Genomic DNA, 72,089 nt, shown 5'->3' on the forward strand with positions numbered 1-72,089 from the left:
AAAATTGCTACAGTACCCTCTACTGTTATCTGCATATAAAGATCTGCAGGGGGTATATGAAAATGTTTCAATTTTTCTGTAAACTTAAAAACATTCAGAAACCATAAAGTATATTAATGTTTTTAAAAACATGAGTTGTCACTACACACCCATCAGAATGGCTAAAGTAAATAGGAACAACATCAAATGCTGGCAAGTTTGTTGACAAAATGGATCCCTCATACATTGCTCTCGGGAATGTAAAATGGTAGAGCTTTCCTGAAAAACAGTTTGGAGTTTCTTTTAAAAAATTAAACTTGCAAATACCATGCATCTCAGTCACTGAGCTCTTAGACATTCATTCTAGAGAAACAAAGTCAGTCACACAAAGTCCTCTACTTGAGTGTTTATAGCCACTTTCTTCATAGTAGCCCCAAGCTGGCAACAGCCAGATATGCTTCTCTGGGTGACTAGTTAAACTGTGGTATATCTACTCATGGAATACCACTCAGTGGTGATACACAAAACAACTTGAATAGGAAAAAGTCAAATCCAAAAGGCTCCTCCATATGTTGCTTCTGGAGACAAATCAAAGAGACATTCATAAAGGCTTTGGAATGCCAAACTGTCCTCTCCTTAGTCCTGATGTCCATGTGGAAGAAGTCATAACAAAATTTCTAAACCTTCCCAAGATAGCTGGGAGTGGTAATGGAAACAAGGTGAAGACCAATTGAATATGGTCTACGTCTACTCCTTACTTATTTAACCTCTCCTCTGTCCCTCAATTCCAACTACACCTGACTCCTCACTGTTTCTCAAACACACCACTAAAGTCTTAGTTCAGGGTGTTGGCATTTGCCATTTTATTTCGCACCCCTCCCCTACACGCACAGTCTCATTTCCCACATGGCTTTCTTTCTCACCTCTTCAAGTCTTGCTTTAAATGCCAAATTTTCAGTGAGATCTTCCCTGTACATCTTATTTAAAATTACACCACACGCTCCCTATATTTCTCACCACCTTCTTTGGGTTTGTTTTTTGTTTGTTTGTTTTATTTTCAAAGCATATATAGTAACTTTCTGATACGCTCTGGATTTTACTCTTTTTTTGAGTTCTTCAAAAGGAACGTGAACTCTATGAGAACAGGCTTTTTGTCTATTTTGTTCACTATTGAATGTGTCTAGAATAGAGCCTGGCATATAGTAGCATTCAACAAATAATTGATAAATTAATTTTTAAAAATCTAGAGAACATTGAAAATCATACCATGAGATAGCTTCATCATCTCTGAATAGCAGTTTGTGGCTGTGAGACTGGTATGGGATAGCCAGTTGAAATGAGCCCTTTTCAGTGAAGATAGCTGAGTTCAGAGTGGCAAAAGTCAGATAGAAACAATGCCATTAGAGAAACGGTAAAATTACCATAACAGACAGCTCTTTAGTACTATCAGAGTGATTCAATCTACTGATACTACAGGGCAAAAATAGATGGAAGCCAGTTTGTGAACAGCAAACAACAAAATTAACAACCATAAACCACTCAAGATAATGTAAACACAGGTTTGACTTGAGCCAATACAATAGATAATCCTGTCCCACCATTTGAATTATTTACTGAGTTAATCCTCAGTCCCAGAGAGAGCCCAGGTAAAGCTGAAACACTTGAGGAAGGGCCCTATAATAGTAATGTGAAAACAATATGCTGTATGTCACTGCAAAGCTTCAGCCAAATATCCTGAGGCTATTTAGCTAAGTGTTTATGTTTTAACATTAAGGAAACACCCTAATTTTTCAGAGATTATGAAAAAATACTCTTAAATCAATGTTAGTTTCTGGATACTTGAAATTCCTCTGTGATTTACTAGATAGAAGTAACTTTCTAAAAGTGTTAGAGTTTTGACCCAAGTCCATCTCATAGTAGGCTTGGTAGTCTGTAGAAGCCAGTCACAGGATACACCTCCTCTGCAATGTGCGTAGTCAGAGTAGATAGACTTAGGAAGTAGCAAAATCCCTACAATGGTTACCTTCGTACCTAATGATGCTAAGATTTTAAAGTAGGAATCACTAAGTGGAAACTCCCAGTTCTCCATTACTACCAAAAAGGCAAATCAATGTGATGGAGCCAGTAATTTTGCAAAGATACCAGTGGTGCAAATTATCACATTTCACTGCTCTCCAACTTGGCTCCTACATAACTTATATAAAGGATGGAGGATAAGGGAGGGTTATTTTAATGCGTTCAAGTGTTTACTTTAATCTCATTTTTATTCAAATATTATCTCTGTTATCTTTACTTGAATTGTAAATGCTCAGTCTCACTTGACCACATTCCATCCTATCTCACACACTTTTTTTTTTTTTTAACTTTTAATGTTTATTTATTTTTGAGAGAGACAGAGCACTAGCAGTGGAGGGGCAGAGATGGAGACACAGAATCTGAAGCAGACTCTAAGCTCTGAGCTGTCAGCACAGAGCCGGACATGGTGCTCTAACTCACCAGTCGTGAGATCATGACCTGAGCCGATACTGGATGCCCAACCAACTGAGCCACACAGGTGCCCCTCACACACTGACTTTTTAACCAAGTATTTTACTGAATGTACCTGTCAAGATCAATAATGGACTCTAAGTTGCTAAAAGGAATGGTCACTTTTCAGTAGTTTTTATAATTGTTGATCACTGCAACCTTGAAACATATATTTACTTATTTTTCCTGATACTACAGTTTCTTGATTTTCTACTACCCTATTGGAAATTCTCTTTGTCTCCCCCTAGGCCGCTGAAATTCAGTGTGTGCCTAGAATAAGTCCTCAAACTTCTCTCTATACTTCGATCTAAGTGACATTATCTACTTTGATTAATTATTCTTGCATATTCTGGTAATTCCTAAATTTGTAATCCCAATTCTAATCTCAAATTAGGCATGTACAAAACTAATTTATAGCAACTCAAAATAAGAAGAAATGAACATTGTTTAGAGATCTTGGAGTTTCAACCACCAGCAGTTTATTAACTTTGGCTCTTCTCTCTTTTGAGAAACAATTAAATGTGATTTTGATTTATGTGATATAATCACATTTGTTGGATAGAAGAATCAAACATGATGTTTAAACAGCAAATGGGTGGGTACGACGCTGGAGAGAGAGAGCTCAAGTGTAATGGCCATCATTTTTTTGACCAACAGAGTTTGTCATATTTTTACAACATCAATTGACTCTTTTTCCTCTGGTAAAAAAGATCTTCCAAGCAGTTTTAATATGACACCTAAGGGTGGGAAAGAGAATCACATTACATCCTTAAAATTATTTAATGGTTCAATGGGATATTGATATAAGTGATATAAAGAAAAGCTTTTAAAACAAATTCTGATGTAGTATTCTGAAATCTCTCCAAAATTCTCAGAATGCTGGAGATACTTTTGCTCCTTTTCATCTCAAAAGCAAGCTGTTTTTATTCTTTAACCACGTGATCATTTTCGTATATGTTCATGTGTGCTTATTTGTGGGCATTTTTAAAGAAAATATTCTATACAAATACAACATATAATGTGCATAATCGATTGTACAACTTAAACTTTGCTAAAGTCAATACATCCATATCACCAGCACCATTTAGTGACAGAAAATTCCCCAAACCTCAAGAGTTCTCCTTGTGGCCTCTATAATCATAATGGGTTATGGAGGGGTTCAATAAAGAATTCATCCACTCAGGGTTAACACTTCCCTTGATAAACCATGGGTAAGTTTTCTCTGGTTTTGAAATTTAAATGGAATCATATTACATGTCCGGCTTCTTTGCTCAACATTTTGTGATAGTGAATTTGTTTTACAGTTCTGTTAAACTATTATTGAATTTTTATTACATATTTAACTTATTCAGTATATTAGTTTCCTATTATGATTGTGGAGTTGTCCATTTATTTTATTAACTCTCTAAGTTTTATTTATTTAAAACCGCTATTCAGGGGGTGCCTGGGTGGCTCAGTCAGTTAAGCATCTGACCCTGGATTTTGGCTCAGGTCATGATCTCACAGTTAGTGAGATAGAGCACAGCTTTGGGCTGTGCACTGACAGCATGGAGCCTGCTTGCAATTCTCTCTCTTCCTCTCTCTCTGCCCCTCCCTCATTTGTGCTCTCTCTCTTTCTCTCAAAATAAACTTAATAAAGTAAAATATTTTTACATATTTAAATATTTAATAAACATGTTTTTAAATATCCCTTATAACAATCCAGTCTTTTAAGTGGTATGTTTAATCCCATTATTTTTATGATTCATTTCCTGACAAGTTTGTTTTTATATCCTATTACATCAATTTTTATTTTAATTTTTCAGTATTTTTTTTTTTGCTCCTTCATTGCCTTCTTTTGACTTGAGAATATATGGTATGATTTTTCTCCACTAACTTATTAGAGTATTTTACTGTTTTTTCAATGGTGACCTTGGACTTACAATGTGAATTTTTGACCTATACAGTATAACAAAAACATTTACTTTTATGACTTCTCTAATACTATTAAAACCATGAACACAAAAATCCAATCGCCTTTCTCTTCCAGTTTATGTTATTGTTTCCATATATGTATGTATTTCTACATACATTTTAAACCAGCACTTATATATATCACAGGTGTGAGATAATATGTTTAATTATGTATACAGTAATTTTTATCACACATAATTACCTTTTCTTTGTTCTTTATTCTTTGTCTCTCCCTCAATCCTTCTATCATTTTATCTCTTTCTGTAAATTTCTTTTTAGTATAATGTATATGTTTAGTGTTCTGTTGGTCTACTTGTTACAGATTATTTCAAAGTTTGTTTGCATGAAATTATTTCATCTTCCATTTTGAAAGGGATTTTAAAAGATATTTTGAGGACTATAAAAAGGTCATGCTATTTTATTCATATTAATACCTTTCTTGTTTAGATATCAGTCTTACTGTCACCTTTCAGAACATATTATGCATTGTTTCTCCTGCTGTTTTAGAATTTTTCTCTATTTGATCAAATTGGTCTAAGCAATTTCATTAAGAAGTGCTCAAGCATGGGCTATTTTTTATTTTTATTTCAGCCTGGAAAATAATTTCTTCCAATAAATCTTCTAATTATTCTTTCCCTTTCCAGTCTGTGCCTAATTCTGATTCTACTATGTTAGAGCTGTTAAATATATTCTCTATTTTCTGTTTTTTTTCTTTCCACTTAGACATTTCTAGCAACCTAAATTCTAGTTTGCTATCCTGAGACTCTGGTATTCCTAACCCCTTTATTGAGTTATTCAACTGCAGTTATTTTCCAGTTTTGTTTTTTTTTTTTCAACGTTTATTTATTTTTGGGACAGAGAGAGACAGAGCATGAATGGGGGAGGGGCAGAGAGAGAGGGAGACACAGAATCGGAAACAGGCTCCAGGCTCTGAGCCATCAGCCCAGAGCCTGACGCGGGGCTCGAACTCCCGGACCGCGAGATCGTGACCTGGCTGAAGTCGGACGCTTAACCGACTGCGCCACCCAGGCGCCCCTATTTTCCAGTTTTAAAGATTTTTATTTCCATTCTTATTTCTAGAATCCAATTCTCTGATAAAATTATCCTTTTGCCTATTTTCTACAAATTTTCCTATATTATCCTGAAAGTGTTAATCAAAGTTATATAAAGTTTTTATCTGCTTATGCAAATGTCTACATCACCTCTAGGTCTACTTCTAAGTTTTAACTTGAGGGGCACCTACCTGGGTGGCTCAGTTGGTTGAGCGTCTGACTTCAGCTCAGGTCATGATGTCTCAGTTCACGAGTTCAAGCCCTGCATCAGTCTCTGTGCTGACTGATCAGGGCCTGCAGCTTGCTTTGGATTCTGTCTCCCTCTCTCTTCCCCTCCCCTGCTAGCACTCTGTCTCTCTCTGTCTCAAAACTGAGTAAGCATTAATTTTTTTTTAATAAAAAATTTAAAAAAAATAGGTTTTCACTTGGAATTGCATAATCCTGTCTTTGGCATAGCTAGTGAGTTTTGACTGAACAGCTTGAATAATGGAAGTCATACATACAAAGTGTTAAGGATCTAGATAATGATCTTTAAAAAGGAGTAACACTGGCAGAAATACTGGGTGTTGTTTAACTTAATCCTATCAGAGATGGATGGGATTCAGAACAGCTTTATCAGGGTAGAGTCTATATTTCATTTATACTTCTAAGTGTAAGCCCTGCAAAAATTTTGACTCTTTTCCACATATATTTTTCTTGCATATCACCCCTCAGTTTGCAAATCTTTGATCTATTTGAATCAACAAAACAAAACTACTAAAACTCTTTTTCTTTACAGAGGCTGTTTGGCTTATCCCAGGACCTCCTTCAGGAAAAGCAACTTTAGAAGATATTTCAACTCTCTATAGGTCTTTTCTTTCTAAAATATTGGCCTTTCTATTCCCCTTTGTTTCTGAAACTCCTAGCTGTCTTTATATACTAAATCTGTATTTTAGATGGGGCACCTGGGTAGCCTAGTCAGTTAGGCATCTGACTCTTGCTTTTGGCTCAGGTCATGATCTCATGGTTTGATCCCCCTCATTGGGCTCTGTGTTGACATCATGGAGGCTGCTTGGGATTCTCTTTCTGTCTCTCTCCTCTCTCCCTCCCACCCTCTCCCTGTACCTCCCCCACTCATGCACATGCACAGTCTCTCTCAAAATAAACTTAAAAAAAAGAAGTCTATACTATATAATATAGATTTTATATATTTATTTTTCCAAATATAATGAAATTGAATTTGGTTTCTCTTTCCAAATACATGAAAGGTTGATTGTCTTTTCTAAAATATTTGCTAATAATACTGTCCACTGTTTACTGGGCTCTTATTGTTGACTGTGTAAATAATATTAATATTCATAACACTGAATTTGATCTCTTATTACTTTTGTGAGGAAACTGAGCCTTGGAGAGATTAAATAATCTCTCTGCAGTTTAATAATGATTACATTTCAAAGGGGCGGCTAGAAAATCCTGGCAAGAGGCTTTTAAAAAGATTTGTTACTTTTCTTTTTAAGATTTACATTTCAAAAGGACAGAGAAGAAATGTATAATTATAAGTTTTATAAAATAAATGCTGTAAGAAACAAGAAGGAGTCCTAGAGTCAGGAAGGAGCATGGTTGTAATTCAACCAGGTTGAGGGGGATTTAAGGCCACCTTACTCAGAGCCTTCCCTAGCACTGCTGTCCCTTCCCCAGTGATATAGTATGGTTTTTGTCTGTTTGTTTTGTTGTTTTTTGTTGTTTTTGTTTTTTGTCTCCTGCCCCCTTTTATTTCCCTTGCTGTAGCATTTCCAGTCTATTTCCTTGAAGCCATTCCTTGTTGATTAGGTGCTTTTCCACTCTAAGTGAGACATGGAGGCTATAGGGATAATGTGTGAAGGATTCCACTTTCTAAGCACAAAGTCCTTCCCTTGGAATTGTGGAGAAAACAAAACAAAACAAAACAAACAAACAAAAACAAGAAAAACCAAGATGCTTCACAGAGGTCTCTCTTCCATTCTCCTTGCCAGAGCCCTGAAGGACCCTTTCTTGGATGCTCACTGTGAGGAGCTTGGTAGAGTTCTTGGAGGTAAAGTCCGTAAAAGTTCGTGACTCGTCTCAGGCTGTGGCTCCAGGGATATCTCCATCTCCTGTTGAACTGTAATGAGCCTCCAGAAATTTGTCAATTTAAGTGTTCCATTTTGTGATTTGTTGCAACTTCTGTTCCAGGTAAGCAGGTCTTTGTCTCTCTGGATGTGCAATTCTCTCCAGATTTTAGGGTGGTAGTTTGCTCTATGTTTACTTTTCTATGGAGTCCTAGTTATTAATTTTCAATTTGTTCATCCTTTTCTATTCTAATGATTCCCAAGTTGTTTATATGTCTAAATTATAATCAGAAGCCCTGCAATATTTTCCTGATTATAAAATTATCACTGAAGAAAATTTATAAAATACAGGAAAAAGATGATTTATTTGAAAACAACAATAAGACAAACAACTAAAAAACTTTCAATGGTTTCCAGTTGGAATGAAAATAAAAGTCAAATATTTTATAAGGCTCTTTTAAGGCCATGCATGGTTCAACTGTATCCCATGTCATGCCTTCCCCAATGACCTTGCTATAGCCACACCAGTCACAAAGCCTTTAGATAGGTTATTTCTGAATGAAATGCCTTTTCCTATTCTCATAGCCATTTCTCACTTTTGTCCTTAAAATTTCATTTTAAACAGTTCTGCTTAGAGACACATCTCGCATCTCCTTAATCACACTATGTCAAATAAACCCCCACCTAAAATGTTATATATCCTGACTTACAATCAACTTCCTTAGTACTACCTATGGCAACTTTTTGCTTGGTTTTGTCTGATGCCCCATCAGAATGCAGGCTCCACGAGTGAGGTAACCATATTTTATCATATTAATCACTATACTCTAACGACTAGCACCTTGTTTGAACACAGCAGGTCAATCTTTCCTTATCAATAATTCAAACAGACTCTTCTTAAAGCCAATGATTAAAATATTCAAGCAGAATGTAAACTTAAAATAGAAATGATCCTCATAGACTCTGGTGCTTACATTTCAATAAGTACTACTTCCTGTGTGTTAGTGGACAGCATATAGTTCTTTCCTTGTATGAATTTCCTTATCTGTAAAGTGCTGCTGCTAATAGTGTCTGTTTTATAGAATTTTAATGAAAAACCTAAGAGAACAAATGAAAAACCTTAGAAGAATCCACAGGATATAAATGTTTAAAAAATATTTTCAAATAAAAATTAAACGTGAATAATGACCGTGTATGTCACAAAAGGAAATGTACTTAATAGTGTGTACTATTTTCTAACATTTCTTTGAAGTGTTTCAAAGCATTATAAAAGCATAATCCAATGTATTTCCATAACAATCTCACAACTTCTACAGCACTGTTAGTAGCCAATTGCTTTGTAGAGTCGAAGTCAAAGACCTAACAAGAGCACTTATCTTTCACAAGGTCAAAAAATGTATTTTTCAGGATAAAGTTTGAGATGAACTGATCTGATTAAGAAAACATGTTTCTATTATAGTTTCTCTTCACCCTAATCCCATTCAGGGCTAACACTGCATAAATTGTATGTAAACTTGTAATATTGCAAAGTAGCTTAGTAAAAGTGCCTCATGTTACAGAAAGAGAACTATAGAGAGAAAAAAAAAAATTCCAGAAGCCATAATTTGGCCACCCTGAACAGGCATTCATAGCACCGCTCTTCTTTCTCTCACATAAAGTGGCAAATGGGTCCAAATTTCCAAAGTCACTTTGTGAGGTGTTAGTATTTCAAACACATGGTTTCTGGTCTTCAAGTCTACCATTCTTTCTACACTATCCTATTGATTGAAGCTTATTGCAAGCATTTATAACATTCTTTGTTAAGTATCAAACACATTTGTCAGCTTGGGGCAAGTGGAGTGAATATACATCACTCTTCCCTGCTGTTCTTACCCAACTTGGGGCACTGTGATATATTCTGATTAACTCACCAAAAGAACACCCTTAAATAAATGTATCCAGAAAAAAGCAAATGGAACATTGAAAAGACATGAAATTCTATAATAATGTAAAATATATGAAGGTACAAAGAGTTATAAATGCGACAAAAGAGAGCCTAATACTACATTTTATTCATTTTTGAATAACTGAAACACTCATGAATAAAGATCACATTTGACATTGTGCCCACTTGTCTGATACTTCTTCCATTCTATATTTTAGTGCAACTCAAATAGTTCACTAGTTCTTTTTTTTTTAATTTTCACTTAAAAAAAATTCCTTTAGCTGAGTAGTTATAAAGATTAGCTTCACATTGCACATTGGGATCATTTGAGGGACAATTAAAAAGTTATTCATGCCTAATCTCTAAAAAGAGATTCAGATTTAATTGATCTTAGTTGCTATCTGGACAGTAGAGTTTTCAAAACTCTCCCAAGTAATTCTAATATTCATCCAAGGTTGAAAATTACAACTTTAAGTTGTAATTGTTGTTTCTTCCCCACCCCCCCACCCCCACCCCCACACATTTTACCTTCCTCAACTAATTATAACTCCTTTATTTATATCTCAACTGAATTGTCATTTTCTCAGAGTAGCCTAATCCAGTATCCCTAGATAGGCTTAATTTATACTCAAATACTATCTTGATATCTCCTTGATCAAAACATTCATAAAGTTTTATTGACAGAATATGTTTAAAGTTTGTCTTTAGTGTTTTGTTTGTTTTATTTTTTCATTTATTTGCTTTTTTTTTTTTTTTTTTTTTTTTTTTTTTGCTAGAAAGGGCCTGAGAACAGGAGGAATTTATTCATGTTTTCATTCTGATATTCTAAGTTCTTTTCTTCTTCAAGCACTCACTGGTCCCCCAAAAACAGAAGAATTCAGACCAAAAGATAGGAGTTTAACATTAATAGGTTTCATATTATCATATACACTATAATTTAATTATCTATAATTTAATGAACACTCAGGACATTGCAAGGGATTTACAAGCAATAGCTGTAATTCTCAATAGCCTTTTTAGATATGATACAAATGAAACAATAAATTAAAGAGGTTAATAAAATCTCCCAAGGTCACAAGCTAGGCAATAGAAGAACTTGAACTAAACTCAGTTGGGTTGACAATACTACCCGTATATCTTCCACCATATAATATTTTACCTCAATAATATAAGAAAACAATGCTCTGAAGTTATTAGATACATCCCAGAGTAAGTGAGGTTATGTCAACTTTCAAGTTTTTATCATTGGTAGTATTCAGGTGGATTCTTTATAGAGAGAACTTCAACACAAATGGTATATATCCCTGTATCATCAATCTCAGGTTTGTTTTTTTGAGGTTCTTCTATACCTTCTCATCCTTCTATGCAGTGTGTGAGAGAATGTAATTTGGAGGTATAGCTTTGGTATCTTGATGATGAAGGTTTTAAAAAAATTATAATAAAAATTTAAAGATAACAAATTAGGAAGCTTTCTTGTACAATTTATATAAATACCTGTTTAGAATATAGTGGATTGCCTTTTAATTTTTATCTGAAGCATCAGTATCAATGGTCATTTATGAGACACAAGTGGATCTTCTACTAGGCATAGAGTACAGAATACAGATTACAGCATGCCTACATTCGTTAAGAGTACTATATAATAATGCAAATTTAAAGGGTTTTTTTTCACTTTTCCAGGCTAGACTATTAAGCTCACAATAATTTATAATATTTAATACTTAATATATTTCCCCTGCAAACATACAGAATGGATAAATATATGTACAATAACTGCCTATAGAAATGTATTCTCATCCCCATGACTTATTCTCAATATCAAAAACAAATACAATGTTTACATTTCCAGGATAGAGAAATATGTTAGAAACCAAAGGAAAATGAATGTTCAATATTAGCAGAGAATAACTTAGCTGGCAAAATGATCTTTCTATACGAATGTACTATTCCATCCTTTTTTGAAATCAGGTTTACGGAGTCTTTATCATATTGATCACAATGCATGTTTTCAGGTTAGAGCTAACTCATAGATAAATTTATTAAAAAGTTTTTGTAATCATTTGATTTATACATTTTCTAAAAGATACTGCCACAATGGGAACATTTTCATTAGCTGGCAGGACTATAAAGCTTTTATGCTGTGGTCATTTTGACTTTAAGGTATGTCAGAAATTGTTGTTCATCAGGATTTCCCCCACCCCGCCCAAATTTAGACTTTCACATTCTATATATGAGAGAAACCAAACATGATAAATCAGTTGTTCAATAGTAAACCCTGATTTTAAAGTTGACTTTACCACATTCAAAATGGCTTTTTTGGATAAAGTTTTGTTGCTATAATGCCCTTTAAGCTCGGGGAAGATTGACAGAAAACAAAAGGCAGGGTAATTATATTTGATCATGCAATTGTCATTTGTTGCTGATTTTAAACAATCTGTGAGCTATATTTTTCTTGTTATCAATTAGATTTGAGAATATTGAAATTATACAAAACAAATTTATTTGAAACTTGGGATATGGAAATGAAGTGTAGCAGGTCTAACTGCCAATTCTACCATTGTAAACTCATGTAGAAATGGAGTTCTTCATGGATGTTATCCACTGGGAAAAATTTCATCTAAAGATGAATATTTTTACTTGAGCACTTGTATTAGCATACGTAATTGATTTTCCATGTGATCAGTTCAATATCTGCTTTGGTTTGAGTGTAAAAATTCAATCTAGAGTGTTTAAATAATGAAACAAAAATATCATCAATAAGAATAAAATGTGAATTATGATTTCAACTCTGTCTAAATGGCTAAATTACTTTGGTAAGGCAATTTAATATTTCCAACTACCAATTTCTGTTATTTTGATAACTAGACTAGAAAGTCTTTTAGACCCAAATGTCTACATTCATGAAAATGGATATATCTCATCACATAAAAACACTCCGTGCTCACTGATGCTTGAACTTGTTCCCCTGAAAAAGTTGACAAACTAATATAGTATTTATTAGGTCCCTTCATGAATACTGTTTCATTGATCTCAACTTCATGTCACTACTATTTTATTCTAAATTTCTGGATTTTAACACTATGTCTGAGGCTCTTTGGTCCCAGTATTTTTTCTAGTTATTAAAATAAATTGTATTTTGTTCTCCATAATAGACTATAAAGCACTGCTTTTAAAACTTGCATTATGATTCAGACAATGTGATCTGTATTTTTCGTATGTTACCAAATATATCTCCAAAAATCTGCAAAGTTATTATTCCAAATCTGCAGGTGTCATACATTTTAAATATTCAATTTCAGAATTTCAACTTTAGAGAAGAAAATGATTTAAATTATTCTACTAATCTTTCTTTGTTAAAAGATTTCTACCATCCACTGGTTGCTACAGCTAGATTTTTTTGTTGTTTGACAATTTCTATATGCATCCAGTTTAAAGGATTCATATAGCTATTCAAATACATTGATTTATTTAATCTGCTCCAATATTTTTGACTACAAGCTTTATTAATGCTCTAAATGCAGTGACATCGATGAGATCTAAAATCTAGGTAATGGTGTAGATATTCTATTTACACTTTGCCAGAGTAGTCCACAATGCACTCTCTCCTCTGGTTATGACTACCACTTGAAGTTCCACAACACTGTGACCATGTTCAGTGCAACAAAAGTTAATGTAGGACCCTTAGAAGACATGATAAGAGTTTGAAATAATCCTACACTTACCTATATATCAGTCTACTGATTCTGAAATTGAGAAAGTGGAAAATCATTCACAGTAAATTTTATCTGGTAATTCAGACTTTTATCTATCATCTTCAAAGTCTATCATATTAAAACAGGAAAAAAAGAAAGGTTTGCAGATTTACTATAAATTTCATTAGGAAAAATTTTTTTTTTTTTTTTGGAGACAGGGACACTGGGTCAATAGGCATAGTGATCATTCTTTAAAAGAAATATGAATGTTCATCATATATACCCAGAAATTCCCTTGATAAAAGCATCATGATTTTCATTCAAAATCACAGAATAAGCTACATTCATTCTGTCACCTTTTACCCTTAAAAATTCAGATACACAGATAAATATAATGACATGTCTAACCAACTTAAGCTTGTTTTTTTGTGAGTAAATTGGGAAAAAAAAATCCTCTGGCAAATTGAATATAATATTTTGCAGTTTATCTCATGAAGAGATGAAATTTTGCCCACCTCTTGAATTTGGTCTTGCCAGTGTGACTTGTTTTGTCTCACAGTCCTTAGCAATTATGAAGCTAGCAGAGATGTGACAAGTGCTTACGTCCTAGGGCTTGCTCTTTTTTCCTATTCTACACCCTTCTACCACCATGTGAATAATCCAGGGATGACCTGTTTTGGATAATATCTGCCAACCTGGTGCAGTCCCAAGTTAATACACACTGGATCCCAGCCTATACCCCTGCCCTAAATGCTGAACATAGCCTGTGGCCTTGCCCAGGCAGGGGATCCAGAGAGTAACCCCATTTGACAATGGAGAACAGTATCTAGCCCCACACAATTGTGATATAAATGTAAAGGTCCCTTCCACCAGAGTCCAACCAGTAACCTTCCTAACAGTGGAACACAGACAGCAAAATGATTGATTGTGAGGCCCATCCTTTGGCCTTCAGAGTACTTCCTTCACCCTGACCAGAAGAGCTCTCCTATGGCCCTACCTGAACACACAAAGTCCAGCCAGTGGTACCATCTGGTCAGGGAGCAAAGCATGAATGCTGCTTAACAAGGAATGATTGCATGCCCCAGGCTGTGACCCTACCAAATCATAGATTCCAATCAGTGTCACCTCTCTACTCTGGAACACAGTTTGCAAAATTACCTGACCAGAAATGATTGCAGAGTACAGCCAATGTCTCCACCTGACTGTCAGCCATAGCCAGCAACCATATTTGGCCAGGGAGTTCATCTAGTGATTCTACTTGAACATTCTTCCAAGCCAATGGCACCCTCATGATCTGAGAGCATGGGCAGTGACTTTGCTCAACTAGGAATCCCAATAGCAGCCTCTACCTGCTCATGGAATCTATCAACTAACCCATCTATTACCCCTCAATTGAGTTGACTTGTGAGGGTCTTCCCTGCCCAAGTGAAACTGTAAAGTCTGCAGGAAGAGACCACTTTTCCACGTGTTCAAAATCAATGTAAGGAATCAAGGTTCACAAAGAATCAAGTAAATATAACATTACCAAAAGAAACTAATAAAGTTCCAGTAACCCTGCAGAAGTGGAAATCTATCAACTACCAGACAAAGAATTCAGAATAATCTTCTTAAAGAATTTCAACGAAATATAAGGAACAGATGACTAAAAATTAGTAAATCAATACATTGGAAAACGAGTTCAAAAAACAAATAGAAATCAAAATAAATCCTGGAACTGAAGAATATGACTAAACCAAAGAATCAACATAGTCAGAGATTCAGATTAAACAACAATTCTGACCCAACAGAAGAAAAATCAATGAACTAGAAGATAGGTCATTTGAAATTACCCAGTCACAGGAACAAGAATGAAAAAGAATGGGGGGGGGGGGGCAGGGGAAGGAAAGCTCATGAGACTTATGGGAAATGATATACACATGGGAATCCAATAAAGAAAAAGGGAAAGTTTTATTAAAGCAATAATAGTTGAAAATTTCCTAATCTTGGGCAGAGAAATAAGCATCCAGATTCATGAGGACAAAAAGAAGCCAAAGTAGCTTGAACCTAAAAAGGACTACACCAAGACACGTTATAATTAAATAGAACACCTGAAATAGGGAAAAGCTCCTCAACATTGTTCTTGGCAGCATTTCTTTTTTTTTTTTTTTTTTTTTTTTTTGATATGGCACCAAAAGCACAAACAACAAAAGCAAAAACAAATACCCAAATGAAATGACATTGATCTAAAACATTTGGGACAAAGAAATATCATCAAAATAAAAAGACAACCTATAAAATGGGAGAAAATATTTGCAAAGCCCATATCTGATAAAAGGTTAACATCTAAAATATATAAAAAATTCGTACAACTCAATAGCAAAACAAAAAACACACATACACAAAATAATCCTATTAAAAAGGATCAAGAATCTAAATAGACATTTTTCCAAAGAAAATATTCAGATAGTATCTTTTCTGTATATGATCTGCACATCTAAAACTTGCCTATCAATTGAAATATCAACTTTTATATAAAAATATTTTTTACTAATAGGCTTTAAGGTTATTGTCATTAAGTCTTATTTAATGCGATTTTAATATTCATTTTTACATACTTCTATATTTTTTGGTAGGGATTCTGGAAATTTCTTTTTTTTTAATATGAAATTTATTGTCAAATTGGTTTCCATACAACACCCAGTGCTCATCCCAACAGGTGCCCTCCTCAATACCCATCACCCACCCTCCCCTCCCTCCCACCCCCCATCAACCCTCAGTTTGTTCTCAGTTTTTAACAGTCTCTTATGCTTTGGCTCCCTCCCTCTCTAACCGTTTTTTTTCTTCCCCTCCCCCATGGTCTTCTGTTAAGTTTTTCAGAATCCACATAAGAGTGACAACATATCATATCTGTCTCTCTCTGTATGACTTATTTCACTTACCATAACACTCTCAAGTTTCATCCATATTGCTACAAAAGGCCATATTTCATTCTTTATCATTGCCACATAGTATTCCATTGTGTATATAAACAATAATTTCTTTATCCATTCGTCAGTTGATGGACATTTAGGCTCTCTCCATAATTTGGCTATTGTTGAGAGTGCTGCTATCAACATTGGGGTACAAGTGCCCCTATGCATTAGCACTCCTGTATCCCTTGGATAAATTCCTAGCAGTGCTACTGCTGGGTCATAGGGTAGGTCTATTTTTAATTTTCTGAGGAACCTCCACACTGTTTTCCAAAGCAGCTGCACCAGTTTGCATTCCCACCAACAGTGCAAGAGGGTTCCCGTTTCTCCACATCCTCTCCAGCATCTATAGTCTCCTGATTTGTTCATTTTGGCCACTCTGACTGGCGTGAGGTGGTATCTGAGTGTGGTTTTGATTTGTATTTCCCTGATGAGGAGCGACATTGAGCATCTCTTCATGTGCCTGTGGGCCCCTCTGGGTGTCTTCTTTAGAAAAGTGTCTATTAATGTTTTCTGCCCATTTCTTCACTGGATTATTTGTATTTCAGGTGTGGAGTTTGGTGAGCTCTTTATAGATTTTGGATACTAGACCTTTGTCTGAAATGTCATTTGCAAATATCTTTTCCCATTCGTTTGGCTGCCTTTTAGTTTTGTTGGTTGTTTCCTTTGCTGTGCAGAAGCTTTTTATCTTCATGAGGTCCCAGTAATTCACTTTTGCTTTTAATTCCCTTGCCTTTGGGGATGTGTCGAGTAAGAGATTGCTACGGCTGAGGTCAGAGAGGTCTTTTCCTGCTTTCTCCTCTAAGGTTTTGATGGTTTCCTGTCTCACATTTAGGTCCTTTATCCATTTTGAGTTTGCTTTTGTGAATGGTGTAAGAAAGTGGTCTAGTTTCATCCTTCTGCATGTTGCTGTCCAGTTCTCCCAGCACCATTTGTTAAAGAGACTGTCTTTTTTCCATTGGATGTTCTTTCCTGCTTTGTCAAAGATGAGTTGGCCATACGTTTGTGGGTCTAGTTCTGGGGTTTCTATTCTATTCCATTGGTCTGTGTGTCTGTTTTTGTGCCAATACCATGCTGTCTTGATGATGACAGCTTTGTAGTAGAGGCTAAAGTCTGGGATTGTGGTGCCTCCTGCTTTGGTCTTCTTCAAAATTACTTTGGCTATCCGGGGCCTTTTGTGGTTCTATACAAACTTTAGGATTACTTGTTCTAGCTTCGAGAAGAATGCTGGTGCAATTTTGATTGGGATTCCATTGAATGTGTGGATAGCTTTGGTTAGTATTGACATTTTGACAATATTTATTCTTCCAGTCCATGAGCACAGAATATTTTTCCATTTCTTTATATCTTCTTCAATTTCCTTCATAGGCTTTCTATAGTTTTCAGCATACAGATCTTTTACATCTTTGGTCTGGTTTATTCCTAGGTATTTTATGCTTCTTGGTGCAATTGTGAATGTGATCAGTTTCTTTATTTGTCTTTCTGTTGCTTCATTATTAGTGTATAAGAATGCAACTGATTTCTGTACATTGATTTTGTATCTGCAACTTTACTGAATTCATGTATCAGTTCTAGCAGACTTTTGGTGGAGTCTATCGGATTTTCCATGTATAATATCATGTCATCTGCAAAAAGTGAAAGCATGACTTCATCTTTGCCAACTTTGATGCCTTTAATTTCCTTTTGTTGTCTGATTGCTGATGCTAGCACTTCCAACACTACATTAAACCACAGCGGTGAGAGTGGACATCCCTGTCGTGTTCCTGATCTCAGGGGAAAGCTCTCAGTTTTTCCCCATTGAGGATGATGTTAGCTGTGGGCTTTTCATAAATGGCTTTTGTGATGTTTAAGTATGTTCCTTTTATCCCGACTTTCTTGAGGGTTTTTATTAAGAAACGATGCTGAATTTTGTCAAATGCTTTTTTCTGCATCGATTGACAGGATCATATGGTTATCTTTTTTTTTTATTATTGTGATGTATCACATTGATTTGCAAATGTTGAACCAGCCTTGCAGCCCAGGAATGAGGGATTCTGGAAATTTCTGAAATATTTTTCACTAATAGGCTTGGGTTATTGTCATTGTCTTATTTTGAAGTGATTTTAATATTCATTTTTACATACTTTTATAATTTTTGGTAGGGATTCTGGAAATTTCTGGAACATACATAGTTAATCACCATGCTAGCAATGTCATAACAAGAAAAGTTGACACAAATCTTAAAGTTCATAAAGGAATGTTTCACATTATTAGTCATTAGGGAACTGTGAATCAAAACCACAGTTAGATGGTATCTGAGACACTATCTCCTGGTATGGCTACAATATTTAAGAAAAGAAAGTAAAAGAAGTTGGAGAAGGTATAGACAAGTTGAAACTCTTTGTGCATTGCTGGTTGGAACATGAAATGGAAATGCCATGGAAATTTGGTAGCTTCTAAAAAAGTTAAACACAAGATTATCATGTGACTCAACAATTTCACTTCTAGGTATATACCCAAAATAACTGAATACAGGTATTCAAACATATACATGCATGTGCAATAGCACTGTTCACAATATCCAAAAAGTAAAAGCAATCCAAATGTCCATTAACAAATTGGATAAAGAAAATATGATATATATGCAGAATAGAATACTATTTAAAGAAGAAATGAGGTAGTGACACATAGTACAAAGAAGACAAACTTAAAAACATGCCAAGTGAAAAACTCCAGACAAAGGCCACTTATTTATGATGCCATTTATACGAAATATCTAGGATAATTAAATCCATAGAGGCAGAAAACAAAATGGTGGTTGGTATGGACTATGGGGATAAGAGAATGGGACTGATTGCGTAATACCTACTGGATTTTCTTCTGGGGTGATTAAAATGTTTTGAAACTAAATATCTTGAATGTACTAACTGTAAATAAGCATATACTTTAAAATAGTGAATTTTATCTTTTGCGAATTTTACATCAATTAAACGATTTTGTTTATAAATTTATGTCACAGATAGGTGGTTGCCAAAAAATTCCGAATAAAAATTGACCTGAAAATATGACTTAATATATGGTGTACATTTTTGTACTAGTATATGATGTGAGGTCATATTTTTAATTGGTTGATACCATGATTTGTTTTAATGGTTTGAGAATAATGTTTTCGCACATAAGGAATCAGAGTTGAATCTAGTAATGCTATGGAGTTTTAAAAATTTAGCTTTAATTATATGTTGATATATTATGTGTAATGGTCTGTACTATATTCCCAAATACATTTTAAGTGGTTTTATATAATTTTATATCTTCAGATAGTTGGTAAATATTTTACTAATTGTCAGCAAAATTACATATATGCTTTTAATATATTACTTTAAAATATATAATATTTGTAATCTTTAAAATCTTTAAAAATATTTAATCTACATTATTTAAGAATACCTGTAGCTAATTTTGAAGATTATCTTTTTAACTTTCAGATTTAATTACCCCTATATCCCCTGTGAATCTCACTTTGAGGTCAGGTGATTTTGATGCTTCACCTCAGTATTTAAGAAAGTGCCTGGATAAAATGTAAGCTTTGAACTTTAAATGAATTTGCCCTTGGTTATCTAATAAGATAGCTGAGCCTTCATGACTTTGGTATTTCAAGGTCCAAAATATATGGCTTACTTTTTAAGAACTACACAGTTCTCATTATTTCAATGGTTGTTTCCTGCTTTTATTCTGCTCTATGTAATTATACTCAAAATTACTATCATCAGGTTTAAAATGGCAACTACATGACTGTACCAAATGGATCCCCTCTCTGAATTCTCAACTAAGTTACCCATGAAGCCACACACAAAGTACATGATGCAGAAATTACATCATTTGATGTATGATTTTTTTTTTTTTTTTAATCTCAGCTCTGGAATTGGAGGCATGGACAAAATTCTATCAATTTTTAGGTCAATGGATCTGTGCAGGGGCATGTTAGGAGAGGAAAAGTGTGATTTCCTTTAAATATTGGCACATTATGTGCTCTCTTATCTAATGAGCAAAAAAATAATAATGTTAAAATATTAAAAAGAAACCAAAAATCATCAGCAACACCCAAAGGACGTAACTACAGTGATCAGAGGAGCCTGACTGTATTGATTTAATTTGGTTCTGAAAAGGATAATCTTTTGCAAAGTTTAAAAGTTGAAAGTGCAAATAAGCAAAAGACAAATATTAGTTATAAGGTCCTTTCAACAGAGTTTGTTCATTTCCCACATGACATAAATTGTAATCAGAAACAGCCCATTTTCTTTTTCTTAGGCTTCAGGTAGGAGTAACCTTTTGTACATTATGAAAAGCTAAAGGTTCTTTTTGTCAAAGAGATTTTAAACATATATACAAAACCTCACCACTGTTTCTGTACCTTATAAGTGACTGGCTTCAGTTTTTTATACCTATGATGACTGACTGTGAAGATAGCCAAATGCATCTTATTTCTCTCATTTGGAACACTGAGTGGTAGGAATCCATTATTTTCTCATAATTTATATTAATATATTGTGCACTATGTAAAGACTGACAATAATTTATACTTTGGCTTTCTTACTTCATGCTAACATTGATTTTTACCAGCAACTAGCTGTGTGACTATGTTGCTTAAATTAGCTGTGTTCCATTCCCCTTATCTAAGATGGACATCAAAAGAGTATTCTTCTTATATATGGTTCATGAGATTAAATAAGTTCATAGACTTAAATGACCTGAATAAATGACTGTATAAGAACTACAAAATTTTTGCATTATTATTTCATGGGAATAAACTATTCCTAGTTTTGTTGCTTCTTGTTCTTCTACTAAAAATTCATCAAAAGTTTTGGAAATGAACCCCATATAAATTACCCAAAGATCTGGCTTTCCAAGGGTAAGGGTTGTATAAGACTTTGGAATGTGCAAACTTCCAAAAGAATCTTTGATGATGGTACCAATTTTTTTTTCTATTTTAGGTTTTTATTTAGAATACCTTACTCTTATGCCAGAATTTTTTATATGAGGCTGCTTTTTTGTTTAAGTGGAAGAACTAGCATTAGGACCAGAATATTTAAAAAAAAAAATTTATTCTTGAGTTTTAGCAATTTCACATTGTTATTTTGATAAAGAAAATAGAATACATTCCGGACTTTTTATCCCCATGCACATTGTGCTTCTCTAAAATATCCTGTAGGTCATTTTCCAAACTAAAGAAAATAGTTGGAAAGAATATGAGAGGTTTTGAATTAGTGGTGATGACTCTGCACCCAACCCTACTTGTAGGCCTAGACCTGCATGGATACAAGATGCAGTTCTCAGGCAAGGCTCGTAATTCCAACACTGAGAACAAATGAACTCACCTTCAAGGTGAGATCTTGAAGGTAAGGCATTCCCCTGCACCTATTCATAATGAGATTGAGTCAGTAGAATTCAGACAGTGGCTTATGATTTTAGGTAGAATGAGTCACATAGAACCAGCCTTTACACCAATTTTCCTACACTGTGAAAGTTACAGGAATGATCCAAATTTTTAGACAGGCCAGAGAAGAAACAAAATTGTTTGAAAAACACAGCAGATCCATGATTGCCCCCATGTCTAGAAGAGAGTAATTTGGTCAACCTAGACCATTAGAGACAATAATGAGACCACAGAAAATCTCAGTGAATAAAGTCAGGGCTAGAAGGAGATGATGCATAGTGAGGAGTTAACAAAGAGACTAGGTGTCTACTCCTGAATCTGTGGTGCTACATTTACCCAAGACATGAGATACGCTCAGAGGTTGGGGACCATATCCATTATCATTCAACCATGCGAATGTTTAAATGAAAAGGAATTATAATAAGTATTGCATATAATAGGTTTACAATAGCAGCTGTTCTAGAATAATAACCAAATATATATGATCATTCAGTCCACAGGAAAAAAGAAGTAGAGGGTGTTTTCTGAATTGACTAACTGTAAATCTTAAGTGAATAAGTAATCTAGTTTAAGAAAAGGTTTTCTGACCTTATGTAGAATTATTGGAAATGGCATTCAAATTGATCTGTGTGTGTGTGTGTGTGTGTGACATATTTTGGTATGCAGTAATTTGTATTTGAAAAAAAAAACAGTCCTAATGAAAATTAAACAAAATTTTGAAATGTATATTCTTTATACAGACATATATGTGTATAATTCTGATATACAAATGCACATAATTATATGTGTATAATTCTGATATAAATAAGTATATACACACCTATGCATATGTAATTCTGGTAGGCGTATACACAGTGTCATATTTAACCCACCCTCTAAAATTAGCACTGCTGATCTGTTAAAAACTTAAAGTGAGTAATAACCTCTAATTGGATTATAAATTAAATGAGAAGGGATTCCTGAATTTTTTTAAAGAGATAAAACAAGAATCTTTAAAAAAAGAAAAAAGGATACTTAAATTACAGAAACTCTCCCACTTTGATAAACAGAACCACTGCTCCATTATCAAATAGAAATTCACCTCAGAGTGGAAGATGTCAAATTCAAAACATAGGCAATGAGTGTTCTCTCAGTCTTTCATAGTATAAATCATATCTGATCAATGGGGCATAACTTAATCATGATGTATATAAGGACTGAGATCATGACAAATGTAAAAATATACTAACTTTAAGCTAAAAACAGTAACAAGAGATGATTAGGTCTTACATAATGATAACGGAATCAATCCAGCAAGAAGATATATCATAAATACACATGCACCCAATATCATAGCACCTAAATATATTAAGCAAATACTAACAGATGTAAAGGGAGAAATAGACAATAATACAGTAATAGTAGAGGACTTTAATACCCCACTTTCATCAAAGGATTAATCTAAATAAAAACAAGAAATGGACTTGAACCACACATTAGACTAAAGGGACTTAACATTCTTCTCTAGAGCATATGGAACATTCTAAAATATAGATCAAATTATAGGGCACCAAACAATCTTAGCAAATTTAAGGAGATTAAAATTGCATCAAGTATCTTTTGTGACCATACTGGTATCAAATTAGAAATCAACTACATGAGGAAAAATGGAATATCTACAAATATGTAGAAACTAAACAACATACTCCTGAGCAACCAGTAGATCAAGAAAGAAATCAAAATGGAAGCAAAGATTATCTTGAAATCAATGAAAATGGAATCACAACATACTAAAACTTATAGGATGCTGCAAAAACAGGTTTCAGAGGGAAATTTATAGCAATCAAGGCACATATTATATTAAAAAAAACTCAAAGAACCCAACTTTAAATCTCAAGAAACTAGGAAAAAACAAAAATAAAAACAAAAACAAAAATACATTAAGCCCAAAGTTAGCATATATAAAGAAATCAAGATCAGGGTGAAAATAAGTGAAATCAACATCAGAAAAGTAATAGAAAAGATCAACAAAACTAACAACTGGTTTTTCAAAAAGAAAAAACAAATTGTAAATGCTAGTGACACTCAAATAGATTCAAATAAGAAATGAAAGAAATTACAACTGACCCTACTGAAAAACAAAAACAAATTCTATCATCTAGAAGAAATAGATAATTTCTTGGAATCATACAACCTATTAAGACTGAGCCAGGAACAAATATGAACTCTAACAGACCAATTACTAGTAAGGACTTGAATCAGTCATAAAAACCTCCTCAACAAAAGTCCAGGACCAGATCATTGGCGAATTCCACCAAAAATTCAAAGAATACCAATCCTTTGTAAACTCTTCCAAAACAATTGAAGAGGAGGGAACCCTTTCAAATTCACTTTAAAAGGCTAACATTATACTGATACTAAAATAAACAAGGATACTATCAGAAAAATTACAGTTCATACTTGATGAACATAGATGCAAATATTCTTAAAATATTAGCAAATCAAATTCAAGAACTCATTAAAAGTATCATCCAACATGATCAAGTGGGATTTATCTGAGATGCAAAAAATTGTTGAACATACACACACATGTTTACACAAAAATCAACACAATATGCCATGTTAACAAAATGAAGGTTAAGAATTATATGAGCATTTCAATAGATTATTTTTCTGCATATGACAAAATTCAACATAATTTTCATGATAAAAACACAACAGACTGGACATAGAGGGAATGTATGTCAACATAATAAAGGTCATACATATCACAAACTGACAGCTAGCATTATACACTCAGAGAGAAAAATTGAAAGCTTTTCATATAAGATCAGGAATAAGACAGAGATACATACTCTCACCACTTTTATTTAACATAGTACTGAGGTCCTAGCCACAGAAATAAAGCATTACAAAGAAATAAAAGATATCCAAATTAGAAAGTAAAATGGTCATTATTTTCAGATGATATGATCTTGTATAATGACCATTCCAAAGAAACTAAAAAACTGTTGAATATAATCAATGAAGTCAGTAAAGTTGCAGGATATAAAGTCAAAACACTGAATTCAGTTGCATTTCTATATACTAGCAATAAAATATGTGGGAAAAAAACCATGCTGTTCCCAATAGTATCAAAAACAAAAGGTGCCTGTGAATAAGTTTAACTAAGCAAGGATCTGTACAATGAAAACTACAAAACTTTGAAAGAAATTGAAGACATGCACAAATGGAAGGACATCCTTTGTTCATGGATTGACAGTTAATATTTTTTTAATGTCCATACTACTCAAAACCATCCTCAGATTCAACACAATTCTTACCAACGTTCCAATGGCATTTCTAATAGAAATAGAAAAACAATTCTAAAATTTGTAGGGAACCACAAAAGACTCTAAATACCTAACACAATCATAAGAAAGAACAAAAACAGAAGCATCACACTTCCTGATTTCAAACTATACTACAAAGCTACAATAATAAAAGTATACTATTTTATACTGGTATAAGAAAAGACACATAAAGCAATAAAATATAGATCCCAGAATAAAATCCCACATATGCTGTCATACAATATTTGATAAAAGAGCCACGAAACTTCACCAGGGAAAGGATAGTTTCAACAAATGATGTTGAGAACTGTTGTTGAGAAAACTACATGCAGAAGAATGAAACTGGACCCCCATCTTATACCCCTCACAAATATTAACTTGAAATGGATCAAAAAATTAAACTAAGACCTGATACCATGAAACTCTATAAGAAAATACAGGAAAGAAGCTCCTCAACATAGATCTTAACAATGATTTTGTTGATATGACACCAAAAGCACAAACAACAACAACATAAGTGGAACTACATCAAACTTAAAAACCTCTGCACTGCAAAAGAAATAATTAAGAAGATGAAAAGGTGGGGCACCTGGGTGGCTTAGTTACTTTAAGCACCTAACTCTTGATTTGGGCTCTGGTCATGATCTGATGGTCATGAGATCGGGCTCTGTGCTGGGTGTGGAGCCTGTTTAAGATTCCCTCTCTCTCTCTCTCTCTCTCTCTCTCTCTCTCTCTCTCTGTCTCTACCTCTGCCCATCCCCTGCTCATGCTCTCTCTCAAAAACAAAACAAACAAACAAACAAACAGGTTGAAAAGGCAATGTATGGAACAGAAGATATTTGCGTGCTATGCATTAGACAAAGCGTTAATATCTAAAATTTATAAAGAACTCCTACAACTCAATAAGAACAACCCAATTTTAAAAGATGAGCAGAGGCACTAAACTTTTTTCCCCCAAAGACATACAGATGGACACAGGTACATAAAAAGATGCCCAACTCCACAAATTATCAGGGAAATGCAAATACAAATAAAAACTACAATGAATATCACTTCATATCTGTAAGAATGGCTATCATGAAGAATATGGGAGATAAGTGTTGGCAAAGATAGGAAAAAAGGGAACCCTTTTGCACTGTTCGTGGGATTGTAAACTGGTTCAGCCACAATGGAAAACAATTTGGAGGTTCTTCAAAAGATTTAAATAGAACTACCATATGATCAGCAATCCCCTTCTACGTATATACTCAAAGGCTATTGAAGAAATATATTGACTCCCATGTTTATTGCAAAATTATTTTCAGTAACTACAATATGGTAACAACCTATGTCCACCAATGGATAAAGAAGATGAATGATGAGTGGAATACTATTCAGCCATGAGAAATACTATTCTGCCATTTGTGACATGGATGGACCTTGAGGACATTATCCTAAGTGACATATGTCAGAGAAAGACAAATACTGTATGATCTCTCTCACATATAGAATCTAAAAAACCTAAACCTGACAAAATTTAGTGGAAGGGTGGTTACCAGGAGCTGGGTGGTAGGGAAATCAGAGAGATGTTTAAGGGCACATACTTGGATCCAGGAGATAAATAAGTTCTGCAGATATAATACAAAGTACAGTGAGTAGAGACAACAAAACTGTATTAGAAACATTAAACTTGCTAGGAGACTAGATCTTCATTGTTTCCATCACTAGAAAAAATGATAATTGTGTGACACAATAGAGGTGTAGCTAATGCTACAATGGCATCATATAGATGTGTCAATATGCTGTACACTTTAAACTTACAAAGTTATATGCCAATTATATATCAAAAATAAAGTAATTAAAAAAGATTTACTGCGGATGAGAGTAAGGGGAATTAGTCAGTTGAAGAATACGAGACTCTACACTTGCAAAAAACAAAAACCAAGCAGTATGTACAACATGAAGTTATACGTGTGAATATTTGTATACCTAACATCCCAGCAGTTATTTTGAAATTAAACTGAGATAACCTGTAAAATCACTTTAATTAAAACATTGTACAAATAGATGAGATTATTGTGCTGGTTAATATTTCCATAACAGTATTTTACATTAATATTTTAATAACTCCATTACCCAGAAGATAAACTGAGGATTCTTTAGAAACATAGATAGCCTAATGTAAATTTGTTCTATAATGAAAAATATTTTGTGAAAGAAACTGATTTAATAGTAAGATAATGTTTGGAATTGTCCTATAACTCACTATGAAAATTACTCCTTCCTGGAGTGAGGGTATGAACTCTTTTTGTTTTAAATTGTACATTTCACTATTAACATCTTTGAAAAGTCATAATCACTCAGGATAGTTACTTTTGGAGATAATATTAACGGGGTAGATTTTTCAACCCCCCATTTATTTTCTTCAAGTGTAGAGCACAATAGCCACGTCAAAAATTAACTACTTGAGGTTATATTATTTTGCATATGAAATACATGTATGGCAATGAATATCTTAAGTGGTATGTGTGCTCATGAAGGAAGAATAGGAGGAGGATAAAAAAGAATATTCAAATGTAATCCTTTTAGCCCTCAAAGTGGTATTTTGGAAATAGATCAGGATAGAATAATTGTCTCTTTTAAACATCATTTGTACAGTGATAGTCAGGATTATACTTATCCTAAATATAGGGTGTTTGATTCTTCCTTTAAAAAATATATTCTTGGGTACAAAAGGGAGATGAGCTTTAATTTACACTATCTCTTTCCTGGTCCTATATTCCATATAAATAATATTCCACACAAGAATCCAGCCATGGAAACCTTGTTTTTAATTTTCCATTGTCCAGTTACTTTAAAAAGTTTTAGGGGCACTTGGGTGGCTCAGTCTGTTAAGCGTCCGACTTCAGCTCAGGTCATGATCTCCTGGTTCATGATTTCAAGTCCCGCGTCAGGCTCTGTGCTGACAGCTCAGAGCCCTGCAGCCTGCTTCGGGTTCTGTGTCTCCCTCCACCCCTACCCCACTCACACTCTATCTCCCTCTCAAAAATAAATAAACATTAAAAAAATTTTTTTTAAGTTTTAGAAAATTTTGTTTTGTTTTGTTTTAAACAAACATGGTTATAATCAGTTCCACAGATAAGTACCTGTGATACTTTTGTTCCTGCTGGAAAATTTATATATAGTTCCCTCTTTAATAGCACAGATTACCAAGTAAGATTTGTGGAATATTGCATGGGGCCACATTAAGTGTCTTATGACTCCCAAAATGAATAGTACATAGACTCTATTCCACATTAAGTGTCTTATGTACTCCCAAAATGAATAGTACATAGACTCTATTCCAACCCAGGCATGATATATGCTTCAGTTTACTATTATTTGACATTTGTTCCTGATTATAGACAATATTTTATACTATTTTTAGTGGAAATATTACACAATGAAAATGCAAGTTTACTCAAATTTCCATTTAATATAGTAACAAGTACAAAAGATTAAACGTGGAAATATTTGATGTTGCTATATTCTCACTTTTTAATGTTTTTATTTTTGCTTAATCTTACTCATCTTAAAAAAAGCACAAATACATAACATTTATCATATTTTAAATCATTATGATCTGAAGACAATGATCCCTATGCTAAATAACTCATTTGAAGACTTGAATGACCCTGTTTATCTTTCCCTGACTGAATTTAGAATTATTTTTAACTTCCTGACTTCAATATATATGTTTTATAGTGAAGGCTGTATTTTTAAAGTTAAAATCTAGTATAGTTTGACCTTTCATTTTGACATTCAGTCGTCTGCAATTGAAGAAATCTGGCTTGATGATTGTTTTACTGAGGACATGCCTCATGGATTTCCAGATCAATTTAAATGTGATGTTATCCTGCATTTAATCACTTCAAATCTATTAAAGATATCAGCATAGTTCCTTAGATTGTCATTAAAATACTCTAAGATAGCTCATTACTGCAATATCTTCACATTGCTCTAGATAAACATTAAGCAACCATTACATTAAGCTTTGCCCATTAGATGAATATAGAATATGCTTCAAAGAGATCATTTATCTGCTCACCAGAGTTCATAAAAATCCTTGCTTTAACTTTGATATTTGCTCTGTTTACTTTGCACTGTCTCCTACACCATTTCTCTCTCACCATTGACATTTCTTAATAATAAATAGAAGAGAATACAAAAGAATCATGCTCTTAACTTTTAAGCACTTTTAAAATAAACACAGATAAACAAAGTGTTTAAGTTCTCAGAAGAACTTTTCATTTGGCAAACATTTTTCATATTTTCTTTGTTTTCTATCTAAATACTTTGCCACTTCTAAAATTATTCAATTATGTTCTCAGGTTATTCTAAATATCAGTCTATTTCAATCCCAATTAGCATAAAGAAATTTTTTTTATGTCTAGTTCAGAAGAAACAGCTACCCTCCTCAGCACACACCCATGCACCCACTGTCTCACCCCCCCACCCCACCCCGCCCATGACATTGGGCTGCCCAAGCTGTTCCTCTCTGCTACAGTAAACTTTTAGCCAGACTTCTGACTATAGGCCCCTGACCTCCCTTTTCTCAAAGCAAGTACTTTAGAAAACTTTTAACTGTAAATTCTTTCTGTGCTCCTTTGAGATGTAAATCTCCCAGACTTTGTCAGTTTTTAAAACCTAGGGAATGTCTTTCTTAAGGATCTGGGAGCCATCCCTTTGAAATGTAATAATCAAAGGAGATTGTGCCCTTTACTCCTGATTTCCCTGGAGCCTAACAGCAAAAAGTGACAAGTAGCAAACACAAATGGCCTAATCATATGGACCAACCTTCCCAGTAACAAGTTCCAGTGCTTGTCACTTAAGCCACCACAGCTTTAAATGCTTTGTTTCATCAAAGCCCAATCTTTCTCCCCTACTTTAAAGGCAAGTATTCCTTGCCTGTTTAACTCTATCCTGTGCTATTTTTTTTGACAGGGCTTTACAAGATTTATATTTATTCCTGAAAAAGTGTGCAAGCTAAAACCTGAAACCATTTGACATGGGTGGGAGTCTACTAATAAAACAACACCAAAATTTACTGAGCAATTACTATATGCAGGGTATCATTTATATGCATTGATTCACTGAATCATTAAACCAACACACACAATACATGTCTTAACATATGGAAAAATTAACATATGAAATAATTAACATAATTATATATAATTATTGTGAAATTATTAACATTGGAATTATTAATATATGAAATTAGTTAACATATGGTATAAATACCATACTCATCAATATAGAAAAATAATACATACAAGTATTTAAACAATTCTTATCAATTCTCTTGTCCAATCCCATTATTCAATTTTCCACATAAGTAGCATAAAACAAATATTACTAAACTGGCAATTTTAAGATACTTCTATTTTCTCAGAAAATTCCACCTCTAATCAGAATTCTAATTCTGCAAATGGAAAACACAGTAAATCCCATGACCTGGTGGGTAACTATGGAATAACATATGCTGATGCAGAGAGCCCTCAAGCCTTTCTTATGCCAATGGAGGGAAATGGGGTTCTCTCATGTAAATACAGTCTTAATAATCTGCAAAAGAGGATTCAACTCACCCATGCTCTCTGGTCATTTTCCAAATCACACTCTTTTATCCACTCATTTCTCAAGAATCAGCTCTCAGGCTTTGGCCCTAACTAATAATTCCCACTATTTTTCTTCCAACACCTTCTTTACCTTTTCACCAAAGACAATGAAATGCTCTTTTTATTTCATAATATACCCAGAGTCAAAATATGTTTAATGTGTTTTTCAAGGGCCGAAAGGCTCAAAATCCAATATTCCAACAAGCAAGATGAAAGACCAAGCCTACTCTTCTCCCATCCCCCCAAATCAAACATAAGCAAATAAAATTAATGTTTCCACACTTACCATATTTAAAATGACAGGAACATTCATATTTTGCTACCCATGTATTATGCACTGCTAATTTTATACCAAACAGAGGAGATACAATCTTTTATAATAATGATTAGGTCCCTTTGGTATTATATATTTTCCCATTTTGCTTTTCTTTCTTAATATAAGATAAATAAGATTGTATATCATTCTAAAATAGTCATGAAATTGCTTAAATAAGGAAATGTTCGCTATATAGGACATTTAGAATTTTTAAAACTCAGGAATGTTTTTCTGCCATGTTCACAACACTGAATTATTGCCTCTGATGTAACATCACGTTTGCTTAAAACACAAGTTTATAACGTAAATCTCACTTACATGCTTTGGAAGATCTTTGAGGGCAGGGTGTGGTTCGATTTCTGTTTCAATTACTCATTGAGCCTAGAATAAAAATGGAAAGAAAATCTGAGATCTATAAAATTCAGTAAGAATGAAAGTTTTTTTAAAAATAATTTACATCTTTTTAAGTATTTTGTTTTTGTCTCTCAAATTTATTCACAGCTAACCTTCTACTAAAATGTAAGCACTTTCTGAATGTAAATACTCTTTATTTAAATATTTTAATATTTATTATATAAAACAGGGTGAACTCTGAGTACGAAACAAATGGAATTTGACACACACACACACCCCCCCCCCCACAACCTACGCCAAAAGGAGCAAAAGAAATCAGAACATAGACAAACAGAACAACAACAAAAAAAAAAACCACAAAGCACACATTGCCAGACTTGGTGAGGAAACTGCATCACATTTGCCCCAATTAAGCCAGGGAAAATTAAAAGCACTTGAAGACCTATCAGGTTGCTATTACTACTAGGCTCCAGCGAGGTAGCAGATGCAAATACATTTCTGAAAAAAAGATTAAACTACTCCACCCCAAGTTTTCTATGCATTATATCTATGAAATAAAAGCTTTAAAGAGAATTAGTAAACTTATATTTGAGCCCAAAATAATGAAGCGGAATTCTATACAGAAATAAAAATGTGAAAATAGGGACATATAAAGCGAGGTGGAGAACAGAACGAGTTCTAATGAATGCCTAAATGTGGTCCTAGAAAAACATATACAGAAAATAGGGTAAAGGAATTATTTGAGAGTCAGTGGCTGAGTGTTTTTTAAAACTAATAAAAACAAATGAACCAGAGAAATAGAAAGCACACTAGAAAAAATAAGTCGGGGAGGGAATTGTAGCCCCCCCTCCAAAAAAAAAGCAGAACATAAATCAAAGTGAAGATCTTAAAATCAGCCAGAGCAAAAGCACTTTTGTCCTGAACAGTCAGTAGGCTACTATTTATATTTAAAGAGAAAGCTATATTCAGAGAACAGAGAGAAAGTATTTGTCAAGTTAAGGGTTTATACCAAGCCGAAATATTTCTATTGGTTTTCTATTGCTGCTGTGACAAGTTACCACAAATGCAGTAGCTTAAGCAGCACAAATTAATCATCTTACAGTTCTGTAGTTCAGAAGTGTAACACGGGCTTCATGGAGCTGAAATCCGAATGTCCATAGGGGTGCACTTCTTTCTGTAGACTCAAGAAGAGGATCTGTTACACTGCTTTTTCCTGCTTCTAGAAGCTTCTTGTGTTCTTTGGCTCGTGCTTCATTTGCCTTCATCTTTAAAGCCAGTAACAGAGCATCTAACTCTGCTTCCATCTTTACAACTCTTTCTCTGACTCTCCTCTTCTTCTCCCTCCTTCTCTTAGAAAGACCCTAGTGATTACATTGGGCCTGCCTGGAAAATCCAGGTTGCTGTCCCTAGTTTATGGTCAGCTGGTAAGCAAAATTGATTTCACCTGCAAGCTTAATTGCCTTTTCCCTGTAAACTAATCTAGTCATAGTTTTCAGGGAACAGGACATAGAGAGCTTTGGAGGGCATTACTGTGCCTATTATCTTTCAGGAAGAGTGACAATTTATCATTTTTAAATAAAAAATGAAAAATATTACCAACAACATGCATTCCATGAATTAATAAGGTAACTATTTCAAGAAGAAAGAAATAATCCAATAACAAAGATCTTTGAAATAAAGAACATTGAAGAAAGTGTTTGAACCAAATAAAATTTGAGGGGAAAAAAAACAAAAACAAACAATTTGTTTAAAATAATGATCACATTAGTGTTTAGTTGGTGAAATTAATAATAAGCAAAATAAAATAATAGACAACAATAGTAGTTTTATAATAAATGATTAAAATATTTAGATTATTTATATTTTTGTGAGACTGGGTTAAGATAATACTTTAGACTTGTTATATTATTTATGCATGTTAAAAGACGAAGCATATCCATAAAATAATAAAGAAATTGAATATAGTTCTCAAACTAGTGCAGCAAAGATTGGGAGAAAACAAATGAAAGACAACCTTGCAACAATAACATATATAAATAAAGAACCACCCCCTGCAAAAACAAAACAAAACAAAAACAAAAAACAAAAAAACCCTACAGTTAAATCATAGATGAATAGAAAGTAAGTGAAAGGTAGTTAAATAAAACATGCCAATAATTACAACAAACATAAATTTAAAAGGTATTCAATTTTTTTTAAATGTTTTTTAATGTTTATTTATTTTTGAGACAGAGAGAGACAGAGCATGAATGGGGGAGGGTCAGAGAGAGAGGGAGACACAGAATCGGAAGCAGGCTCCAGGCTCCGAGCCATTAGCCCAGAGCCCGACGCGGGGCTCGAACTCACGGACCTGGAAATTGTGGCCTGAGCTGAAGTCAGACGCTTAACTGACCGAGCCACCCAGGCGCCCCAAAAGGTGTTCAATTTAAAAGATGGTGGATTTTCTTTCAGATGTTCAAAAATTGGGGTATAATGTGTGCCTGGAATTGAAAAAACACACCAAAACTCCAGGTCACACAATATATCATCAGTTTTTTGTGAGTCAAACAGTGGTTTAAAAACTAATAAAATAAATGGTGGGGATATTAACTTTTTATATGGTGATGATCATTTCACAATATATACACATATCAAATCATTACACTCTACACCTGAAATGAATATGATGTTATATGTCAGTTACACCTCAATTTAAAAAAGAAAGAGAAAAGAAAAATGTCAACCACTTATACCTAAAAAATGGAAATGTATGAAGGAATGTTAAGGTTTGAATTGTGTTCCCCCAGAAATTATATGCTTGTTAAGTCCTTCACCCAGTATCTTAGAATGTGATCTTGTCTGGAAATAAGTTCAACTCAGATGTAATTAATTAAGACAAGTTCATACTGGAATAGGGTGGACCCCAATCTAATATGACTAGTGTTCTTATAGAAAGAGGAAATTTAGAGACAAACACAGAAAATAAGAGCAGAGATTAAGGTGATATATCTACAAGCCAAGATTCCAGATTGCCAGAAAACTACCAGGAGCTGTGAGAGCCATGTAGTATATTTTTTTTTGTGCAGCCCTCAGAAGTAAACAACATGTCTGCCACCCTGATCTTAGACTTCTAACCTCCAAAACTATAAGACAGTAAATTTCTATTGTTTAATACTCAGCTTATGGGATTTTGCTACAGAGGACCCTTAATATAAGGACCGAGTTCTAAAACTCTATAATTTCAAACTCAAATTCAAGGAACAATATAAATTTGGTAATAGTCACTGGTAAATAAAAAAAAATAATAATCCTTAATTAATTTTCTTGTAAAAACACTAGGCCAAGATGATTTCATAAGCTGAATCACACTTCTAAGGAATAAAACATTTCCAAAGATACACAAAACCATACTGGAAATAACAAAAGAAAGAATTCTCTCCAACTTAAGTTATAAGGTGTCAAATTATGAGGTCTCAAAAACAGTGTTGTGATTGTGGAATTAAAACATTAACAAAACAAACTTCCTTTCATAAAGCCCAGGGGCAGTGAATGAATAAACAGATGGGTCAGTGGAATAGAATAGAGAGCCCAGAGATAGACTCACACAAATATAGTTAACTGATATTTGACAAAGGGCTAAAGTCAAAAGTCAATTAAGGAGAGAAAAAATAGATATGTCCATATGCAACAACAACAACAAAAGTTTCAAAGACCTTACACAAAATGGACTGAAATGAATCATAAACCTTAATATAAAATGCAAAACTATAGACTTTCTAAAAGGCAAGATAGGAAAAAAGCAATCTATATGCTTTGGGGATACATGATGAGGTTTTAGATACCACACCCAAAGCATGATTCATGAAAACAATTAATAAGTTGAACTTGACTAAAATTAAATGTTTTGTTAAAGACATTATTTTTTTAACTTTATTTATTTTGAGACAGAAAGAGAGAGAGAGACAGAGATCATACTCAAGTGGGGGAGGGGCAGAGAGAGAGGAAGAGAGAGAATCCCAAGCAGGCACTTGAGCAGGCAAGTCTCAAACTCACAAACCATGAGATGATGACCCCAGCTGAAATCAAGAGTCAGACACTCACCCAATTGAGCCACCAAGGTACCCCCAATCATCAGTTAATTTATAAAGGTCATAATGAAGTAATTAAAATGTACTAGAAAGAAAGAAAGAAAGAAAGAAAGAAAGAAAGAAAGAAAGAAAGAAAGAAAGAAAAAAGAAAGAAGAAAGAAAGAAAGAAGGAAAGACCACTACACAACTACTAACCTGGCTAAAATCCAAAACCTGATGACACCAAACATTTGAGAGTATGTGGAGCAACAGAAATTGTCGTTCATTGTGTATGGGAATATGAAAATGGTATATAAATTTGGAATTTGGTACTTTCTTACAAAATTATATATAGTTGTGCATTTTGATTCAGCAGTCACTCTTCTAGACATTTATCAAATGAATTGAAAGACTAGGTCCATCCAAAAATCTCCATTTGAGTATTTATAGCATCTTCATTCATAATCTCCAAAAATTGCAAGCAACAAAAATGACCTTCAAAAGGTGAATGGATAAACAAAGTCTTGTATAGCCATACACTGGAACACTATTCACTCATATAATGAGCTATCAAGCAATGCAAAAACATTGATGAAATTTAAATCCATATTGCTAAGTGAAAAAAGCTACTTCAAAATGTTATAGTCTGTTTGCTATCATTTACATGATACTAGCAAAGGCAAGCTTAGTGAGATGATAAATAGATCAATGGTTGGGGATTATGGTAAATTTAATTAAGTCTATCAGAGAGCCGATTTCAGGAGGTGAAATTATTCTGTGTGATACTCTAACAGTAGTTATATGATACTATATGTTTTTTGAAACCCATTGAAACTTCCAGCACAAAGAGTGAACCTATAATACATAAATTAAAAAAAAAAATTAGGAGGTTAGGGCATCTCAGGATGGAATACACAATGTGAAAAAAGAATCTAACCATATTAGGAATGTGTGAAATGATCTCACTGAGGAAGGTAGGAGAAAAGTTACCAGATTAAATATTTCGGAAACAAGTGAAGAATGTAAAACTCACAAAAGAAACTGTACAGGAGCAGTTTACTATAGTTGAAAACATTGTTTCACATAAAAGCAAATGCTAAATTGTCATCAGTTCATGTGTATATGTGTACTATATTTATTTTGTATTTATTTTTATTGAGATATAATTTGCATAAAACATGATAGTTTTAGATGTACAACATAATGGTTTGGTATATGTATATATTGCAAACTGCTCACACAGTAAGTCAACATCCATTACCAGCATAGTTACGTTATTTTTTCTTGTGAGAACTTTAAAAAAAATTTTTTAATGTTTATTTATTTTTGAGAGAGAGAGAGACAGAGAGCAAGCAGGGGAGGGACAGAGACAGAGGGAGACACAGAATCCAAAGTAGGGTCTAGGCTCCGAGCTGTCAGCACAGAGCCTGACATGGGGCTCAGACTCACGAACCGTGAGATGCCTCTGAGCCAAAGGCAGATGCTTAACCGAATGAGCCACCCAGGCACCCCAAAATTATTGCCATATTGTTAAGTAGGTAAAAATTTAAGAGTAACTAACTAAATTCTTATTCATTATGGTATGACAAAAGAACATTCAATGGTATACCATAATAAAACGTAATATAAATAAGCAAGTCAATAAATAAATAAAATTAAAATACTTGCTTTGATAATAAATACAATACATACAAATGATAGAGACAATTTATTTTAACAAAATGAAATGTTATATTAAGCCATGATTTTTCTATGAATTTTGAAGTTAATATTTGGGCAGTAGTAATTTTAAAATATAGACAACATAGTTTCTAATTTGTTTAATTTGGAGAAGTATAAAGTGAATCAGTAAATACAGATCCTTTTTTCACATTGTCAAGATGATCAGTCAGTTGTGTTAGTAAGAAATTGTTAGAGTTCCATCTTTTTGTTATTTTTAAAAATCACAATAAAGCTAATATTGGTATATCCATGAGGTTTCTAAACTAATCGAATTCATCTGCAGAGACAAAATTAACTTTATAGGTGAATAAAGGTCTAAGCCTTTACATATCAGTAAGAATAAACAAGAAACAACTGTGTTTGAAAGAAACATTGACACCTATGATGCTTGACATGGACTTTAATGATATATAAGAACAATGCATCCAGAAAACATATATAAAATATTTACATCAACATGTTTTTAAACAGTTACAGTTTGATGGTTAAGGCACAGACATAGACTACTTGCTCTGTTGGATAAATCTTGTTTAACATCTCTTTTTTCTACATGTAAATGTAACTTCTATTTATCTACCCCTAACTCCACCACCACAAAGGACAGCTAGTTCAAACTGTACTATGTAAGAAATAAACATCGTTCAAAGGAAAATTCTGTTTTATCCTTACAAAAGGAGAAAGAAAATTTTGCTTGAAATTTCATACTAAATTTGTCAATATAAAAATGATTCCTAGAATTTTAATTACAGAGACAAAATGTCACTAACAACATATTTTAGATTTTAATCTTCCCTATTGAAGTAAATAACTCATTACTAAATTTCAACTGGTAGAAACATGATAAAATATACAAATTCCCTAAAGAAAGTCATCAAGATAACATAACCATGACTTAGTATAGAAACACATTGTTTTGTGAATATTCCAGATCCTGACTTCACAGAAATATCAAAATCATTTGAAAATGTTTCTAACATTATAAAGCAAACAATAGAGGGAACTTTAATTTGAAACTTGAGTATAGAATATTCATTATAAAATGCTTTATTAAAGAAAGAATAATTTATTTATTTTTAATGTTTATTTATTTTTGAGAGAGGGAGAGAGAGAGAGTGAGCCAGGAAGGGGCAGAGAGAGAGGGAGACACAGAATCTGAAGCAGACTCTTCATTCCAGACTCTGAGCTGTCAGCACAGAGCCCTATGTGGGGATGGAACTCATGAATCCAGACATCATGACCTGGGCAGAAGTCGGACACTTGACTAACTGAGCCACCCAGGCACCCCAGGAAAGAATAATTTAAATCAATATCAACCAGACATTTGTGTGGCTGAGTTCAAATATATGTAACATATATTCATATTCATTTGCACAAGCTTGAACATAATTTTTAAATACTGTAATTAACAATACTATTTTAAATTTCTCCTTATATAAAGGTATTTATTCACAATTTAATTGTCATATATTGTTAACTGCAATCTCTATTAGTAGAGAAAAATAAACTAAATAATTAATTAATTATTTAGTAATTAATTAAATTTATACTTTCACTTTAATACAACAAAATGTTAAGAAGTCCCAATTAAGCTTCCTCTCATTCCGTGAAACCTATTCTCAACCATCTCAAAAACTATAACTTTTAAAAGTAATCTATACACTCTTTATTTAAAGGCATTCTGGGTAGGCAAAACAATTGTCATAGTCTTAGAAGTTTCTTTTTCAATCTTTCTTTGATTTTTTATCATATTTTTAATTGTTTCTCCTGTCCTAATGGGATATATATTTACTAGCAGACTTTCATATTTTTACTGTTTCAGATAGTTTTACTAAAATACTATGATTCTATTTCATTTTTAAAGATTTATTTTTCCAATACAAATTCCTGGTAACACTTTTTGAAAATCCATACCTATAGTAAAAATGTTAAATTGCTTATAAAAATTTATATGAGGACGTATGGGATTTTTTTTAATGGCTCCTTCGTTGCTTATCTTTGGGAATCTGCACTTCCTTTGTTTCTATAGTTAAGAAAACCAATAAAACAAAAAAATTATCTTACCATTTTATTATAATATATTACATATATCATCACTGCTTTGCTATGTAACTATTTCTTCCAATATCATGAGTCCTCTCAGATTGATAGATGTTATTTGTTCTTCTTTAAAATTTCTTTTGATATTATTTTTTAAATATTTTTTATGTCTTTGTTATTTTTCCGTTTGTATGTTTGATGTTGTCATGCACTCAGTGTTTTAAATATAAACCACATCACATTGGTTATTTTAAGCTTATATTCCCATACCGCCAGACAGCTTTTCCTTTTGATTTAATTAAAATGTTTTAATGTTTATTTATTTTTGAGACAGAGAGAGACCTAGCATGAGCAAGGGAGGGGCAGAGAGAGAGAGAGAGACACACACACAGAATCCCAACCAGGCTCCAGGCTCCGAGCTGTCATCACAGAGCCCGGTGCAGGGCTCAAAGCCATGGATTGTGAGATCATGACCTGAGCCGAGGCCAGATGCTTAAACAACTGAGCCCCCTAGGTACCCCATCATTTAATTTCTTAAATGAGATTGTGACTCTTGGCTTATATTAGTTTCTTCTTCAAAATAATTACAAGTATTAATCATATGTATGAGTTTGTATATGTCTGCTTTTGTGTCCAATTGTTGTTTTATCTCGCCAGAATGCAAGCTCTGGGAAGATAATGTGCTTATCTGTTTTATTTGAATGACTAATGACTATGGTTTTATAAACCATTTCACATAACACATGAACCCATTAATCATGTTTCAAAACCTATTCTTGGCATCTCCCCATACGTTTTGGTGCAACCAAGCTTATCTTTTTAATCTTTTATCCTATTTCAAAGATACACAATTTTCTGTGGTTTTTCATAGAATGGTTTGCCATATTTTCTACCTTGAACGTTTTATTTCAGAAGAATCAATGTAATGTTTTGTGAGGTAAAATTTATTGGTGGTATTAGTCTTAGCCAGTTTCTCACAAATGGTGTTCCTTGATGTAGTTGAAGCATTTTTAAAAATTTTTTAATGTTTATTTCTGAGAGACAGAGACGGAGTGTGTGCGGGGGAGGGACAGAGAGAGAGAGGGAGACACAGAATCCAAAGCAGGCTCCAGGCTCTGAGCTGTCAGCACAGAGCCCCACATGGGGCTCAAACTCACAAACTGCGAGATCATAACCAGAGCCGAAGTAGGACTTAACTGACTGAGCCACCCAGGCCTCCCAATGTAGTTGAAGCATTTAATCCAGTTTCTAATTTTAATATGTCTGTTTTGTTGGGCACCAACTCTTAAATGGTTCTAGGAGTACCTAGGTATTTCCTTTGTTGAAGCATATGACTCTTGATTTCAGCTCAGGTCATTATCTTTCAAACCATGAAATGGAGCCCTGAACTGGGCTCTGTGTTGACAGTGTGGAACCTGCTTGGGATTCTCTGTCTCCCTCTCTCCCTGCCCCTCCCCTGCTTGCACTCTCTCTTTCTCAAAATAAATAAACTTTAAAAAAGAACCATTTATCTTTTTTTTTTTAAGTTTATTTATTTATTTTGAGAAAGAGCTAGAGAGCAAGAAGGGGAGGGGCAGGGAGAGAGAGAGAGACAGAGAATCCCAAACAGACTGTTAGGTTAGAACCTGACACAGGGCTCAGACTCAAAGACCATGAGATCATGACCTGAGCTGAAACCAAGAGTCAGACGCTTAACCGATTGAGCCACCACAGGTGCCCCAAAATAAATGAATCTACATGAGGAAAATATGAACACAACACTCATTGGTAAACCAAATTTGCCTATATTATGCAGCAGCAATCCTATCTCCACATGATAATTATGGTCAAGCTTCCTGACAGCATAGTAACTTTGTTTTCTTTTTTTCTTTAATTTGTTGTTAGAAATTTTAAGTCTTTATAGAGGGATTCTTCTGAAAACATATTTCAGTAATGTTTCTTTGTCCTGTTCCTCCCCACCACCCCCAAAAACGTTGGATAAAAAGGTGGCTTTAAGAGAATTTTGCAATTTCATAGAAAGTTCCTCTGTGACTTGATTCTTATTTTACTAGAAATAAAAACTATTAGCTAAAACTAATACCACTATTAACAAATATTTATATGAAGCTTATTGACAGATTCTATCCATAAAAACATGATTCTGATAGATGTCTCAGATTGTAGTGCTGGTTACTTGGATTAAAAAAAATAAAATAAAAATAGAAAATGTGATCAAGTTGAGAAGCAACTCTTTCCTAGAAAATATTAGAAAAATGGAACACTTCTTACATATGTAATCTATTTTGCTAAGTACAGAGATAGAATTAAGTGACAATATTATATTTTGGACAATTTATTATTTTAGCATTTTACTAATGACATCTCTAATTGCATTCAGGATCTCTAATAAACTTTAACTTCCGATGCTTTCCATCTCTTCCTGGAATTTTTAGTTTCAATATTTTAATGAAGGATTGCTTTCTTGCACAATAACTTCAGCATATATTACATCTATATGTCAGTATAAAACAATATACAATTAAGATAAACCCAGCCACCTGGTAAGGTAGAATTAACATATATCAATGATTTGAATTATCACTAATTGAACCAAATCAATTTGTGAGTTCAGTCCTGAGAAACTAGAACAAGATCAATAAATCAGGCATCTATCTCTGAACAACAGAATATTTGGCTTTCACAGCAAATATGGGGCATATCTTGTTGAATCATTGTCAAAGTCTCTTTGTTTCAAGTTGTGTGGGTCTCAAAGGTATATTTCCTACACAAGAATGCTACCAAATCAAGTGACAAGAGAGATGTCACTAAAATGCTATAATGGTATTATAATATAATACACAGATGACACCTGAATTCCCAATCTTTATTTCACATTTATTATGGTGCTTCTGGGGCAAAAGTGCCATTTTCAAGAAGATCCATCCACATAATTATTTTGGAATAGGTACAATAGCTTTATAATGAGGTGAAAACCAATTTGTGATACAATTGATGAATATCAAAACTATTTTAATTGTAACATGAGAAATATCCCAATAGTAAAGTTCTTTTTTTTATTTATTTTTTTATGTTTATTCATTGTTGAGAGACAGAGCACAAGCAGGAGTAGGGCAGAGAGAGGGGGACACAGAATCTGAAGCAGGCTCCAGGCTCCGAGCTGTCAGCACAGAGCCCAGTGTGGGGCTCAAACTCACAAACGGCAAAATCATGACCTGAGCCAAAGTCGGATGCTCAGCTGACTGAGCCACCCAGGCACCCTTACATTAGTAAAGTTCTTAAAGAGGAACATGGTTTTCATTTCCTTTGTTTATTTCTTTATTATAACTTTCTATCATCATATAATTTGAAATTAAAGGAAAGTCTTAAGTACAAATTCCATAAACACATTAATACAGATTAACAATTGTTTACCTTTTGCTTCTCTCCCCTCTCCTAATACACATTTGTTCACACAAATGTGTGCATGCTCACACCAACACACACACCGAGAAGGCTCTTGCTTTATAGTTTTCATGAGAATAAATTTCAGTTACCATGTTTTAATTAAATATTACCAGTCCCTGAACAAGGCAGATCAGAGCAAGGGTGATGGTGAGATATCAACTTTCTGTAATTACACAAAATATAAACTTTGCTGCGAGCTCTCCAGTCCACACTAGGTAAATAACACATGCACATCATCATAAGTGACCAATCAAGTCATTTCTTCCAAGTCTGTCAGTATTTGTGGCTGTGTATCTGTTATGCAGTTGATTCACAAAAAGAAAAATGGGAAATTGTTTCACTTTCTTATCTCCCTTAGGACAAATCCATGTGACATTTTATAAACATGGATTTTCAAAAGAGGGAATTGAAAGTTGAAAGTGCAACAAATAAATGAAACATGATAATGCTAGAGTGAAGTTCAAATTGAACATGAATGGAGTTATAGAGGAAGTAGCTGACCATGGGATGTTGACTCAACCAACAATTGACAGTCTAGATATGCAGCCATAGGAAGTCAGTGAAGGCAAACTTATAGACATAAAGGAGACAAATGGTTGTGAGAAAAAGGATGATGATATTCCAGAAGGGATGCTGGTTAAAAAAAAAAAAAGTCACATTAAAGGAACTCTCAGATTACTTCACAGTATCAAAAGGGCAAAGGATAAAAAAATTAGAATCTAGTCCTAACTTAGAAAGTAGAATAACAATTTGTAAAGGCATAAAAAGGTGCTCGCATGTATTGTAAATCACATGATGAGAAAAAGGCAAGCACCATTCAAATTTCTCTTATTTTTAATTGCCTGCCTCTATTTTTATTTATTTATTTTTTATTGAAGTAGGAGTTGACACGCAATGTTACACTAGCTTCAGATGTACAACATAGTGATTCCACAACTCTATACTATGCTGTGCTCACCACGAAGGTGACTACCATCTGTCACCATACATGCTATTACAGTATCATTGACTGTATTCCCTATGCTGTAACTTTCATCTCTTGATAAGTTTTAAACAAATAAATAAAATGATATAATTGTAAATATTTCTAATAGTTTAAATTGCAGTACCTGAAGTTAATATTAGTTTTACTAATTTTTATTTTCTTACATTGAGAATGATTTTTTTTAATTTTTTTTTTAACATTTATTTATTTTTGAGACAGAGAGAGACAGAGCATGAACGGGGGAGGGGCAGAGAGAGAGGGAGACACAGAATCGGAAGCAGGCTCCGGGCTCTGAGCCATCAGCCCAGAGCCCCGATGCGGGGCTCGAACTCACGGACCGCGAGGTGGTGACCTGAGCCGAAGTCAGATGCTCAACCTACTGAGCCACCCAGGCGCCCCGAGAATAAAATGATTTTTAATGTCTTGACAAAAATGTTTAATGGCCACAGAACATTAGTAACTTTTCTTGTTGATTGTTAAGGTTGCTTTGCATGCTTTCAGTTTACAGAGTCATCTTTATAAACCGGCACAGCTCAGCAAAGGGAAAAATGACATAAGAATAGGTTGGAAACATGCCATTTACCCCTAAATACTTTGCGTGTGTGGCCTCTTTTTTTTCCCCCAAAAGCAAGAACATTGGTCCAAATAGGCAATGCATTTATCACAGCACAGTTATAAAAATCATAAAGTTTGACAATGATATGATCGAATCTATACCACATTTTAATTGTAACTGTCTCAAGTAAAATATAGAACTTTTTAATTTTTTTCCTCAAAGATCCATTCTTAGCTCATGAATTGTGTGTAGTTGCTATGTACTTGTAATCTCCTTTGATCTAAAACACTTCCTCGGCTTTCACTTTTTCTGATCTTGGCAATAATTTTAGAAAATGTACCTTTATGCTTAATTCAGTTTATTTATACACATTTTACAAAAATGAGATTGTCTTTCTTGGTTCATCATATAAGGAAGAATGATATTTGGTTTATCCCATTATTGGTGATGTTTAATTTAGCTTTTTGATTAAGGTATTATTCTGAGGGTTTTTCCACTGTCATGAAATTATTAAGCTCTTTGTAGTTAATAACTACGATTGGGGAATTCACTTTGAAACTATGGAAATATACTGTTTCTCATCAATCCTTCACTCACTGGTTTTAGATTTTTTTTGATTATATAGTTAGCATTCTACCTTAAAAGATTTTTTCACTGACATTTATCGCTGAAAGTATTTATCACTGACATATTTATATAAATAAAAAGGGCTTTTCTTTTGGTTCAGTGGATTGCAGTCTCATTCTGTCATTATATATTTTGATATTCAAATTGCCTCAGATTAGGTCAGAGGAAGTCTGTTCAAGATGGTTTCTTTGTGGGGCGCCTGGGTGGCGCAGTCAGTTAAGCGTCCGACTTCAGCCAGGTCACGATCTCGCGGTCCGTGAGTTGGAGGCCCGCGTCAGGCTCTGGGCTGATGGCTCAGAGCCTGGAGCCTGTTTCTGATCCTGTGTCTCCCTCTCTCTCTGCCCCTCCCCCGTTCATGCTCTGTCTCTCTCTGTCCCAAAAATAAATAAACGTTAAAAAAAAAATTAAAAAAAAAGATGGTTTCTTTGTGCTTTTGACTTTTGAGCATTTCACTGCTTTCTAGAGCAAAAGGATGCTGCAGGTGCGCCTTGAACTTTTTTTTTCCAGTTCTGTGTTGGAGGAGTTCTTTATGAATTCTGAATGTGTCCATCATGTGTTTCACAAATATTCAGCATCTGTTTTTTTTCTATCTTATTCATGCATTTGGTAGTGTCTTTGATTAGCAGAAGTTTATTTTTTTAATTAATATACTTTCATATTTTAAAAGCAGTTTCAGATTCAAAGACAAATTGAGTAGAAAGTCGTCCCCCAACACCTCTCCCTACACCTCACACAAAGCCTCTCACCATCAACATCTTCCATCAGTGTGGGACATTTATCATATTCCTGCACTAACACGGACACCTCATTATCAACCCAAATCCATAATTTACATTAGGATTCACTCCTTGTGCTATATATGTTCTATAGGTTTGGAAAAGTGTATAATGACTTCAATTCACCATTGTAGTATCATGCAAAATAGTTTCACTGCCCTAAAAATCCTCTGTGATCTGCCTGTCCATTCCTTCCTCTCTCCCCGTTAAATTCCTGGCAAACACAGGAATAGTGTCCACAGTTTTGCTTTTATAGAACGTCATATAGTTAAAATTGTACAGAATATACCCTTTTCAAATTCATTTCTTTCACTTAGCAATATGCGTTTCACATTCCTCCATGACTTTTCCTGGTTTGATAGCTCATTTCTTCTTGGTGCTGAATAATATTCCACTGTCTGAATGTACCCCAGTTTATTTTTTTACTCACCTATTGAAAGACATCTTGTTTACTTCTAAGTTTTGATAATTACAAATAAAGCTGCAATAAACATTTATGCTCAGGTTTTTGTGTGGAAAACAAAACAAATCTTTTGTGTGGAAAATTTCAAATCATTTGGGGTCCAATTGCTGGATTGTAAGTGCATGTTTAGTTTTGTAATTTTTAATATTGCTGCTTGCTGGGTTCAGTTTCAAAACTGTGTCTAATCAGAGGCTTAAAAAAGAATCTCTACTTTCTTTTAGAAGCTGCATAATTTTTTAAAAATGTTTCTTTATTTTTGAGAGAGAGACACACACACAGTGCAAACAGGAGAGAGGCAGAGAGAGAGGGAAACACAGAATCTGAAGTGGGCTTCAGGCTCTGAGCTGTCAGCACAGAGCTTGACATGGGGCTTGAACTCACGGAAATTATCCTTTTCTTATACCACACACAAATATTAATTTGAGCAAATATGTAAACCTAAATTAAGAGTTTAAATTATGCAGCTTCTAGGGGTGACTGGGTGGCTCAGTTGGTTGAGTCTGACTTCAGCTCAGGTCTTGATCTCATGATTTCTAAACTATTCTTTCACATTAGCAATTTTTCATTGTCATAAAAATGTAGCATGTCAGTTTGCTAGAAAGTTTTTACATGCAGTAGGATAAGTCCTCCAACTTTATACTTCATGTGTATTTTAGAAGCTACTTCTAGAAATTCTAGGACTTATGATTTTAATATAAATGTAAGAAAATTATTTATTTCCATAAGAAAGACAAATTCATAATCAAAAACACTGATCATTCAGGGAGAATGGATTTCTTAAATATATTAAATGTCCAATCCATGGACATGGTATAATTTCCCATTTATTTATGTCTTCATTAATTTCTTTCAGCAAGGCTTTGTAGTGTTGGTAATCTTGAAAATAATTTGTAAGATATGTTTTTTTTAATATCCTATGCTTTCTGATAATATTTTCAAGAGATTTAGAAAATGTTTTTTAGTTTAAATTGTTTAAAGCTAGTATATATAAATAAAATACATGTTTGTATAAGTTGACCTTTTACCTGGAACATTTCTAAATCACTAATTAGTTTTAATAATTTTCTTGAAAGTCTTTGGGTATTTCTTTTTTTTTTTTTTTTTTTTTTAACATTTTTTATTCTTATTTTTGGGACGGAGAGAGACAGAGCATGAATGGGGGAGGGGCAGAGAGAGAGGGAGACACAGAATCGGAAACAGGCTCCAGGCTCTGAGCCATCAGCCCAGAGCCCGACGCGGGGCTCGAACTCCCGGACCACGAGATCGTGACCTGGCTGAAGTCGGACGCTTAACCGACTGCGCCACCCAGGCGCCCCGTCTTTGGGTATTTCTATGTGAGCAATCATTTCATTTTTGAACAGAGAGTTTTACTTTGTCCACATATATATATATATATCTTTCATTTATTTTCCTTGCTTTCATGCCATGAATAATTGCTCCAGTACAATGTTGAAAAGAAATGAACTGACATGATCGATTGTATGACTTTATTAGGGGAAACATTTAACATTTCACCATGCAAAATTATAACTGTAGGTGCTCCTGTTTTGTTTTGTTTTGGGGGGTTTTATTTGTTTTGTTTTGCTTTGAGAGAGACAGAATCTCAAGCAGGCTCCACCTCAGCTTGGAGACCAACATAGGACTTGATCCCACGACCCTGGGATCATGACCTGAGCTGAAACCAAGAGTTGGATGCTCTACCAGTTGAGCCTCCCAGGTGCCCCAGCTGTAGGTTTTTAATAGATGCATTTTATTGGATTGAAGAAGTTCATTTTCTTTCTACTTTGCTTAGAATTTTTTTATCATGAATAGGTGGTAAGTTTTATCAAATTCATCTTCTCCTATTGAGATAATCATACTATTTAAATTTTTTTATTCATATGGCAAAATACATTAAGTATTTTTTAATGTTAATCCAAATTTATGTTCCTAGGAAAAAGAGCATTTAGCTATGACGTATTATCCTGTTTAATTATTGCTTAATTTATGGGGCCCCTGGGTGGCTCAGTCGGTTAAGCGTCCGACTTTGGCTCAGGTCACGATCTCGCGGTATGTGATTTTGAGCCCCGCGTCGGGCTCTGTGCTGACTGCTCAGAGCCTGGAGCCTGTTTCCGATTCTGTGTCTCCCTCTCTCTGACCCTCGCCGTTCATGCTGTGTCTCTCTCTGTCTCAAAAATAAATAAACGTTAAAAAATTTTTTTAATTATTGCTTAATTTGATTTGTCTATAATTTGTTAAGAATTTATGCTTGTATTTGTGAAGGTAATTGATTATAAATAGTGTATACTGCTTTTATCCATTGTTTGTACAAAGTTAATGCAGACCTCATGAATGTAGTGTGTATGTGTTCCCTCCTTTCCTGGGACATTTTCCATATTATTTATTTTGCTAATTTATCAGGCAAACTATTCATCACACCTATAGATTTTTGTGGGAATGTTTTTGATAATGAATTAAGTTTTCTTTGGGAAATGTAGGGTTTTTAAATTTTCTGTTTTATCTTAAATTCATATTCACTAAGTTGTGAAATGTGTTTGTCACAAAGTAGTCCATTTATTCCTCTCTTTCTCTTCTTCTCAGAACTGTTGGCAGTTTATCATTTTCGTTGATCTTTTCAAGGAACCACCTTTTGTCTTTGTTAATTTTCTTTACCACTTGTCTATTATCTATTTCTGCTCAATCTTCATTATTATGCTAATTATTACTTATTATTTACTCAGTTGGCGTGGCTGAAACCATGAGAATAGTTGGTGCCATTTTTCTGGAGTGGGATACTTATTGTCAAACTGGTTTTCTGTTATTAGGCTACTTTTTTTTTTTTTTTTTTTTTTTTTTTTTTAGTAATTTAGAGCACAGATGATATTACAAAGATGTTTTTCTCTTTTTGGCTGTCTTTTTTATTTCAGGGATGAAGGTGACTACAGAGCTTGTCGGCAGTATATGAAAGACATTAAGGAAACCTGGGAACCCTTTGCCATGTCTTTCTTCAAGTCCTGAGGTCCCTAGGCTGTCTACCTTCCTCTCTCCAACTTTCAGAGTCTTTCTATACTTGTTGCATTTTTGGTTATAAGAGGGAGGATCTGGAAGCAATGGGGCTACTTCATGTAGTGAAGCCATAGTCCCCTAACTTCTTTATATTTCCACATTTACTCTAATGTTCTATTATGAAAATTGTCAAACAAAAAGCAAAGATAAAAGAATTTAGAATGAACATCCAATCACTTTTTACTAATCTTTACTATATTTGTTTTATCACATTTTTATTGATCATCTTGCTATTCATTTTCCACTTCATCTTCCTATTCCAGTATTTTTCTCATAATTTTCAGAGAGTCATTAAATTTTTAGCATGCACAGTGTTAAATACAATTCAATATTATTCCATAGAATTTTAAGTGAAATTTATATATAATGTCATGCACAAATCTTAAGGATACATCTTCACAGTTGCATATGCCTTTATAACTTAAATCCCTGACACAATAAAATAATATATCACCGAGAGTGTTATCCTAAGTGAAATAAGTCATACAGAGAAAGACAGATACCATATGTTTTCACCTTTATGTGGATCCTGAGAAACTTAACAGAAGACCATGGGGGAGGGGAAGGGGAAAAAAAAAGTTGCAGAGAGGGAAGGAAGCAAACCAAAAGAGACTCTTAAAAACTGAGAATAAACTGAGGGTTGATGGGGGGTGGGAGGGAGGGGAAAGTGGGTGATGGACATTGAGGAGGGCACATGTTGGGATGAGCACTGGGTGTTGTATGGAAACCAACTTGACAATAAATTTCATATTTAAAAAAATAATATATCACCTAAGAAAGCTCCTTAATGTCTCTTTCCACTGAGTTACCATACTCAGTCCCCTTGAAACAATCATTATTTTGATTGTTTCTGCCATAGATGACTTTTGCTTGATTTCAAACTAATTGCTTCCCTATTAAAGATTTTGTTTGCAGAACCAAGAAAAAAATAATATATAGTTTATTCCTTTCTATTTTTATTTTATTGTAAAAATATAGCACACCACAGTTTAATTTATCCATTTATGGATGGACAATTAGCCAATCTCTAGTTTGGGATTTTATGAGTTATGCTGGTGTTTTGGTCATTATTTTTGTTTCTGATTTTTGTATGCATATTTTTATTTATCTTTATGAAAGTCTAGGAGTAAAATTGCTGGCTTATGGTGTTGTATATTCAGTTTTACATATATTAAAAAATTGCCAGAACTTTTTCCAAAGTGACTACAACATCTCATATCCTCAACAAGTACGAAGTACCTCAGTTACTTCCTACATTTACCAGCGTTTTATCTGTTTATCATTTTAGTATTTTAAATTTGAACCATTATCATGGCTGTGGTAATATTTAATTGTGGTTTCAATTTATAATGTTATAAAACTAAGAAGTTTAAGTGCTTTTTCATGTTTATTGGATATTAGTAAAATCCTTATGGATATTATTTAAAATTGTTTCCCATGTGTTTTATTAGAAGTTTTTGTTACTCTTTAATTTTTATTCATACGAGCTTTTTTTATGTTTGTGAGCATTTACTCCCAACTTATGGCATGCTTATTTGCTTTCTTGCTGGTATATTTTGATAAACAGAAGTTTTTTTAATTATAAAGTCTAATTTATATTTTTTATAAATTTATACACATTGCTCACAAAACAAATATTTCAGGAATATATGATCACAAGTAATGAAGTGGGCAGAAAAACATAAATAAATAAGAAGCATCCTTACATTCAAATATGGATATACCAAAAAAACCCAAATATGGATATACCAAATAACATATAATTATTAAAATCTACTATGTAGCAGGCAGTATGTTTAGTTATTAAAAAGAAATTAGGGGCACCTGAGTGGCTCAGTAAGTTAAGCATCCAATTTCGGCTCAGGTCATGATCTCATGGTTTCTGGGTCTGAGCCCTGCATCAGGCTCTGTGTAGACAGCTCAGAGGCTGGAGCCTCCTTCTGATTCTGTGTCTTCCTCTCTCTCTGCCCTCTCCCTCTTGTCCTCTACTCTCTCTCTCAAAAATAAACAAACATTAAAATTTTTTTTAAAAAGCTTTTTAGATAAAAATTGAATTAGAAATGCACTTTCTGGCAGCAAAATTTTAAAAATGGCAACACTCGTTTTCTTTGAAATGTGTATTTGTTTTTGAGAGAGGGGAGGGACAGGAGAGAGGGAGACAGAGGATCCAAAGCTGGCTCTGCAGTAACAGCAGAGAGCCCAATGCAGTGTTCAAACTCATGAACATGAGATCATGACCGAGCCCAAGTCGGAGGCTCAACCAACTAAGCCACCTAGGAAGACCATGGGCCTATTCTTTAAAAAAGAAAAAAAAAAGGATAAATATGAAAGAGCTAAGGGTAAAAACAGTACTTTTCTGGGTGCCTGGGTAGCTCAGTCAGTTAAGCTTCCAACTCACAATTTTGGCTCAAGTCATGATCTCATGGTTTGTGGGTTGGAGACCTGCATCTGTCTCCACACAGTGCAGAGCCTGCTTGGGAGTCTTTCTCTCTCTCTCTCTCTCTCTCTCTCTTGCCACTGCCATGCACAATTTCTCTCTCAAAATAAATAAATAAACTTAAAAAACAACCTGTTCTACTTTAAAAAATATCATTTGCTATTGAATGGCTAATGTCTCTAGATTTTGGTTTGATCAAAGTTATTGAAGATGATATCCCTCAAATATTACTAAGTTATTAATGAAGACTGCAAAGTACTGATAAAATAAATTAATTTTATTCAAGTATAACTTAACATGAAACATAGTTTTAACCTGAAAAATACTATGAAATGAAAATGTTTTATTCAAATCCATTGTTAAAATATATATTTTCACATATTCCTAGAAAATATTAAAACATTCAAATAAAAGATTATGAATATCATAAACAATGGAAATTAAACCACTCATTTATGAATACATGGTTTATATATAAACCATGTATTTATAAATTATATAAACAATGTAAACCATGATTTTCTCCACCTAACAGGTTACTGCTGAGTTGTACTGAAATGTTCCTTGAAATTTCTGTCATTCTTGAGGATGTTGTAAACCAGAAGAAAAATTTGCCATACGAAATATCTTTCCTCAAACATCTGCTGCCAAGAAAGTTTGTTTGGAGCCTGTGATGATGGATGAATTTTTGACAGGTAATTGCAATTCAGATCAGATGCAGACAGATTTAGTACCTAAAAGCTTCTAGTTTATTAAAATCACCATTGATTTATTTAGCACCCCTTCTCCCCTCCAAACTGTCTTGCATTTTAACACTCTTTGGGAATTAATAATTTATCTATGATACCCATAATTTATACAGTTGATTGAAACATTTTAGATTTTTCTTGGTTCTGCAAACAAAATCTTAAATAGGAAAGTACTTAAAAAATTAAACAATGTTCTTGCATTGTTATAAAAACAAAAAATCATGGCATATTTAAAACTGTACTTATCAATAATTCCTCATTAAACATTTCCAATTTGTTATACAATGTTTCATCTAACAATTAAGTTTGTATTAACAGATAGTATAAGCATTAGCCATCACTCTCTTTTTCTCCTGTGATATTCTGGAAAATTGACACTGAAGTAGAAACTTGCATGCAGGAGATTTATTGGAGAGTGCCCTATGGATTAACTCCTGAGGAAAGAGAAGGAACTCTGGAACTATAATGACTTTCAGCAAAGGGGTCAAGGGCACCTGGGCGGCTCAGTCAGTTAAGCATCTGACTTCAGCTCAGGTCATGATCTTGCTGTTCATGGGTTCAAGTCCTGCATTGGGCTCTGGGCTGGCAGCTCAGAGCCTGGAGCCTGCTTGGGATTCTGTGTCTCCCTCTCTCCCTGCCCCTCCCCTGCTCTTGCTCTCTCTCTCTCTCTCTCTCTCTCTCTCTCTCAAAAATAAATAAAACATTAAAAAAATTAATAAAAATTAAAAAAAAAAGCAAAGGGGCCAGGTCCTTATACAATTTCCCTTTCTTCTTCATTGACCAGTCAGTGAATATGAATTCCCTTTGAGTAAAAAAGACATGTCCTTGTGTGGAGTAGCTATACAGAGAGCCACCCAACTAAGAGCCATCAGTCACACACTTACTCTGCTAGTGCAGCTCATGAAAAGAGTACCTCAGTCCTAAAGGAGGGAATCTGGACAGCAGTATAGGGCAATACATATATTCATAATACAATACATATATATATTTTTAGTGTGTGTGCATCTTCAATTAATTTATAAAATTAACATTTTATATGCCATTTGTACAAAAGTAAAAACATATATTCCATGTAAAATAATAGTAAAATTAATGGACCTGTATCCACTATATTACCAACACTTTAGGAACCATCTCTGTGGTCACGTGACCTCTTCAAACCTATCACCTATCATTTTTCTCCAAAACAATTTCCTATATTTCACTAACCATCTCTCATTATGGTACCAATAGCAATTTTTTATGATACCAGAAACGCAAACTATATTGGGAATATTTTCCAGTCTAAGTAAACACTAATTGAAAATTTTTCAGTTGTATGGGATTTGATGTAATCAGTTTGCCACCAATGTTCTAGTTGATCTCCTTGAGAGATGGAATTATACTCTGGTTCAACACTGATCTCTGCTACTGATATATAAATACTCCGCAGCAGTAATTAAATAGCCCTTGTTGAGAGGAAGCTTATGGTGTTGCACACATGCACAGTTATCTCTACCACCGTGACTATGAAGATCTACTGCCATGCAAGGAGATCCACTACTATGCAAGGAAATATGTTAACTCATTGTGCAAAAACTAGAGTGGTTTAATACAGAGGCTGCTGAACATCTACTGGACCAATCAATTTGTTCCCCTTGTTGATGTTTTCTGCAGGGGGTGTTTTCTTTTCTTTTCCTTTTTTTAAAAAATATTTTTATTTATGTTTGAGAGATAGAGACAGAGTGCAAGCAGGGGAGGTGCAAAGAGAGAGGGAGACACAGAATCCGAAGCAGGCTCCAGGCTCCGAGTTGTCAGCAAAGAGCCCCACACAGAGCTTAAACCCACAAACTCCGAGATAATGACCTGAGCTGATTTTCAAGGCTTAACTGACTGAGCCACCCAGGTGCCCCTGAAGGGAGGGATGTTTTCTAATGGTCATTAATGAGACATGCACAATGATTCTCATATAACACTTTATGACCACTCTTAATGTTCATTATCATACTTCTTCTCTATGTCCTCCATACATCCTCATCAAAATCTATCAATCTTTTTTTTTTCAAGCCCTAACCAAAGAGTCACACCATTCATCACAGTATAGGAGTCCATATGTAACCTAAACTCAAGTAATTCTTCCCCCACATGCAGTGGATTACCATTGCTGCACACTGGAAGAATTTACCCTGATCACATTCTTTTAGAGCCACCAGTGTGCAAGGCCGTAGCACAAAAGAAGTTGACTGTCAACTTGTACAAACATGGAACTGATCTACACATGAATCAGACTTGGTTTATCTTTCTTCTCTAACAGCTGGTCATTTGTATTCTCCATGAAATCATAGGTATAAATTGGTGGAAAGATAACTTTACCTACCACCAAGTTCTCCAGTAACATAAAATCATAGCAAGTCATATTGATGTAGACTAGGACTGCTTATAGCATAGCCAGGACCTGCTAGAGATCCATCTATTCCTCTCATACCTACTCAAAAATGGCATTCTTTTACTCAATCTGTTAAGTACACTAGGATAGTAGTCTCAAGTGCAATACACCAGCGCGTCCCTAAGCCAAAGAGACCTGCCAATCATTGTTTATTCTTAGAGGTAAAAGATGTAAGGTACAATAACTTGTCCCATAAGAACATCCCATGCATTAGTCCTGATCCTCTGTGAAGTAGATACCAAGATGATATTAGAAGAATAAGAGATTTACTGGGGAAAAAGCTAACAAGAAAAAGATGGAGGGAAGAGAATTAGAGGAGCCTATAAGAGCCCTCATATTGAAAAAATGATTTAACCCCTGGTGCAGGTGAGGAGCAAGAAAGGGAAGGAAAAGAGGAAATAAATAAAAAAGTGAATCAAACTACAACAAAAATTTAGTAGCAGCTCAGCAATAGATTGTATAATACCCTAATATAAAAGTACAGGAACATCAACTGGTATTATAACATCTAGTTTTTAATTGGTGATTGAGAGGAAGTAACTACCTAACACCTTTCAGAGAGACCTTCTCTCATTATACAGAAACTTATAAATTAAGTGCCCAGAAAAAATAATCTGATATTAAGAAACCAGTGATGCAACTAAATAATCACTACATGAGTTCAACCTAGATTAATTAATTATAGATTAATTAATTGCATGTAACAACAATTTTAAAAGAAATTCCTTTAAGGTGACCAAAAATAAGAAATAATGAAAAAGCCTTCATGAAATAAAAACAAGTAAAAGTAAGAACAGTTATCTATGAAAAATAACTCATTGGAAACATTAGAAGATATAATTATATATTTATACATATTTATGTACTTGTTGATAATTATACTTATGTTTCTATCTTATCTATATATTTTGCAAATTAAAAAATATGCACACACAACTTAAATAGACACAAACACAACTTTAGAGATTATACATTTCAAAGGACATATAGACATAGAGTCCATTAGAAACATGGAATACAGCTTAAGTTGTTCTAATTACCTGTCTTTTGAAAATGAAAAGAAGATGAACAAAGTACAAAGAGACTTTAAACACTTTGCCTCTGGTCTTAGGGCTACTAAATGATCAAGCCAGTCTCAGTGTAGACACGTGTTTTAAATATGACTGTCACATCTAATGTTGTTCATTTTAAAACCCTCAAAATAAAATATTAACTATATCTTTTGGTGAAAAGGAAACATAAATATTGAGAAGACACCTGAGATACTAGCAGCAAGCAATAGGGCACCCACAAATTGTTAAAACTGATCTGTCTTTTAATATTAATTAATTATAAAAGAAACTATGAAATTGTTAGATATTTAGAGTTAAATATTTGTTTTAAAATTTAAGGATAATCAATAAAATAGAAATATAACCAATGATTCCAATGCAGTAAAGGAATTAATGAAATCATCAAAAACTTCCATTCCAATAGAAATCAGGGTGGGAGAAAAAAATATATATATTTTAAAAATATTTAAGTGATTTTAACCAGAAAATATAAATAAGTTGGTAAAAGTAAGTCCCTTCTCTGTCTAATTCTTAATTTTTAATATTTATATATTTTAAGTCATCTAGTTAATTATTTTAAGTTTATATGATAGAGTTAAATATCTTTTATTTACTTTAACAAATACACATTTGTATTAATTTCTAAATTTAAAAAATGAGATTATTCCACTGACATTCCTTATCTCCTCTAACTTCCAAGCGTTAATTCTCAAATTGCTAATTTTATACTTGAGCATAGTGACTTTTATGTTTTTAGACAATTGTTTAGGCATAATTTTGATACATGAGACTTGATATTTTACTAAAGTTGTGTATTCATTCTCTCAGATGGCTAGATTTCATCATTCAGTAATTGTTTCATTTTAGAAATAATTTTAGGTGCTATGTTCCCTGAGTTCTTACATCCCTGAGAATACTCGCTCTATTTATACTTTAAAGTGAGTGTGACATGGAATAAAGTTGTGTATTTAATTTTTATGAATTTTGCTAAATATTGCTTTGTTTTCACCTACACTTGAATAGTGTTGTAAAGAAAAAAGTATCCATTTGACTTCCTCCATGAATGATGGAGAAACAGGAAGATTTATTTATTTCTTAGCTCCCTTCTCCCTCCTGGATGCCTTGATAGTACAAGTCAGAAAATACTGGGTGAAAAAAAAGCCCATGAAAAAGTGTTCATATTGTAAAAAGAGTCCATCTATGCAAAATCAAGCACAGGCTAAAGACATCAATAGTTTGATGTCAGGATACTGGTTTAGGTTGCAGTAGTGACTCCAAGAGGTGGTGAGAAAGGCTTTGGGAAAAAATTAGCTCCATTTCAACACTCCATGAGAGTACTGGGGATGTTTGTGATTTTTATTTGAATTTGGTTACATAGCTGATTACATGGGGGTTTGGTCAAAATATACTGAGCTTCAGTATTTTCAGAATAAATATCATATTTCAATAAAAAAAACTTCCTGTTAAAAAGCCATATGTAGATTTTACTTTTTTCCAAGAAGTGTATGCTAAGCACATTGAATGGTGAAGCACATTCGATACAAAAATTCTGTGTATGGGGGAATGTGCATACGCACAAACACGCACATGCATGCACACACACTGAGAGTTACAGTGGTAGAGCGACTTGCCCAATGTCACGAGTGAAAGAATCGCTCATCTGAAGTGAACCTATATTTCCTACCACTAGAGCCCAAGCTTGCTCCTATTGTGTTGTCTTTCAGGCCATTCCTATGCCAACAAGGGGCAACTTCACTGACCAGAATGTTCCAAAGTCCCTCAGCTTCTCATTTGTATGTGCTTCAACTTAACATAATTCTTTCATTTATCACTAGATCCTGAATGCATTTTTTTTTTTGTCTAAGGGGAAGAGGACACTAACTCCCCAAGGAAAGTTTCACTTGCAATCTCAGTAGTCAGTCTGTTTCTATGTTGCCCATTTTAAATTATCTTTTTAGAGAAGTATGCCCTTCTCTTTTTTTAAGGACAATTGGATTTCAGATGGAATATAAACCAAAACAATTAAATCATTAGCCTCTAACAAAAAATATCATTCAAGAATAAAGCAAAAGTTCTCACTTTCAAATTTTCAACTTTTGCAGAGAGAAAGCATGTGCTCCTCTCAATAGACAGAGTGTTCATGAGGGACAGTTTCTTAATGCAGATGAGACAATCTGTCTTTGCAAGCAGTGTTCTCTTTGGGGAAAAAAATAGGTTCCATTTCAACACTCCACAAGTGATAAGTGAAGCATTTCAAAAATAGAAGCTCCTAGATGTGTTGATGAGACAATATGTCATTGCTAAAAAAAAAAATCTGCTTGAAAAGGCTAAATTTCACCCTGTCCCCACATGCCAGTTATTTAAATTTCTACAGCTGTGTAGAGTTAGCAAACCTTATGGTTCAGGAGATGGAAGAAGAGGTGTTCATTTTCATCTAGTTATTGATATTTACTGAAAAATATGCATTTCTAAAAACTACCTTTAATTAATATTTCCCTTTTAACAAAATAGTATAAGATCGTATTTCATCAAAAGGCTTTCATCTTAGAATCTCTAAAGGGAAAATCACTTAAGAAGTCATCTGTACACAGTTGTGCAAAACATAGGTCACCTGCTAATCTTTACCTTGGTGAAAATATTAGACTCGGAATCAAGAAACCTGAATGTAGTTATTGTTTTCCTGTTTTGTTTACGTGGTCTAAGGCAAAATTCTTGTCAATTTTCCAGGTAGGAAAATTAGGAAATTCGAGTAAATTCTCCTCAAGGTTTTTCTAGCTCTGAAAATTTCTGTTCTTTGATATGTAATAATTTTGTACCGTAATCTCCTTTCTGTTTAAGGAAGTCCACCTGGCAGAGAGCTTTTGCCCAGGCTGTTCCCATTCCATTAAATACTTTGCTTGTACTCATGATCTAATTAATGTCTAGGTTTACTCCAAGTCACATTTATATGGAAATATTTCCCAAAATTAATGATTAGATCAATTAACTTCATATAAGTTCCCATTATTTTTATATTCACCTCTGCATCACTATGAAAACCGTTTTTTTTTAAATTTTTTTTAACGTTTATTTATTTTTGAAACAGAGAGAGACAGAGCATGAATGGGGGAGGGGCAGAGAGAGAGGGAGACACAGAATCTGAAACAGGCTCCAGGCTCTGAGCCATCAGCACAGGGCCCGACGCGGGGCTGGAACTCACGGATCATGAGATCATGACCTGAGCTGAAGTCGGACGCTCAACCGACTGAGCCACCCAGGCGCCCCGAAAACCGTTTTTAAAGCAGGTTTCAGGTGACAAAGTTAGAGTAAAGCCAGTGCGCAAATGGGTCATGTTCTGCAAATATGATGAGGGACATGAGGTTGCTAGCAAAAGGGTGATGGCCAAAATATCTGTTTCTATTCTCTTAGCCTAGGAAAACCCTAGATCAGTCTGGAGTGTCCTTTGTTAATGACATCTGAACAAGAGAAAGGAAAACAACAGATCTTTCAGCTTTGCTTTTATATTTTTCCTCAGCTGGAGTTTTTGTCCGTTTTCCATCTCTGTGTGTTATACTCAAAATCTTACCATTTAGATAAAACTTCAGTTGTAATATTTTCCCTTATCCTCTTAGAATTTGCTCCGTGTTCATTCATTCATGTATTTTGGTAGAGAAACCCAAAACGCCTCTTAAGTATTATCACTTTGTAATAATTTTACCAGAAATTTTTATGTTTACTTGTGAGTTCTCACCAAAGCGCACTATTTGTCTATATTTTTATGTAAATGGATCTCAAGTGTTCCTCTCTCTCTCTGTTTTGAGTTTCTATTTGAATTATATTGGATGTCATGAATTTGCTGATAGTCCTTTAACTTAATGCCCTGTCTTTTGTGTTTTGTTTTGTTTTTAGTCAAATAGACCCTCACCACATGCAATTCTAATAGCTTACAGAAATAATTAGAAGTGGCAGTTCTGTGGGCAGCATTCTTCCCTAATTTCAAGATATAATACATATTTATTACTATTATTTTTCTTTGCTATTATGTTCCTTTGTTCTTTCCTTCAAACATTTAAAGAAGTATGGGTGACACAATTCATCTGCTTGCATTATCGTCTTGAAATGGAAGCCTCTACTTGTACCCTTAAATCTCAAATGTGGAAAGTAGAACGCATTCATATAAATGACATATAAATCAGGTAAAATGCCACGTTTTAAATAAATAAATATGTCTCTCTCTTCATGAGACAATGATTTATTCCTGATTTTAAAGATGTTATAAAATCAATAGCTTTCTTATTTCTACTGTCACCCAGAGGTGATATATTAATATTGCTGTCATTGTTTTACTTGTCCTGACACCTCATGGCTAATGCAGAAAAACAACCTGTTTCTTGTCTAGTGCATTACTGTCTGTGTGCGGCCACCCATTGGAGATCAATACACTGATAACAACAATGTCTCCATTTATTCCTGCTACTTAGGTACATATAAAAACAGTGGTTCACATGAAAATCTATAGATAGAAGTTCGCCTGAAATTTTTAGCAAAAAGCATGGGGAGGATTTAGTGTACATTCCTTTGTGATCTTGGTTAAGTCACTTAATATTTTGCAATATCAGTTTCTTAATCTATTTCCTACTAAGTCCCCTTACATTTTAGGTGTCCATTCCTATAAAAAGATATCTACTAGCGTATGTAATATTGTAATTTTAAAAGTCAAAGATTCAAGACTAGGTAAAAATCCTTGTCAAAAATTCAAATTTTACAGAATAAAGGACTTTCAAACATATATACAGCAACAGAATTATTAAATCAGTTCCCTTGGACAGTAGCTTAATTAACCCTTCAAGTGTACTAAATGCTCATGTATTTAGTTTTCTTTTCAAGTTTCCTTGATCTATTGGGCTCTCAAAAACATATATTTAGTTCAGTATATTTGTTTGAAATTCAGACAACTTAAACTTGTCATTTATAAGTGCTTACATTTAACACTTGGTAAGTGTCAATTACTTATTTGGCAACTGTGACGATACTGCATCAAAACTAAAAGAACCTTAGAGTTCATTTCTTTAAACATGTTTCTTATGCAGATTAGGAGAAAGACGATTTGTGTCTCTAAGTAACAACTTTCCAATCACACACTTTCACATCTCTCAGAGCTAATATTGAAAATGTAGGTCGTTAGTTTGTGGTCACTCAGTGAATTGCTGCAACTTTGGGAAGAGGCTGTATCTTCTGAGTTTCTGACTGGCATCTTTTCATTTTAATCACAAAGCCTCCGATAAATTGCTACCAACTTTTTTATTCATCAAATTACCCTTTTTGTAACTGCTACACATCATCCTCATAGGGCACCTGGGTGGCTCAGTCTGTTGAGTGGCTGACTTCAGTTCCGGTCATGATCTCACAGTATGTGGGTTTGAGCCCCATGTTGGGCTCTGTGCTGAGATCTCAGAGCCTGGAACCTGCTTTGGATTCTGTATTCTGTGTCTCCTTCTCTTTCTGTCCCTCCCCCACTCTTGCTCTGTCTCTCTCATTCTCAAAAATAAATAAACATTAAAAAAAACCACATCCTCATCTTTAGACCTAGGATAATGGCATGTTAGGTGTTTCAAATATATTATGTCATATAATCTCAACAATCCCATGAGTGAAATAGGATTACTTGTTCTATTGAACCAGATGAGATAGCAAAGAATTTTCTAAGGTTCATACAATGTTAAAGCCAGGATGTAAATGTTTAACGGTTTAAATGTTTTTTTTAAATGTTCTGATTCCAGGGGTGCCTAGATGGCTCAGTCTGTTAAGCTTCCAACTTTGGCTTAGGTCATGATCTCACAGTTGGTGGGTTCAAGCCCCGTGTCGGGCTCTGTGCTGACAGTTCAGAGCCTGGAGTCTGCTTCCAGTTCTGTGTCTCCATCTCTCTGTCTTTACCCTGCTATTGTTCTCTCTCTCTCTCTCTCTCTCTCTCTCTCTCTCATTCTCTCTCTCTCAAAAATAAATAAACATTATTTTTTTTAAATGTTTTGACTTCAGAGACAGTGATTTTTATTCCCTAAACTATGTCACCCTAGCTTAGTATTTTATTTTACATCACACATACAATCCACACACATACCACATAAAATAGCATTCTTAAATAAGACACACATTAAAAATATTTTTTGAATTTAGTACATACATACATAATGTACTACCCAATTTTTGTGAACACTAATTGATCCAGAATATCATATTTTTGCATGGTGATATTGTTATTTAGTACTTGAATTTATTCCAAACCATCTCTTTCATATTTTAGTTATCAATATTCTTCTAACTAGAAGGAAACTGTCAAATGTCATTATAGATGAACATAAATGCAAAGATCCTTAACAAAATATTATCAAATCAAATAGAGCAATACACAAAAGGATAAGACATAATGACCACTTGTGGTTTATTTCAAAAATGAGAGGCTTGGGGCACCTGGGTGCCTCAGTAGGTTAAGTGTCCGACTTCGGTTCAGGTCATGATCTCGCGATTTGTGAGTTCAAGCCCCACGTCAGGCTCTGTGCTGACAGCTCAGAGCCTGGAGCCTGCTTCAGATTCTGTATCTCCTTCTCCCTCTGCCCCTCCCCTGCTCATGCTCTGTCTCTGACTTTCAATAATAAATAAACATTAAAAAAAATTTTTTTTAAATAAAACAAAAATGAGATGCTGGATCAACATACATACATACATACATACATGTAATTCTTGATGTTAACAGATTTTATAGGAAAAATCATTAGATGTACAGAAAGCATTCAACTGAATGCAACACTATTTGTGATTAAAAAGTTCCAAATACTAGATGAATAGAATGAAGCTTCCTTACCATAAAAAACAGTTTATACACAAAATCCTATGGAAATCTCATACTTAATGGTGAGAAACTACCCCTTTTCCTTCCAACTGGGAACTAGGTGAGGATGACTTCCTTCCCTATTCCAATTCAGCATTATACTACAAGACCTAACTAGTGAAATAAGCTGGGAGAGGGGGGGAATATAGATAGGAAAGAAAGAATAACACAGTATTTATTTGCACATGAAACACTTTCCGTGTAGAAAACACCACAGAATATACAAAACACAAACAACTAAACACAAACAACAACAAAATACCTCTCTAAATACTCCAAAACATTGTATGGCAAGGTTGCAGAATACAAGGTTAATATGTAAAAGTAAATTGCTTTACTATACCTTAGCAATAAATAAATTTGAAATTAAAAAAAATGAAACCATTCATTAAATGTAAAAAAGTATGCATAGGATCTTCAGTAGAAAATGACAAATCACCGAAGAAAGAAAAGTTTTTAAAAGATCTATGTAAACGGAGGTATATTTTGCATAGATCAGAGTATAGATTGGAAGCAAGGATTAGAAAACTTGATATGTTTAAGAGGTCAATTATTCCCAAATTTATCTATAAATTCAACACACTCTCAATCAAAATCCCAGAAAACTATTTTGTAAATATCTACAAACTTATTCTAAAGTGTGTATGGAGAGACCAAGGAGACAGTATAGCGAATACAATCAATAAAAGAAGAACAAAATTGGGTAATTTACTCTTCCCAATCTTAAAACTATACAGATATAGTAGTCAAAAGCACATGATATTAGTGAAAGAATAAACAAATAGTGAATACAACATGATACAGAGCCTGAATGTAAGCCCATATAAAAATAGTCAACAGATTTTTGACAAAAGGATGAAGGCAATTCAATGGAGACAAGAGAGTTTTCAACAAATGGGGCTGGAACAACTGGATGCCTATCTGTAAAAACTGAACTTAGATACAGACCTCTCACCTTAAAGCAAAATTAACTCAAAATGTATTATAGTCCTAAATGTAAAATGTAAAACCATAACATGTCTGGACAGACAGAAACATTGGAGAAAAGCTTCAGGACATTGGATTAATTGCGGTTTTGCACAATATCCAAAATACCATCCACGAAAGAAAAAAAACTGATAGTTGTACCTCATTAAAATTAAAATAACATTAAGCCTTCTTTAGCAAACTGAAGATTTTTTTTTTTTCATTCTTGAGGGTCTAGGCTAATAGTGGTCCTGTTAGAATGGAGTTGTAGTTATATATTCATTGACTTAATCACAAGGCGTGATAATCCTAAAAGACACCTTAGATTTCATGTATACCAGACATACTCTCCTTTATGTCCATTTTTGAATAGCAGTCCAATTGCACCTTTGGAAGTGAATTACCCCAGCCTATACAGTAACTCCTTCCCTTGCCTAGTGATTCAGAAACATTAGGAGTCCAAAATAGCCTGATGCTAGTCTCAACTTTCACTTTAATGGAATCATTGCTCTGTCTCCTGGTAGAGATATTCCTCTTTGGAACTAAGACTTCTGTGCTAGCAGAGCATAAGGCCACTGTGACAGGAAGCAAAAGTTTTACTAATGAGTCATTAGGGGTAATAGTGATTGGTGTCACTCTTATCTCCAGACCTTCATTCTTGGACCTGTATATCCTGGCTATGAGAGAAACTACCATATATTGCGTACTGATTCAGAGCCTATAGAGCCTCCTGGACAACCTTGTCCCAGCCTTGCAAGGCATTTTCCCCTAGCTAGCACTGTGACTGGATCTTCACAAAGCCATTCCACAGTTCTATTAAGCCAGTCACTTCAGGATGATGGATAATGAGATCAATCCAGTGAATTCCATGAGCATGGGTCCATTTGCCATTCTTCATTTGCTGTGAAATGAGTTCCTTGTTCAGAAGAAATGCTGTATAGAATAACATGACAATGGATAGGACATTGTGTGAGTTCACAAATAGCAGTTTTTACAGAAGTATTGTATGTAGGGAAGCCAAATCTATATCCAGAGTAAATATCTATCCCATTAAGAACAAAAGACTGCCTCTTCCATGGCAGAAGTGGCCCAATGTAATCAACCTGCCACCAGGTAGTTGGCTGATCACCCTGGGGAATGGTGCCATATTGAAGATTCATTTTTGGTCTCTGCTGTTGGCAAATTGGGCACTTGGCAGTGATGGTAGCCAGGTGCATGGAAGTCTATGTTGCTGAGGCCATGCATAATGTCCATTCCTGACACCAATAGCCCATTGGAATATCTGCTATGTTATTATTAAAATCTTCTTCTGATGAGGTCACCATCTGGTGGGCAATGACATGAGATACAAATGTCTTCATATATTGTTTTTTGCTATTTAAATAGAAAAGTCTATCCACACACTTCTTCCCCAGATTTCCTTGTAACCAATTCTCCAATCATGTTCCTTTCAAGTCCCTGACCATCCAGATGAAACATTGGCCACAGCTCATGACATGGTAAAGAATCACACATCTGACCATTTCTCCTTTCAAAGTGAACTGCTTGAAGTTCGGTCCACTTGCAGAATGCTCCTTCACCACTGTTGTTCAGGGATATTAGAGAAAGTGGCTATAGTGCTGAGGCTGTTAACCTTTTGGTCATGTCTACACATCATGCAGAACCATCTTTTTTTTTTTTAATTTTTTTAACATTTATTTAGTTTTGAGAGACAGAGAGAGTCAGAGCATGAGCCGGGGATGGGTAGAGACAGAGGGAGATACAGAATCCGAAGCAGGCTCCAGGCTCTAAGCTGTCAGCACAGAGCCCCATGTGGGGCTCCAACCCATGAACCATGAGATCATGACCTGAGCTGAAGTTGGAGGCTTAACCGATTAAGCCACCCAGGCACCCCAGAACCATCTTTAAACCAAGCCCAAGTTTCTTTTCCCTGTCAACTGATGGAAAGAATTCCTCATGAGGCCATGGATGCAGACTGAATGCTATGAATGGAATGTTCGTGTCACAATAAAATGCATAAATTAAAATCCTTAAACCCCATTGTGGTGTTATAGGTTACCGCCCTTTGGGAGGTAATCTGATCTTGAGAGAGAAGCCTTCATGAATAGGATTAGTTCACATGTAAGAAGAGACAGGACAGCTTGATTTTGTCTTTCATTCTCTGCCTTACGAGGATAAGTAGGCAGATATCTACCTGCAAACCCTGAAGCAGGCTCTCACCAGAACCAGATCTGCCTACACCTTGATTTTGGACATCCCAGTTTCCAGAACTGTGAGAACTATGTTTGTAGTTTAAGTCACCCAGTCTACAATAATTTGTTACAATATCTGAGTTGAGTAAGAAACTGGGATAGAGAAGATACTATGCCAAGAATAGAGACCATGGGTATTTGAGCCACTTTTCCATAGAAGTTACTTGTGCATATAGGGCCTGGTGTATAGGGCCAAATCCTACATATATATTACTTGCATTGAAGTGCTGCCATCTTTGGCCAACTCTACGGTTTAGTGAGTCTGGTAACACCTAATATGTGATGAGCAGCTCAGGTCACATGTAACTTGGTGGCCCATGGTTAAGCACTCAGTCTCTGCTGAGGCCTGGTAGCAGGCCAAGAGTGTTTCTTTTTCTTCTTCTTCTCCTTCTCTTCTTTTCTTCTCCTTCTTTTTTCTTTTCTTTTCTTTTCTTTTCTTTTCTCTTTTCTTTTCTTTTCTTTTCTTTTTTTTCTTTTCTTTTTAAGTAAGCTCCATATCAGCATGGGGCCCAATGCAGGGCTTGAACTCATAACCTTGAGATCAAGACCTGAGGGAAGATCAATAGTCAGATATTTAAATGACTGATCCACCCTGTGCCCTCAGCTGTTTCGAAAAGGAAGAATAGTTATATGCAGAAGATGGCACAGATTTGCTCCAAAATCCTAAGGGCTTGAACTCTGATTCATTTATAGGAGCCTACCAAACTTCAAAGGGAATCCCTATCTGTCACTGCCACTTTAAGCATCATTGAATCCTCTATATCATATAATCCACATGACAAAGAAATTTGTGAGGCAACCTGGACATTTTGCAGAGCCTTCTCATGTCCTGCATTCCACTCAAAACTAGAAGCTTTCACATCACTCAGTAGATAAGCCAATAACACTTCCAAATGAAGAATATGTTGCCTCTGAAACCCAAAGAGGCCTCCTAAAAAGTGTTGTACCTCTTTTTTGGTTGTAAGAAGGCCAAATATAACTATTTATGCTTCATCTTAGAGGAGATGTCTTGACATACCCCACACGACTCGGACATCTAGATATTACAGTGAGGTAAAATGCTTCTGAATTTTTGTCAGATTTGTTTCCCACTTATTTGTCTTAATAAGTCTAGAGTAGTTGATATTTCTAGCTCAGTAGGTACAATCTGCATGTCATAAGTGTAATTGACCAGTGTGATATTGTATGGAAGGAAAAGTAATCAAGATCCCTGCAAATTAAATTATGATATAGGACTGGAGAGGTGATATACTTAAGATAGGACAGTGAATGTATATTGTTGACCTTGCCAGATGAAAGCAACTGCTTCTAGTGGTCTTTACTAGACTCGCTAGGGACTCAAGAAAGTCAGGGGTGCAGTAGTGTATATTTATGCCTGCCAGGCAGAGACTCAAGAAAGCTGATGGTACAAAGTCCAGAGTCAGTCTGCTGAAGAATTCCCTCTGGTTGAGGGAGGAAGATCTTGTTGCTTTCCATTCTATTCAGGCCTTTAACTGACTGGATGAAGGCCACCGTATTATAGAAGGCTACCTGCTTATGTCTAGCCAGTGATTTGTTATTCTATTTCAAAAATATTTTAAAGTTGGCACAAAATTAACCACCGCATTGCTTCATGTCCCTCTCTCCTCTCCTTCACAGACTACAAGTACATGCATATTAGGTGTTTGGAATTTCCACAAAAACTCATTAATCAAACTTTTACTTTTTATTTTTTGTATATTTATGTTTTTACTGTGTGTTTGATTCTGGATAATTTATACTATGTCTTCAATTTCAATCATCTTTTCTTCTAAAATATCTAATTTACTGTTAATTCTAATCAGTATATTTTTCATCTTTGACATTGTAATTTTCAGGAGTGGGTGTTTGATTGGTGTGATTCTAATTACATTATGAAAGTAAGGTCAACAGGATTTGTTACAAAATTCAATAGGGGTGTAAGAGAATGAGAAAATTCAGTGGTTTTGTTGTTGTTGTTAGGAGGCTGATAATCAGAGTTTTTTGGACATTTTTTTCTCAGTAATCTACTAGACACCCAGATGAGAGAATCAAAACTCAAGAACACTCAAAAGGAAAAGTTTAAGTTTGGAATAATTACAGTGTTATTAGCATAAAAATAGTATCTGAAGCCATGAGACTAAATAACTTTACCAAGAGTATAAATGTATATAGAGAATAGTAGCAAAGATTTAATCATTATCTTGAAAAGAAGAGAAACCAGCAAGAATAAAGGATTACAGCCTGAAGTACAAAGAGAATAAGAAAATTGTGGTATTTTATAAGCAAAGATAGAACTCCATTATAAAAAAGGGAGTGAATTGCCTTGTTAATTTCAGAAGTACATCAGGATTGAATTTTGGCACTAGATTTGGCAACACAGAAGCCAATTGTTACCTTAACTTGTGTTTCTATTGATTACCTGAAAGCCTGATTAGAATGGACTTCAGGGAAAGTAGGTGACAAGGAATTAGAGACAAACAGATATAATGATATAATGATAAAATTTAAAGAGTTTTCTCCCAAATAGGACCAAGGAAATAGAGTTGTCTCTAATGAGGATACAGCACTTAAAGCATTTTGAGATTATGAGAAAAAATCTACTTTTATGTTGAGTGGGATGCTCTACCAGATTAAAAAAAACAAACTGATGTTGGTTAAAACAGAGAGAACAATTGCTGTTATGCTGTTATGATGATTTGATTCGTTAATAAGAGGTGGAATTGAATATGAACATGGAGATCCTGCTATTCATTTAAGAGATGGAACTGTGAATTCTTCACCTGTAACTGTTGTTCTTTTTTTCTGTTATAAAATTGTTTCCTTAAGTATTTTGAGACTATATTGCCATATTTATATTTGTTCTTTATTACAATATTGTGTGAGCTATTATTTTATAACAGAAAATGTGCCCCTTACCACCATTTGCACTATTGAGATTTTTTTCCTACCATTTCATTTTTACTTCTGATCTTAAAATTGATAACTTACCTTTCTTTTATGTCATGTGTTCCTGTTATATCTTGTCCATTCCTTTATAGTTGAATGGCCCATATCCTTTAGGTCTGATTATTGCTGCAATAAATTCTTATACTATCAGTCTGAGATCCCTTTCTTTAAATAGTGAGTTTTAGGGGTACCTGGGTGGCTCAGTGGGTTAAGCATCCAACTTCAACTGAAGTCATGATCTCATGGTCCATGAGTTCAAGCCCTGCATTGGGTCGGTGCTGACAGCTTGGAGTCTGGAAACTGCTTTGGATTCTGTGTCTCCCTCTCTTTGTGTCCCTCCCCCACTTGCACTCCGTCTCTTTTTTTTTCAAAAATAAATAAACATTAAATATTTTTCAATAAATAGTTTTATCCCATAAATCTTATAATTAAAATCAATTTAGGACTACATCAACCATCATGTTTTCTATTTCTTTCTTGGTTGCTTGTTTCCTATCTTTCATTTGATAGACAAAATTTTCTTTTAAGTATCTAAATTTTATTATACATATATATTATATATATGTATATATATTATATTATATAATTATAATATATATATTATATATGCATATGTATTATATATATTATTATTTTCTTCTTCTTTCTATATATTTTTCTTATATATTATTATTTTCTTCTTTCCTATATATATTATTATCTTCTTCTTGTTCTTCTACAAAATTTTAAGATCCACACTTATGTTTTTTGTTTTTTATTAACTTCCCAAATGGATTAACGCCTCTATCTTACTCTGAAATATAATAATTCCCCTCTTTTCCAAGTTTTATACTTCTATATATTTGTATATTTGATAAAGTATAAGTTACATATTTTGTATTCATTTTGTAAATTATTCTGGATTCTGGATACTTTGATTTTGATTTTATGACAATAAATTTAGGGAAGAGAATTTGGTGCCTGGGGGATATGGTGGCTAAGAATTCATTTCACTTTATCAATTTTAATGTGCCATTTAAACTTTTACAAAATGGGTTTTACTATTAATTTATAAATTACAGAAATTTGAAAAAATATATGAAATACCTAAAATATTTAAGAACTTGTGACGTAATTACAGTTATTTTCTCATTTTAATTATAGAGACTTAATTTCTCCATTCTAGGTAGCATTGTATGTTTTTTGTATATTTGTAATATAAAGAATACTGTCTTAGTGTAGCTAAATTAGAATTAATATTTTGAAACTTATGTTAGAAATTATTTCTATTTCTGTTGAATTTTATTTTTACTGAAACCTTATTTTTAGCTGTTTCTTGGTGTAGATCTTACTATTGCTAAATAACTTAGTTATATATAATTTTTAGTTAATAGCATCAAAGTTGTTATTTTATACATTTTTGTTGAGGTTTAAAAATAGTTTGGGAAAAGAAGTATGAATTCCATATTATAATTCTTGTTCAGACACAGATTAATCTGCCAAGGAAAGGTGAACTTTCCAATATCAGATTATCAAAATTTGATAGGCAAATCTATTCTCCCTAAGACTTTATTTTAACACCTATTTCCATATTAATTTACATAATAACTAAAGCGAAAATAAATTTGTAAAGCTCTACTTAGCTCTACACACTAAGAACCATCATGTAGATTTCTCACCTCAAATACATACCCTGAGTTTCTCAAGAATTTTTTCCCATGGTTCTTAATTTAGCTAATTAAGTAACTTAACCTTATGTATTTCATTTTTATAAAATTAATTAAGCTATAAACCCAAATTATGTTACTGATAATCATTTTCCAATTTTTTTTTATTTTTTACTTTAAGAAAGACCTTAGTTTGAATTGCAACTACATTTTTATGATTTAATTCACCATTTATAACTTTGCTAGTATTCAGAAGACTTCTATAATAAATAAAAGGATGAGCTATGAATCTCATATTATGGTTGTAAATTCTCACAACAGGCAACATTTCACTGTTGTATGGGCTGAATACCAGAAAGGTTTTTGTGTGATAAATTTATCAATGTCTAAACTCCCTGATGAAATATGGCTGTTTTTGCCCTTAAAAATGTGGATCAATCAATGTTATTGAGGACTTTTCATCACTGAAAAATTTTTCATTTATACTTGAGACTTTGATAAAGTTTCAAAATGATTTAGTCTTCTCAGACTATTGTTGCAGTCAAAATTGCTTTGTCTACTAAGTTTTAGAATTAAGAACTTCGATCCATATGTCGCATTTGGTATATTATTTTCGCCATCTTTGTTTTCTGCTTTGAATTTAGTAACATTAAAGAATCACTAAAGCAAATTCAAACCGTAATTGTTAAATAGCCAATATATGACATATATTCTAATTAGCTCTCATTATGTGTAATCAATGTTAAGATATAATTTTTTAATAGTATGGTGTGTAAAATAAATGTCCTGCTTGAATAATTTTAACCTTATCAGTTAGACATGTGTAGTGTATTGGAAAGTGTTTGTACAGACTCCACAACATATATCTGCGTATAGTAGCAGAGCTAATTACTCTGAAAACTACATTTCTAAAATATAAGAATTTATAAAAATACTTAACATTTTTGAAGTAGATTTTAGACTCACTGGGATTGTTTCTATTTCCATAAAAGTGGTTAAAGAATGGAGCTTATGCTAATCTAGTGACTTTTCTGGTGATCATTTTTAGAGGATAAAGGCTCTGGAACAAAGCTGAAAGATACATTCAGCTGTAATATCACATCATCTTTGGGGAAAAGATCTTATCCAGATAATCCATAGCTCATGCATAAGAGAAATTATCAACTTAAGTATTTTTATCATATATATATATGTATATATGTATATATATGTATTAGATTGGATTTTTATCATATATATATATATACATATATATATTAAATTGGACTTACCATTTTAGCATTACATCTTTTTCTACCATTAATTATTTTTAGTTTTTCTAATACTGAATATAATCCTTTAGTAAATTATTTCCTGAAGATTGTATTAGTTTTTAGATCACTAATGTGTCACAACTATTTATTCCCATGCAAGTATTTTAGGAATGAGTTTAATTTCTATAAAATTCATTGGGTCATTCCTATAAAATATATGAATTCAAACATTAACTATTAGTAAAATTTTATGGCAACTATCCTGTGCTATAAATATTATTATGAAAAATATATTATGATTCTGAAAAAATAAAATTAAGCAATATGTTGTGAAGAATAAAATATGAGGAAAATGTCCATATAAGAAACAAATTGAATTTTACCAAAATGTCTCAAATATACTGTATTTAGAAAACATTTTTCCATAATTCTGTTTCATGTACCATAGCATACATGGTACATTGTTAAAATTATGTTTGGGGTAGAAACAAATGCAAACACTAAACTTTGATCCTTTTTCCACATTTTTATTTGTATATTAAATTTTTTCATAGTCTTAACAGGAAATGTTGACAAAAGGCTGTATGTCTTGAATCTATCTTTAATTAGGCAAATATTAAATGTCAG

Source organism: Prionailurus viverrinus, chromosome B1 (assembly GCF_022837055.1).
Source record: "Prionailurus viverrinus isolate Anna chromosome B1, UM_Priviv_1.0, whole genome shotgun sequence".
Taxonomy (NCBI): Eukaryota; Metazoa; Chordata; class Mammalia; order Carnivora; family Felidae; genus Prionailurus; species Prionailurus viverrinus.